This window comes from Argentina silus (genome assembly GCF_951799395.1).
Source record: "Argentina silus genome assembly, chromosome: 10".
Lineage (NCBI taxonomy): Eukaryota > Metazoa > Chordata > Actinopteri > Argentiniformes > Argentinidae > Argentina > Argentina silus.
In genome coordinates this window covers 16243383-16315254 of record NC_139664.1, presented here as the reverse complement: position 1 = coordinate 16315254, position 71872 = coordinate 16243383, and the positions used below count along the sequence as shown (strand labels likewise).

Genomic DNA, 71872 nt, shown 5'->3' with positions numbered 1-71872 from the left:
CAGAACTTGATTGGCCCATCGCCCGTCGCTGGACTTTGATATTGGTCAATTTATCTTGCTGCAGAGTTTATTTCAAGACTTATAATGATAAGGCTAATCAGAAGAACAGTCATGTCATGATTGGACGCCTATTTCAAAAGTGAACCTAGTTTTGTTTTGTTTGGAGGTGAATGTCTTCTTTGGCTGGTGTCCTAATGTGACTGTGTAGGTGGTTCCAAGTCTTAATGGAGGAACAGCACAGACTGTGTGTTTGTTTGGCCATATCCATGATCACCACTTGTACCTTGACAGCGACAGGTTGCCCTCCCCCCCACTCTCTCCATCCCCAGGCCTGTTTGTTGAAGACCCCCCATTCCTCCACCCATCTCTGTCTTGTGGAGATTGAAACCTGTGGGTCTGTATGAGTCTAGGAGCTAGGAGCTCCCTTACCTCCATCTGCACCATCATGCTCTCCTCCCTCCATCTAATCCATTCATTTGTCTGAATTTATCTTGTGTATGTAGCAGGCAGGAGATGAAGAAGGGTCCTATTCACAAATGTTAACATCCCCCCCCCCCCCCCCCCACACACACACACACACTCTCCGCTCACCTCCCCCTTTCAGAAAATGTGTGGAATGTTCCCTCTTCCTGTGGGACCTGAGCTGCAGGAATGGCTGGTCTGGAGAGGTGGGGGGGGGGGGGTGTTGTTATGATGGAGAGAGAGGGGGCTAAAGTGCCCAGTTTTAGATATCTAGTCCGACAGATAGAAAGACACACACACACAATAACAGGCCGATAGACAGGAAGTGCTCCTGGCGTATGGAAAGGGAGACAGAGAAGAAGAGCTGTAGTTCCTCCTCCTCCTGGGCCTCAGCCTATTGCCACGTGAACCACAAGAGAACGCCTTTTTAATCCGTTACACCCGTTTAGGTAATTTGATTCAATCACACCATTCTCCCTTCGTGTGGTAATGGTTGCAGGTTCAGCAAGACTCCAGATGTGTTTCCAGCTCCTACAGCTCAGACCAGTCCTGTCCTACGTCTCAATGAGATTATAATCAAACAGGGACATGTTTATTTGAGTTGTGTGTCTGGGAATTAGTAGGACTTAATGAATTCTGTCTGTCGGAGGGTTCTGGAACCTATGAATGGTGTTAATTCATTGTGGTGCTTCTGTGCATTACTGGGGGGTGACATAATGGAAGTATAGTAGCTTAGGTTTTTACAAGGTTTTCACAAATCTCCCAGAATTCCTCGTCCCTATTTCAGTCTCTGGTATTTTAGGAGATGTATTTTATGGAAGTGTTTGTTTCCCTCAGGGTGGGGTCAGTCGGGCCTCCTGGTAGGGTCTGGTCTGATTAATGTTGTTTGAGTGAAGGGGATTAAAGAAGCTTTGTCTCTCTCCCCTCAGGTCGAAGGCTAAGAGGGAAAGCTTTTTACTACGTCGGTGGGAAGGTGTTCTGTGAGGAGGACTTTCTGGTAAGTTGTCTTGTCTAAATCACACTTTCAATGCAAATTTTCCACTTAAGATGATTTTTGTTCTAGGATTAGCACTTATCTAGGTTCAGGAAACTGGCCCCAAATGTTCTGTACGTTTTTAAAATTAGAATACGTCTTAGAGAAACATGATTTTCCCTGAGGCATACATTCTATTGTAAGGACGTTAGTTTTGATAAGGCAACATGACTTTATATAGGCCCTATATTACATATTTTAGGGGTTAACAGACTAATCTAATCAATGTCACATGTATGCCTTCCACTGTGTGCTACTGTGACTATGTGACTACTGTGACTATGTGATCATGACCCCTACTCCAAGATTACAGTTTGAGGCTTTGACCTTGTGGCCCAAGTTCAAGTTTCGCATGGAGACTCACTGTATCAGTTTACACCCATGGGGGGGGGGGTAAGAAAGGGGGAGGGGGGGGGTTAGAAATTGGAGATGGTACTTAGCTGTGTTAGAGGGGCGAGGGGGGAGAGTCAGAGGGCATTGCAAAGTGACACCTTCAGTAAAGCCCCAAGTGCCCTGTCAAAATAGACCTCTATTTTAAGGCTCCCTGTTACAGTTTGTCTTTAATTGCCAAATTGCCTAATGCAATCAGTTGTTGTTCCATTCTCTTGGTGTTGTTAATGACCCTAGCTTCTCCTGCTAGGCCTATTACCTATTTCTGTGCTCTCCTCTCCTCTCCTCTCCCCCCCTCTTCTCTCCTCCCCCCCTCTCCTGTCCTCTCCTCTCCTCTCCCCCCCTCTTCTCTCCTCCCCCCTCTCCTCTCCTCTCCCCCCCTCTTCTCTCCTCCCCCCCTCTCCTGTCCTCTCCTCTCCTCTCCCCTCTTATCTTCTACACTCCTCTCCTCTCCTCTCCTCTTCAGTGACACTGCTTTATTTACCCCCCTTAATTAAATGTCAAGTAGGCGTAGGTGGCTTTCCCATGTTTCACTTAATGAGGTGTAATGAGTGATCTGGAACTATCAGGCAGACAGACAGGCAGACAGACAGGCAGACAGACAGGCAGACAGACAGACAGGCAGGCAGACAGGCAGGCAGACAGACAGGCAGACAGACAGGCAGACAGACAGACAGACAGGCAGGCAGACAGGCAGGCAGACAGGCAGGCAGACAGACAGGCAGACAGACAGGCAGACAGACAGACAGTCAGACAGTGTCTATAGAACTCTGAGGCCTCTTGGAATGAACATACAGAACGGCAGATGTATTTGAGTTCACGTGTGAATCAGTTTGAGATGTCATCCAATCGCTGCCCAGTTTCCTTTGGACAAGTCCTCTGGGTTCTAATAAGACCAGTGACATCATCACCAGTGACATCACTGTCCTGTCCTCTCCTCTGTCTGTTGCAGTACTCAGGCTTCCAGCAGTCTGCCGACAAGTGTAACGCCTGTGGACATCTGATCATGGATATGGTGAGTATCTTATCTGTCTACACCTCCGTGTGTGTGTGTGTGTGTGTGTGTGTGTGTGTGTGTGTGTGTGTGTGTGTGTGTGGGTTAGAAACATGTAGTTGCTCCTCCCTCATAGAGCATCCTGTGGGCACATCTGGAGAAAGGCTTGTGGGGAAGTGGTGCTTTCAGACCTACACACACACACACATTAATGTGCAACGGCCGTGCACACATGCAAGCGTATAGCATCCTCATCCATTGAACTTTTGCGCACACACTTCACTCTCAAGCACACACACATGCACACGGGTAAAACCAGGACACAGACCCCCCAACCCCCCCAAACCGGCACACAGAGGATGTGAGATCACAAGCCTAGTCCTCACTGGGAGTGTAGCAGCACATGCCGGATTTCCCCTGACATGATTCTACACATGTTCACCACGCATACATACATACATACATACATACATACATACATACAATACATACATACATACAGAGCTGTATATCAAGGTGGAGGGGAGGGATATGTTTCCCTGCTTTCATTGTACTGCCTCACACACACACACACACACACACACACACACACACACATACACACACACACATAACACAGGTTGTTCTCTGTCTCTCTCTGGTCAGATCCTGCAGGCCCTGGGGAAGTCCTACCACCCTGGATGTTTCCGCTGTGTCATCTGTAACGAGAGTCTGGACGGAGTGCCTTTCACTGTAGACACAGAGAACAAGATCTACTGTGTCAAAGACTACCACAGGTGTGTGTTTGTTTGTGTGTTCGTGCGTGCGTGCGTGCGTGCGTGTGTGTGTGTCAATCTCTCTCCCTCAGGGAGGCTGCTACAGCCTGTGCCACGTGTGACAGCCTCTGGAGATGCTTACTCAGGAATGGGAGAGGGAGGGGGGAGAGAGGGGGGAGCAGGGAAGGGATGAGTGTCCAGTCCAGTGAAAGGGTAAAGGGAGTGGCACGTGGCTATTGTATCTTTATCTAAACACAACACCACACACAAGCACGCACGCGCACACACACACACACACACAAAGACAAAGCATTAGGCGTCAAATCACAATGAGACCTCCAGCGCCAGAAGCAGCAGGCATGTGTCTTCTGTTAGAACAATCAACGCTGTGCAGCTGATGATGATGGCTACATCCAGCACATGAGAGTGAATCCTATGCAACTGTCAGTATGGGTTACTTTTGGTTAGCAACATTTACAGTCAGTATTTGTACACTCTGTAGACTCTCTTACCAACCCTTCTCTGCAAAGGTTCACCTTGGTTGACATATTTTCTTCATCCAAAACCATTTTAGAGGAATGTACGTTTGTATATTGCTCCGGATATGTGCATTCCAGGAAAAACAATGAATAAATACCGGTATGAACAGTACCTTATTATATGAAGGTACATCTCCTGTGTGTGTGTGTGTGTGTGTGTGTGTGTGTGTGTGTGTGTGTGTGTGTGTGTGTGTGTGTGTGTGTGTGTGTGTGTGTGTGCAGACCCAGTCATGCCCCTCCACAATGAGAGGCTCTTTGTTGTATACTCTCAGACATTCAGGTGCCAGCCATCTGCAGACGGATGTGTGTGTGTGTGGGGAAAGAATGAATTCATTTCTCCTTTGTTTTTCTATTCATTTTTGGGGGGTTGGGTGAATCATGTGTGTGAGGGAGAGCCAGCACATCTGCAGGCCTGGCGGCTCCCCACCTCTCCTTAGGAGAGTCTGAATCCTCTCTTACACACTGCCTGCCCGTGGGGGGAGGCAGAGGGGGAGAGGTATAGATGGAGAGACTTGGGGAGAGACAGCGGAAAAAGAGGGAGAGGGAGATTTTTGGGAATGGACTGGGGAAAGAGAGGATGAGAGGTAGAAAAGGAGTGACTGGGGAAAGAGGATAAGAGGGAGAGACTGGGGAAAGAAAGGATGAGAGGGAGAGACAGGAAAGAGAGGATGAGAGGTAGAAAAGGAGTGACTGGGGAAAGAAAGGATGAGAGGGAGAGACAGGAAAGAGAGGATGAGAGGGAGAAAGTGGAGAAAGAGAGGATGATGGGGAGAGAGACTGGGGAAAGAGAGGATGAGGGAGAGAGGCTAGCTATAACCAATGGTCAGGATCTACACTGAAGCTTGGGGATCTCTCCAGGGAACCAATTTACAGTCTGAAAATGTCAGAATTTCTGTCCATTAATTTATTCTGCCCTTCTTTCATGTGTTCAGGGTCCTGGCCCCTAAATGTGCAGCGTGTAACCAGCCCATCCTGCCCTCAGAGGTAAGCCCTGCCCCCGCAAAAACCCTGTAAAAGGTTTGTCTTAAGTGTATGGCTTTCTCAGTGTAATTTCACTGACCTTTTATTCTGGTAGTAACTTGACTACAAAAATGTTCCCTGGGTCTACTGTACTATATAGGCTGACTATGGGTTGGTGATATGAACCTAGTGTATCACCAGGGGAGGCTGGAGGAGGTAGAAATCGGAGGACAGGGCTCATTGTAATGCACGGGATAGAATGAGGAATGGTATCAAACGCACAAGCCTCCACTGTGTATCACCCTCCAGGGCTCTAGTGTGACCCGCGTCGTCTGAACATCAGTCTGGACTGACTCACGCCGTCTGTCATAAGACGATGCCTACAGGGTGTTTATGTACCCAGACTCCCACACACACATACACACACACACACACACACACACACACACACACACTCTCAGACAGACAGGAAGACATCCATTTCAGCTCATATTTACTCTGTCTGAGCTGAAGCAATAAACTGACCTGTGAGTGTATAGAGAATACTGTCCCCCCCCCCCCTCCCTCCCTCCCTCCCTCCCTCCCTCCCTCCCTAATGGCCTTAACAGACATGCCACCAATATGAACAGCTGTCACAGTTCAGGCACAGGTCAAGTTAACCAGAGGTTAAAGGTGACTTGAGCAGTGACAGAGGCAGTAGCTGGGGGTGACTAGGGTTGCTTGCTATCAAACGGTGTGGTGTTTACATGGGAGTGATTTGGACGTGCCGGGAGGGATGTTGGTTGCATGTTTGTGGCGTGGTGCGGGTCCAGGTGCAGGCAGGCAGAGCACCAACCCATGTGTGCCCGCTGCTCCTCCCCCACCCTCTTCAAAGACCCCTCCAAAATTAGAGTTGACCCCACTGGAATGCTGTCCGCCCCCTCCTCAGTTAGGCAGTCGGGGTAGAATTCTGAGCTGGGGGGGGGGGGGGGTCTGTCTTGCACCTGAATGTAAGTTGTGATGAAAAAGCAGAGTGAGACTCCTCCTCACAAGCTGGTGGCGGATCGCTGGCCGTCAGTATAACAGCATGGGGAGGGGGTGGGAATCTTTTCATTGGTTCATTCCCCTGATAAAACTGGTTCAAAAGCAGCTATGCAGTATATGAACAACACAGTCTGTCCCCTCCTGCTGAGAATACACTTTTGACACATGCGACAGTATATAAACATAGAAATACAGAGTAACAGTTTGATGTGAGTTCTAACAGGCCTCAGTCTTCACTGACAATGATGAAGAACTATCTATCTATCTGTCTGTCTGTCTGTACCTGCAGGGTTCTGATGAGACTATTCGTGTGGTTTCCATGGATAAGGACTATCATGTTGAGTGCTATCACTGTGAGGTAAGTCTAAACTGGGAGACCACACACACACACACACACACACACACCCACACAAGAATCACCAAGACGATTTCAGTGCTCCGCAACAGTCCAGCTGGTGCTAATTGCACCACGTGTTGTGCTGCATAGCAGAGCAGACCAGACAAGGCTACACATCGACTCATCACTCATGATTTTGATCATGATTTCACTCAAGTGCCTCTCTGCCTCTCCGTCGCCGTTGCGTTCAGGCTGATTGACAGGCTCCGAGAGCCCTTGACAACCAAGAGCATCCAGGCGTGTGGAGATTAAAGCGTTGTTTGGAATGATTTCGCTTAGAAGTAACTCCACTGTCAAAGCAATGTTAAACTATTCAGAAAATCTGAAGAGAGGAGAGGCCGTCTTCTTCTCCTGCAGTCTGTCTGTCTGCCTGTCAAACGTACAGGTCAAGTCAAGGTGATTTTGAGGAATCCCTTCAAGTGTTGTTGACGTTTTCACACACAAAAAGATAACAGAACAACTGTCTACATTTATTCCAAAGCCCACCATTTCACATTACTTATGTAAGTAGATTTGTGGTAAACCTTTTCATTGCAAATTGAATTCGAAAGACACAAATGTTAATGTGATTATTCCTGTTAAATTAGGAATTCCTGCTTCTTTCTCTTCGTATTTTTACATTCATTCTCATTTGATACACCATTGAATTTGACCAAGCCCCAAACCAATGTCCTATTCTTCCTGAATTTCTATGTTGATGTCATGATCAAATTCCCCTCCTAATCCTCTGTATTCCCATGTTTTGGCAGGACTGTCAGATGGAGCTGAACGATGAGGAGGGGCACCGCTGCTACCCGCTGGATGGGCACCTCCTCTGCCACGCCTGCCACCTGAAGCACATCGAGCCTGGGTCTTCTTCACCCACTGCTGCCTCCTACCAACACCAGTTTTAGGTGCAGGGCTCCACCTAGTGGCTCTCTGAAAGAACTGTGCATAACGACCACAACCAGCACAACCAGCTTTCTGCATCAAAAGTGACTGGATAGCTGGTGGAAATTGTCTGAATGATGAATGAACAATTGGCCTATATCTTTGATCTCTGTAGGTGATTGTGTGTGTGTGTGTGTTTGTGTGCATTCATGTGTGTGAGAGAGAGAAACATGTTATTCTTTTTCATATTAAATCCATTTCTATATATTTAGGACATTGTCTGTTAGAGGCTGACCTACCATATGAAAATAATATTTTAGCGGTGTAATGTTCAAAGGATTCCACAGCTGTGTCAAGTATCAGAATAACCTTGAAACAGCAACAACTTCTTGATGTTATTTAATGTCTGGTGCCAAAGCCTTACTTTAAAAGCATTGAATTATAGTAATTGAAAAAGTCTCAATTAGATTTTTGTAGATATTAATTACTTTTCCTGTAAATATCATGATAATACTATTATCAGTTCCACATGCTATCAACATCAGTCATGCAGTCAGTCATGCAGTATGATTCAATGTAGACACTGATAACGTAGAGATGCATTTGATAGCATAGCAGGGAATTGTCTCAGGAGTGAAGGGTTGGACGTATCTGTGAGTGAAGATGTTTCCATTAGAATTCATTTTTCATTTTCTTCCAGTGTTTATCAGCTAATATGCAAAATCCAGGTCTTCAAACATAGCGATTTAATAGGCTACACACATTTTACACAATTCTGTTTTCCACTTAAATGGGATTCATGTTTGTTAGACAGTGTGATTTCTTTAAAAGATGTGGACTCTTCTCGACCTCATCGAAAGTAGCCTACCCCACTTTAAGCACAAATATTAGGCCAATCCCACCTGTTTGAAACCAGTGTCTGAATGCCAACCCTCCTAGCCTGTATAGTCCATCATTGTATAAATCCAAATACATGATTTGTTCTGCTAAATGCTTCACCCAAAGCCAAACTTGTTTTCAAAGCACTGTTCATCTGCAATAAATTCACTATCACCACCAACAAACATAAACTTGGTTGAAGTGATCCATAAAACAGTAGTGCCATTTGAAATCTACTGTAGCATTTGTGTGAGTAACTTCCTAATAACTCATTTGGTTTGAAGTGAAACATGTATTTTGACTCCCAAATCATCAATTTAAGTATCATGTTATATGTTTTACTATTATATTTATGGCTTGTCTCTTACAAAGTACTTTTATGTATCATTATGAATCCTTCGTTTTCTAAGTAGGCCTACATAATATGAAGTATTCCAATACTGTATTTGAAATGTATTTCAGAGAATGTCCATATATATACATATTTTTGAAAATAAATGCACTGTATTACATTGTGAAATGGTCTCTTCTTGTCTCTTCGGAGATTGCCAGTTATAGGTTTCTATCTCAAATAGAAATGCCGCTGCAGTATCCAGATTGGGTGTGTACTGTAATGCTTACAAAGGAGCCGGCCTTCTTTATTTGTAAAAAGATACTGATCGAGTAATTTACACAATACGTCTACGGGAAACGACAGCCAGTCGATTTCAGACTCACTCAAAACAACTCATGAACATAACACCAAAGTAAAGGATTGTGCTCTAAAAGCATAACAAGTTCAACTGACAGTGATTATCTCCTGTGTAGAAAAAATCCGAACCAGCCAGGAGTCGAACCTAGAATCTTCTGATCCGTAGTCAGACGCGTTATCCATTGCGCCACTGGTCCTATGAAGACCACAAAAATGACTTTTCAGTTGGAACAAACGGATCAAGAAAAGTTTGTAGCAACTATATATCAAACAAGTACATTCGGAAGAAGGACATTCCATAAAGTGCAACAATATATGCTTATACCAAGTAGGCAAGTTCTTGGTGGAATCTTAGTTGCGACAATATGATTGGCTCTCGTCTCGCTACAAAAAATTAACTTGTTGTCTGCAATGAGCGTTTGTCAGGGAGCCACTGGCCCAATAAAAACACGTGAAATACTGTTGAATTTAATTAGAAATAAAAGCACAATCAACTTACAGAAAAGTTGGTTGAAATGAGAGCTACATTTTGGCAGAAGGATTTAAATGCAACAATAGCCCATACTATATAATAGCCAAACACCAATAATAAATATACAGAAAAAATGCTTTGAAAATCTACTGGCGCAATAATTTGTGTGAATGACCTCCTGATAGGCTAATGTATGGTTTGTAGTGACATTTTTTTGTTTTAGTAGAATCCATAAATAGGAAATAAATGCATTAGACTAATATATTGTGAAATTGTCTCTTTTTGATTCCCATGCCTAGCATTATACCTAAAATTGAGTAATAATTATAAACCAAATGATAACAGCAACAGCCTACTCAAGTGATACCGCTGAATCAAAATCTATCTAGATCGTGAATATCAGAGTAAAAAGTAAAAAAACATTTCTATTTTAAGGAATTCAAAAATAGAAAATGGCAATAATCTATTCGAAATTGATTTATTTGTCTATAGGCTTGATCTATTTACATGAATGACAGAGATCAAAACAACAACTCACAGCCACTCATGAACTTTAGTAGATTGTGTCCCAATAGCATAACCCTTATGCCAATCTTCTATGGAAAAAGTTACGAGCTAGCCAGGAGTCGAACCTAGAATCTTCTGATCCGTAGTCAGACGCGTTATCCATTGCGCCACTAGCCCGATGACGAACTTAGGGAAGCTGTGTAATTATAAATAAACACACATTCAATCAATTCACAGAAAAGTTGTTTAAAATAATTCCTCACAGAGCTACATTTTGGATAAGGATATACTATAAAGTAGGCAACAATAGCTTATCTGGTAATGCTCATCCGAGTATGCCTACATACACCAAGCCTTATGAAAATACAGAAAATGCTTCAAAAATGTATATTGTCGCAATAATTTGTGTGTATGATTAGAGCTCCTGATAACTTATTTGGTTTGTAGTGACATTTTTTATTTTGAATCCATAGATATGCAAAATAATGTATTCTCCCCGCTGATTCCCATGATCAAATAAAGCAATAATTTGGTTTATATATAATTTTACACCAAATAACCAAATAACAGCATGAGCATACTCTTTAGTGATATCGCACAATCAAAATGAATTGACATTGTATTTCTCATTGTTGAATGATTATAACATAAGTATCTCATATACTTGAAAATTCATTAATCTATTCATCCGAATTGATTCATATTTCTATGGCGCTTTACATAGAGCTCTACACGTAATGGAAAGAGATCCAAACCGACAGAGTCGAGAATCGATAACGCATATCGACTGAATGAACTGAACTCCCAACCTAGAAGATTATACCATAATATCAAACTAAACCTTGGAAAAAAAATTCGAGCTAGCCAGGAGTCGAACCTAGAATCTTCTGATCCGTAGTCAGACGCGTTATCCATTGCGCCACTAGCCCGATACATTTGCACAGAAGAATTAGGCGTATATAAACCAGTCAAACCTATATACAAACATATACATAATTGTTTAATATAAAGATAACTTATTAGGTCATCTCACTTAACAAAACCAGAGTGTTTTATACATGGAGTATATAGATATAAGTTACTTATATAGCTAATTACGTTACCTGTCGACTGTACAGTCAATCGCTAGGTTACACTATGGTTTGCTAACGTGCTAGCAACAGTTCTTGTTAGCATTCATTGACACGTCACTGATGTCAGACAGGCGCTGAAGTAAAGATGGCGACCGCCTACGAGAGCTTCAATCTGTAAGTCCTGAAAATATGTATTGTTATATTACTATATAATCGTCTTTAAATTGTCATACAAGTTTAGCGTAGGGGATATCTGGTTTCTGGTCCCTGCGAAGCTTCAGAATAGTAGAATACCCTCAGTGGGTATTTAGCTAGCTAACTGCAATGACTGCAGTCATTCCTCTCATAAGATTTTTCTGTCATTTCTAGCGACAGCTAGCTAACGTTAGCTAGTCTAGCTATAAATTATAGACTTGTGATGTTTTCAGTATTACCTGGTATTGCTAGAAGTCTTAAGTTACTACTAGTTACAACGGTGGATGATCGGTTCCTATGTAGTGGTGTAATGATACAATATTTGCCAGTTACTTAGCTAGCTTGCTAGCCAAGCCACAAACTATATTCGTCCAACCAAGCAAGGCCAGTTTGGCACCTCACACACACTAGACATGGCTGGTCTGTTGTGTAGATATAGATAGATCGATAGCTAGCTAGCTAACTAGCAACCCACACGGACAGCCATGTCACGGACGTCGTCAGTGTGTGATGATGCGTGTTCTAATTTTGCCCATGTACGACTCTTTTTGACAGCTGTCAGTCAGTCGATCTGCACGCAGCATCCATCCAGTGTCCATCTAATTAGACTACCCCACAGTAGTAGCATATGTCCGACCGTGTCGTTTCCCATGCATAGAGGTTGATGTAATGTAAATCCTAGAGTGATTTTATTTCAAAACAATCGATGGTTTCACTTAGATAGATTTTCAGTTGTCCTCACAAGAGAGCAGACAGTCTGGAACCCTCTAGATTCTAGCTGACTTGTGTTTCTATCTACTTTGTGTCTGCTCTCTTCCCACAGGCACACTGCTCCTGAGAAGTTTTACATTGAAGCTTGTGATGACGGCTCCAGTGATGTCCTTGCCATTGACAGGGTGTCAACAGAAATGACCCTGACAGGTATGTTGGACTGTATGTGTTGTCAAGCAGCATAGGCCTACAGATTATGCATATATGGTGAGTGAGATGATGGTTGTGAGTGGTGTGATCATAAAAGCAAGGAGGATGATGGTGGTGTCAGTGCTGGTGATAATGATGATGACGACCATGATGGTTGAATTTCTTTCTCCAGTGAGGAAGGACATTCCTCCATCTTCTGTCACACGGCCAATATGTGGGATCATGGGGACTATTCGTCTGGTGGCAGGTAAGTTCAGACTCTCACTGTCAACACAAGCTGCCTGGGTATATACCAATCAATCAATCAAACTTTCTTTGTATACTGTCGTACATTTCATACACAAATGCAATACAATGGGCTTTACAGGTATAGACTCTCACATTACAGGTATAGACTGTCCAGTCAAGTTGCCCATAGAGAATATTTGGAAGTGTAAATATATAAGTGTCATAGAAATCATTTTTTAAAACAGGTGAACATTTTTTATGTGTGTTTTGTTGTTCTAAGACCGTCTGGACTAATTAAGATCATATAGTTATATGTTTACTAATTATATCTTTACTTTAGAGTTGATGATATTTGTCGTTGAATCTTCACTGAGTTATTTGGTATTAATGGGGTGCCCGTGGCCATGTTTGAGTGTTTGCTTGATTGACAGCTGTGCCCTCCTGTTTTCCATTCCGCCTCCCCAGGTACGTACCTCATCGTAATCACAAAGAAGAAAAAGGTGGGTGACCTTTTGGGCCATGCTGTGTGGAAGGCCCTGGACTTTGACGTGATCTCCTACAAGAAGACAGTATTGCACCTGACAGACAACCAGGTAGGCCTGTGTGAGATACTTTAAGGCCCCAGAGCCCATCGACAACTTCTCAGGTAGTTACACATCCCAATTCTCCTCCCTTCTCCTGAATTATGCACTTCTCCACATAGATTTAGAAGGCCAGTGTATGAGAGATCGTGGGAAACCAATCCTATGATTTTCTCTCAATCCTTGTAGGGGAGTTCACAAGTGCACACTTCATGAAAAGAATGTAGAATGTCCATGGCTGTGGACGTTTTAGATAAAGGGGAGGTTGTTGTAAGTCCTTCTAGCCTGAATGACATTAGGTCGTTTGACGCTGATGTAATTTAAGAGGAGGAATCAGAAGACTGGACTGATTCTCTGGGTGTTTATCCAAGAGAGTGTCACGATTGGAGCACTCAATACCACTGCAGCATAATGGACAGAGGGAATGCTTGGCATTTAGAGCTCACACTGATGCTCTGTGTTTGCCTCGACTGTGGAGGCATTCTATGACAGTTTATGGCAGACAGTGTGGTAGTAGTGTATGTCTAGCCACGCTGTGCCACAGGGAACGTGACCCCTTCTCACTGGCATAACAAGAAGTGCTTTCAGCCAGTTAGCATGTAGCTGTTACTTACAATAACACTATGTTTTGTCTCCAGTTGGAGACAAATGTGCCTCTATATTAGTTGACTTTTTTTTTTTGTTGGATTCCAATATTGACTGATCCTTCTATTATACTCTATTCCTAACTCACCTCTCTCCTTTGACCTTTGCCCTCAGATGCAGGACAACAAAGCCTTCTTGTCCATGATCAACAGTGTGCTGCACACAGACGGGTTCTACTTTGCCACAGACTACGACCTGACCCATACCCTCCAGAGACTGGCCAACACCAGCCCTGAGTTTCAGGAGATGAGCCTGCTGGAGAGGGTGAGAGGAGAGGGGGGGGGAGGGGTTGAGAAACAGAGACATGGAAGAGGAGAGGGAAGGGGTAGAGAGGCAGGGAAGCGAAAGGGTAAGAGACGAGGGGCAGAGACATAGAAGAGAAAGGGGGAGAGATGGGTAGAGAGACAGCAGGCAGAGAGGTTTAAGAAATGTACAGAGGTGAATATGCAATGAATATGATCACCCTAATAGTGCCATCATCATCATCAAGCCTGCCTTTGTACATAGTGCAGACCTGATCAGATTAAGATTGAGTTTTTCAAAATTGAACATGATGATCTTGCTCTATCTCTAGGCGGACCAACGCTTTGTATGGAACGGTCACCTCTTGAGAGAATTCATGGCACAGCCAGAGGTAAAGAGGACATCATCTTTTAATGTTCACTTTGTAGTGAAGTTAAATCTATTGAACTGTCGATAGTGAATATTTAATGATTGTTTACTTGTTTATTCGAATCCCCATTAGCAACAGCTACTCTTCCTGGGGTCTACACAAAACATATGACATGCCATTAATATGCATGATATGATATCATGACATGACATGAATGCAATGTTTAAATTTCACTGTCTCTCTTTTTTCCATTGACAGCTACACAGGTTTGCCTACCCGGTCGTTCATGGTTGTATCCTTTCTGGTTGGTGCCAAAGAAAGATTAACAGACTCTTCCCAGACTCTAAAGCTCACAAGCAGGAAAACCTTTTTAAGAGTGTTTGGTTACAGCACAGTCTGCCTTGGTGAGATCTTAAGTGCTGGTTGTTAGAGTGGCTTTGCAGTTAAGCCCTATAATTGTTTATTGGTTTGAAAATATTGCTTTGATGTGATCAGTGTTTGCAAGATGTTGTTCATATTTACTTTGAAACCTCAAAGATTAACCTTTAGCCTTTGGTTTAACTGTCTGAGCCACTGCCGGTAACCTTCCCTCATTACACACTGGATTAGTCTGGACATACCTTCCTATTGGTGTTCACATAGTTCATAAATACATTTTCATGCGATTTAGCCCCATGTTTTCCTCAGAAATGTTTTGCCATACTGAAGTGTGAGTTCTCATGACATTTGAGTTGGGTAATAAGATAGTGATAGTGATTATGGATATGGACTTTGCTGTAACTTTTGCTGTTACGTGAGAGAGAATTCGCACTGCCACGATTTCGGATCACTCAAAGTATTTCCAGATTGCCTCACTGCTAAGTAGCGCTCAAGCCCCTCAGCAATGCAGTGTATTTTAATCGCCTTGTGAATTATTTTTGATCATTTAGCTTTTCGAGACTATTATCTATCTTTGCTGGTTATTTCTTCCCCCTTATTTTGGCATAGTTCACTCATAACAGATTGGTGTTTTGTTGAACAGCTTGACTCTGAGAAAAGTAAGACCTGTAATTTGATCTGTGAACCACTAGGGGATGGCAGAGATTCATGTCAGTGGCAGCAGGGGTGGGAAATCTGTGTTAGAAGCCAAAGCACTTCTAATAGGTGTGTAGCCTAGCTACTTCATAGCTACCGCCAGTCCAGCCTTTATGCTTTTATATATATTACTGCTGGGACCATATATACTGATAAATGTATGCACTCACTGCAATGTAAGTCGCTTTGGATAAAAGCGTCAGCTAAATTCCATATATTATGACCGAAAGATTCAATGTTTCACTTGTTAAGAAAAGGGATCATTGGATAAGCTCCAAAATGTTGTTATAGGCAGGAGGAGCAAACCAGTCAATTGAAACGTCCTTGCATTTGGATGTTAATGTATAATATCTTGATTTCCATGACGATTGAAGTGAAGTAAGTTGAAAACAGATGTTTTTTTGTGTTTAAATGACTGTCTGTAGAATATCTAATAGTGATTCTCTGAAAGGCAAGGCAACTTTATTTATATAGCACATTTCATACACGAGGCTTCACATAAAAACATGTCATACAATAAAATGAAATAAGAAAATGAAATAAGAAAAGAGTAAAGATATAAAAGTTCAAAAGAAAAAAGAAAATGCATTATAGTAAAAAGTGCAGAATTAAAAGTGCAATGTAGTTAGTTTAGGTTGGTATTGGCGATCTAACAATAGGAACGTTATTTATACCTTGCGTGCTTTTCAGCCCTGTCTGTACTTGCTTTATCTCCTTGTATGACCCAGTCACACTCTTCCCAAATACTTTCTGGTATATTTTATGCAAGCACTTAAACAGTCTGTAAGTTGAACTCGTCAGTACAACTCCAGGTTTTACTAAACCTTGGTTAAAAATACTCAGGAGCCTCGTCCGTGTCTCCTCAAAACCCTGTTCCTATGTTGTCTCACACAACACTTTTACTTTTAAAAGATATAAAAGTGCAAAAATTAAAAAGATAAAAAAATGCATTATAGTAAAAGTGCAATGTATTTAAGATTTAGCAGAAATCTAAAGTGAACATGAATATTTTTAGCTTTGATTTAAAAGTGGTCAGAGTTGGGGCAAGTCTTAAATCTTCAGGAAGTTTATTCCAGCTATTTGTTGCATAGTAACTAAATCCTGCATTCCTATGTTTTGTATTTATTCTGGGAACCATTAACAGATTGGTCTCAGATGATCTTAGTGGTCTAGAAGGCTTGTGTAGGTTTATAGGTGAGCAGCAGTATTTTGAAATCAATTCTCTGACATACGGGGAGCCAATGTAATGATTTAAGAATTGGTGTTATGTGTTCACATTTTTTGGTCTTGGTAAGAATTCTAGCAGCAGCATTCTGAACAAGCTGTAGCTGCCTAAGAGTTTTTTTCGGAAGACCTGCAAGGAGACTGTTACAATAATCTAGCCTACTAGTTATAAAGGCATGTACAAGTTTTTCTAAGTCTTGTGTGGACATGAGTCCTCTTAGTCTTGCTATGTTTTTAAGGGCGCCCTCCGCTTGGTTGTTGGATTCTGCAGATAGGCTGTCTGGCTGCGGCTGTGTCGTGACGGTGGTACTGGGCTGGGCATCTTAGACACAGATGCAAGTTTAATGCCAACAGATTCCTGGTTCTTCATTTCATGCGTAAAACCATAGTGGGAGGAGGCAGTCGATCTGGGAGAGGTTTGAGGGGGGGTGTTGTGGCTGGGGGAGGGTTGAAGGTGGTGGTCATCGTCGATGGGGGAGGGCCGAGGAGGGTGGGGGCTGAAATGCATACAGGCATACGTACAGGTAGATACAATGCTGAATCTAGTTTCATCCCAGAGTCAGACTGTTAAATCCCTAAGCGCCATGTTGTCCAGTCATCCTTATGAAGTCATGCTGTATCAACGGGAAGATCTTCGACTGGAACATCATCTCCAGGCGGAGCTGCTTCAGAGCCGGGGTCCGCTACTACGTCAGAGGTGACAGGACAATCCAGAGCATCCCAGTGTGGACACACACACGTCTTATGCCTTTCCTCTCCCAACACATTCCGCTCTCTCACACACTGCTCAGACGTGTAAACTGATGAGTGTGTGTTTCTTTCTCCCTCAGGCATAGACTCAGAGGGTCATGCTGCTAACTTTGTGGAGACGGAGCAGATTGTTCAGTACAACGGGGGCAAGGCCTCTTTCGTGCAGGTGAGACAGACACACTAACAACACTTCATGGAGTTGAGGGAAAGCAGACAGACAGTTTACTGTGCGTCAGGCTGACTCTTTGTGTGGCGGCCTGGCACCTGAACTGGGTCAAACACATCTGTCAAATACATGAAAGCGCTAAAGGTGTTGATGGACTAGTGAATGAATCTCTGAATGAATAAATTGGATCTTCCAAGGAGATTCTTTTGTTGAGTTATAACTCCAATATTAGTTTTGTCTCTTCTTCTGCTTGGATTCCAGACCCGTGGCTCTATCCCCTTCTACTGGTCCCAGAGGCCGAATCTGAAGTACAAACCGAAACCACAGATCAGCAAAACCATCAACCATGTAAGCTTGTAAACTTGTAATCCCAAGAAACATATCCATCTGTACAGCAGCAGTAGTAGTAGATGTTCTTCAGAGTTGTAGTTATGTAATCTCTCACAATGCTCATTATAGACTATTCAAAAATTAAGTTCTTAATTTTGTTTAATATTATTATCATTTTCTATTTTATTTTTTCATATTATTTTATTACCCTTTAGGGGAGGCTTCTTGACAAGCCCGACCATTTTTTAAATTTATTTTTATCCTCCCCATGGTTAGTGTTACTATAGTACTGTGAGACTACTGTGTCACTCACCCAGGCTGTCTGCCTCACCTTGTGTCACAGCTGGATGGCCTCCAGAGGCACTTTGACTCCCAGATCATCATTTATGGAAAGCAAGTGATTCTAAACCTGGTAAGACTCAGAAGAGTATAATACCTGACTAATATGTCTCTATTAATGTTATTTTTGTGTAGTTGTATCTCAAGTGCCAGACAACACTTAGTGTCTTTATTCTTCCCTCTCAGATCAACCAGAAAGGCTCAGAGAAGCCACTGGAACTGGCATTCGCCAAGATGGTGTCCAGTTTAGGCAACGGCATGGTCAAGTAAGGACCCCACCTACTCTCACCCCACTATGCACCCTTCTCATTCCAATATGTTTTAATCTTAATCCTAGAGAAACGTAAAATATCAATGCAAATATCAACTTTTTCACAATCTCTCATGGCCTCCCCATACGTTTTAACGTGTAGGTACATAGCGTTTGACTTCCACAAGGAGTGCAGTCGGATGAGATGGCACCGCCTCCAGATCTTAGTGGACATGGTGGCTGAGATGCAGGAAGAGTTTGGGTACGTGTTGGTTTGACTGACCAATTATCCTGCTACAGTGTATATACGTAAATATATATATATACATATACAGCTGTAGGTCTCCTCAGTCCTGCTCAAACAAGGACTCTTACGCCAATCCATTCCTATCTAAATCCAGGAACAGTAAGGGAGTGCACAAGTGCATAATTCCTGACCAAGGGTGTTGAAATGAAATGGGACACAGGCAGCATGTGACTCTGCTCTGAATGTGTGTCTGGGGTTAACATACGCAGGTACTTCCTGGTGGAAGCGGATGGGAAGGTTTTGGTTCAGCAGGAGGGGATGTTCCGGAGTAACTGCATGGACTGTCTGGACCGCACCAACGTCATCCAGAGCCTGCTGGCACGGCGCTCGCTGCAGTCCCAGCTGGAGGTGGGTGGGGCGCAACAGCCAGACATGCACATCACATCCAGACACTCCTCCTGTATCCACCGATCCCCACGACATACAGCTACTCTCATACAGCTACTACATCCAGACACTCCCCCTCTGAATAAGTGAACAGTGTGATAAGCCGTATGGTCTTGTTTTTGGCTCTCAATAAAGACACTTTACTGTTCAGTGAAGAGATCCGATACTGATCTAGCTTTCTCTCCTGTACACTGTTAAAGCAATGGTAAACATGTAAATTGCCTACTCACGCCTTATGAGGGAATATGGAAAAGTTCATAGGATTCCAGAATGTGTGGACTTCGAACATGTGCAGTCATTGTTGTTGAACCTTGTCTGAACCAGGGGGCTGTAAAAGGGCACAGGTACCATAAACACCATTAGCAGGAAGCTCTGGGTTTTTCTTAAGATGTTTTGCACTCAGGGAGTGGGGGTAAACATACTGTAGTTTGAATACCTGGCTGCTCTTTGACCCCTGATAGTGGAGGCGAAGCATCATGGTCTCTCTGTGGTAAAGAGTGCAAACAGGCGGCCATTTTGGGTCTGCCAAGCCTTCTATTGCCAATCACCATGAAGGTCTCTCTCTATGTGGTAAACAGTGCAAACGGGTGGTGATTTTGGGTCATCTGAGCCCTGTGTGGGGGCATTCAGGCCTCCATTGCTACAGTATCTCACCGCACGTCTCTGTGTGTCTATGTCTGCAGAGGCTGGGAGTTGTCCACATGGGCCAGAGAATTGAAGATCAGACAGACTTTGAGAAGATTTACAAGAACGGTGAGCTGAGATCCAACTGTCCAGCCTGCTCCCACCCAAGTCCCTAGCTCACATGTACAACCGCTCCTTCTCTGTCCCTCCACTTTTAGTTTAATGTTTTTGTTTTCTCTTTTTTCATATCTCCCCTCCTCTCTCTCTCTCTCTCTCTTTTCACAGCCTGGGCAGACAATGCCAACGCGTGTGCCAAGCAGTATGCTGGGACAGGGGCCTTGAAGACAGACTTCACAAGGTGAGCAGGTCCAGGTCCATGTGTTGCTGTGTGTGTGTGTGTGTGTGTGTGTTTGTGTGTGTGTGACTGACTGAACCTATTTTCCCCTTCCAGAACAGGGAAGAGGACACAGTGGGGCCTGGTGATGGACGGCTGGAACTCCATGATCAGATACTACAAGAATAACTTCTCAGATGGTTTCAGACAGGTGTGTGTGTGTGTGTGTGTGTGTGTGTGTGTGTGTGTGTGTGTGTGTGTGTGTGTGTGTGTGTGTGTGTGTGTGTGTGTGTGTGTGTGTGTGTGTGTGTGTGTGTGTGTGTGTGTGTGTGTGTGTGTGTGTGTTACAGCCGCAAGAGTGGTGTGTGAAGATTGTGCCGTCTCTCTCCTATGACACAGGACTCCATTGACCTGTTCCTTGGTAACTACGCCGTTGATGAGGCTGACGTGACCACACCCCTTCATGAGCCCAAAGACTGGAAGTTCCTAACGGTGAGATATGATTGGATTATGACAAAGGTCATCAAATAACATGTAGCTCGATAAAAGGTTGCATTCCCAGGTTGTCAAATGCAGCCAGGATGCTCAGCAGATCCTTGGGGCGGTTCCTGAGATGTTAAAGACTTCTCCAGGTGTTGCAATGGAGGCAACTTTCAGACACCGTATATTCAGATGGTGTCTAACGTGGTCTCTCTTCTCTCTCTCTGCCCATCCAGTTGCCCATCATCATGGTGGTAGCGTTCTCCATGTGTATCATCTGCCTGCTTATGGCTGGTAAGTGATCTGTCACCCTCCTGCTTTTACTCACACACGGTATAAAACCAGCCTGCAGTTTCAACCACCTAGAACGCATCATTTGACTCAAGCTGTGCTCCCTGTCCCTGTCCCATAGGTGACACGTGGACAGAGACCCTGGCCTACGTGCTGTTCTGGGGCACGGCCAGTGTGGTGACGGCCGGCGTCATTCTCTTCAATGGCCGCGACTTCGTAGATGCGCCCAAGCTGGTGCAGAAGGAGAAGATGGACTGAATGTGTGCGTGTGGAAAGCAGCTGGGCTCCGCGGACCTCTCCTTCTCCTCCTCTTCCTCCTCTTCATCATCCTACCCTCAGCATCAACATCAGCGGGCCTGGAGCCTGTACTGACCCCCCAACGACACAAGGAAGATGAGGAGGAGGGAGGGAGGAAGAAGAGGGAGAGGGTGAGGGCGGGGCGAGACGAAGGCCATGTGTTAGACCGTGCTTTAAAGCACAGAGACTTAGCTCTGCATTGGCCTGCTGCTGTCCACACCACAATAGCACACTGTTTGGGACGGGACGGACAGGAAGGGGGGGGGGGGGGTGGTGGAGCGACCCCCTCCAATTCTGGACCACCCCCTGTTTCCTCCTGCTCCTGTCCATAGGTTTTTACTGTACAGGCTCAACCTCTCTGGTTTCATGTCACAATATCGCATCATGGTTCAATATCCCCACGGAATGCCAAGAAACGGACACACACGGACACTGTAACTGCTAAACGGACCCTTGCTGTGATGTCACTCACACTCACAGCACCTCGAGTGGTGGTGGTTTGTTTACTGTTGCCTACACATCATGCCATATCCTTGTTTTGATGCCATACGTTTCTGTGCCCTTTTCCCTGAGTAGTTGAGGTAAACTGGAGCCATAGGTGTACACGTCTATCTATCACTGGCTCTGAGGTAAACCCATCTGGCTGTTTCTTAGGGAGATAGCTGCTATAGATGTACAGTACCAGTCTAGCTATCAATAGGTCAGATGGAAACCATACTGCTTTGTCTTAGGGAGCTAGATAGCTATCCTTCAGGGTGCAAAAGCCAGTTGTTTCATTGGTTGGGAAAGGTCCCTGGCGATTTTCCTTCACAGGGAGATTGTGTTATGGTGCATCACCACCATGTACCTCACTAGAATTGGCCACGTTCTGTTCTCACTGAACTTTTAAGCAAGTGCACGGCCTCAAGGCCCTGACCAGAACCAAACCCTAGCCCCTACACACCTGAGTAGATCTCAGTGGATTGGTTTGGTTAAGATGGCAAACATTGATCGTCTTGCTTATACTGTACCTACTAAGTCCTTTGGGATCCATCTTGTTTAGTGAGGAGTGGTGATCACTTGGCCAGTAGACTGTAAGAGCCAGAGCTCTGCTGATGACATGTATTTGGAACAGTTCACTCCAATAAAGTGTCGGATCATTTTATGGTTTTATGCGGTTCTTATATTTTCCATTCAGTTTGATCGCTTGATCCACTCATCCAATGGCATGGGATGTGGACCCCCATTAGAGCACTTTTAAAGTCTAAAGTCGTCTGACTTTTGAGTGAACTGTCCCTGTATTGGGACCAATGTCTTATCATCCAATAGGAATAGGACCTTTGGGACTTAAATGGCACTCATCCCCCATGACAACCTCTGATGTCCGTCTCCAGGACGACCTCCTATGTGTTTTACTAATGTTGGGTGTGGGAATTCTGGGAAAGCTGACCGTCACTGAGCTGTGGCCACATCCCCAGTATCTATCTTTCTTTCTTTCTTTCTTTCTTTCTTTCTATGCATCTCTCTCACTTTTTTTTTCTCTCTCTCACACACTTTTATTTGTCCTGATTATTGTCTCTCTCTAGAGTCAATCTAGGCTTATTGTTGTAGTGCTGATTACAGATAAGTCTGCTCTGGTTATGAGGAAGAAAGAGTTTTGTGTACATAATCATTTACAGGAACTATTCAGACCTGGCTCAAATGCATATGTCAAATACTGTACTTTTTGAAATACACAAGCTGCACTTGATTTAGTTGTTCCTGGTACAATGGAATCAATTAAATAGTCCCAAAAGTGTAAACTCTAAGCTAAATCAAGCACATCTTGAATATTATCAGACATGGCTTATGTACTGTATTTGACCCAGGTCTGTAACTATTATGGGATGGATTTCTCTCCGGCACTTACTTAGAGTGGCACCTACCTGCTGATGTGAGAATGTAATAAAGTATGTCATATTGCTATTGATTATCTTGCCGCTTATGTGTCTTTCCCACTTCAAATGTAGTGGTCCAACATGACAAAGACATACTGTGTACTATGTCCTCACTTCAAATTTAGTGGTCCAATAATAAAATGTCAGATGATTATTGATGATGCCTTAGTCGTATTGTTGTGCTTTGCTATTTTTGTTGCTGTCATCGGTCTGCCTGTAATAGCCTCCATCATGCTTCTGGTCACACTATAGACTTCATCCTCACTCCTATGGCCTTATAGCCTCTCACAATCATTACATTGATTTTACCGGAAATTTGTAGTGCAATTTGATCTAATCCGACTTTCCCCCCTTCTGTACGTAAGGTCATTTGTAGATACACTATAGGCCTACAGTACAGTATGTTGTCTGTTGAGTTTTCCTCTCCCAGGGTATATGGGAGAGGTGTAGAAGCCATGAGTGTCTTTTATTGAATTAGAGTTAATAATTAGCTGATTTGTTACCAGAGTATTAAATTCGAATTAGGGTTAATAATTAGCTGATTTGTTACCAGAGTATTAAGTCCGATTTAGTATTGCCAAGAAGAGTTATAATTCTGTTGTGCAACAACTTGTTATGAAATTAATTCAGGGTGAAAGTGCCCCTAGAGCCAGATCTAGTATAATCTTAACCTCCCCAGATTTAACCTAAAGAGATGCTACAGGATTTGTGTTGTTAATACGCTGATAAAGTGAAGTCTCTGTTTCTCTAATGTTAATTGATTTCTTATCTCAGTCGACCACACAGTCCTTAGTTTAAGGCCAACAAACTTTTGCAAAATAATTGATGTTGAGTTTTGCCCTTGTCTGTCCAATTTATTTAGGGGACCCTTTTTTGGTTCATGAGTGTTAATTTAGAACTAGTGACCTGCAGCATCTCTTTAACCATTACAAAAATAAAAACTGACCCAAGATCAGCGTCTAGGGCTAACTTCACTCTATGTATGTGTGGCTCCCCTCATTAGCAGCCTCTATTAATACTCTTGGCCTGAAAACATAGAAATGCCAGAATTGTCGCAAGCTTTGGGTTCAACAAGCCAGATCAGACTGTAAAGGGAAAAAACAAGCTTAACGTGCCACTCCAGATTAGTCAATGTGAATGGATATACAGAGAGAGAAGGACTGGCTGGCTGGACACTAGCAGCTGGGGGTGGACCAATTAAAAGACCAATGTTCTCTTTTCTAACAGGGAGGGTGGGGGATGTTAAGGAAGGAATGTCCTGGTGATGCATTGTTGTACATTTATATTTACAGCTTTATTCCATACAACATAAATATGACCAGGGTTAGCGCAAGCACAAGTACATTTATGGTGATAAGCTAATGGAAAATACTGTAACAGTGTTGAAATAAGGTAATAAAGCCTTATCATGTTTTTAGTGACTTCCATGTCCAGTTTATTGATATTTAAATAGCTCATACCTCTGTGATATGTGCACTTTTCCTTTCCAAACCACACCATCCTAAAGTCCCTTGATTGGTGGTATTAAACACTATCACTGTGATGGAGTCAATAAACTAAAGGTCAAAGGTCAATAAATTAAAGGTCAAGCAAGCGATACAGAATGTGGTTTTACAGACCTGTTTTGAAACCCGAAGAGGCTTGAGGATATACAGTACCTTCTTGGATCATTTATATGTTTCATATGTATATGTTACTCAGCAAAGAGTTTTTCAGAGGAATGTGCTGCCAATATAACACCTGCACGTTAACTCATCATCAGGTGGGAGGGGTTGCTACTCTGCTAGTCATCAGCAATCACAGAATCTGCATTTAGATTGTGACGATCACAGAGCGACAGCCTCCAGACACTAAGACGAAGGAGTCTATCTGTGGACTCCATTGAGGAAGGCCTGAGAGGAAGGCCATACTGCTAAGTATTTTTATTCTATTTTGATAATTTCTTCATTACCCTGAGTGTATTGAGCCTACCTATATCCTACTTTTCCCACTAACCCTCTCCCTCTATACCGGCAAAAAATCACAATGTGCTTTCTCCCCATTCCTGTTATTTCCTCCATCAGGAGGACACATCAACGCTACACCTCCACCCGCAACCCTTCCAATCTAATTTACCCACCATGCTCAACTGACCACGACCTCACTGTCACGGGAGGACTTTGGAACCCTAACTGGGCATCAATACCTCCCTCTGCAACTGGATTCTGGACTTCCTAACCAACAGGCCGCAGTCTGTTAGGCTACACAACCACACCTCCTCAACCCTCACTCTGAACACCGGCGTGTGTGCTGAGCCCCCTCCTTTACTCCCTCTTCACCTACGACTGCACACCTGTACCTGTAAGTTCGCAGACGACACAACGGTGATTGGTCTCATCAGCAACAACGATGAGTCGGCCTACAGGGAAGAGGTCCAGCACCTGACAGTGTGGTGCACCGACAACAACCTGGCTCTCAACATCAGGAAGACCAAAGAGCTCATTGTGGACTTCAGGAAGTCAAAAGCTGGCACACACACCCCCATCCTAATCAACGGGACTGAGGTGGAGCGAGTCACCAGCTTCAAGTTTGTCACAGTATGGTATGGCAACTGCTCTGCATCTGACCGGAAAGCACTGCAGAGGGTGGTGAAAACTGCCCAACGCATCACCGGTTCCTCACTCCCCTCCATTGAGGCTGTCCAGGGCAAACGATGCTTGCGTAAGGCACGCAGCATCGTCAAGGACACTTCTCACCCCAACCATAGACTGTTCACCCTACTCCCCTCCGGGAGGCGCTACAGGTCTCTCCGCACCCGAACCAGCAGGTTCAGAGGAAGCTTCTTCCCTGCAGCTGTCACCCTACTGAACTCCAACTCTGCACCTAGGTGACAACCTACCAACCCCTGCACCCCCCCCCCCCCCCCCCCCGGACAATTGCACTACTCTACCCTACAGTATTCCTATAACTGTACATACTGTATCCTCACTTGTACACACTGCTCTTACTACATACCACTGCTCTTCTGTACATATCTGTCTATACTGTTCATAATCTGTCTATACTGTTCATAATGCACATATCCTTATATTTTTCTTTTAATACTACTGTTAATACACTGCACATATCTGTACATACTGTACATACCTGTTTATACTGTTCATACGGCATTCCATATTTATTCTGCAATTTACTCTAATGTTACTATGAATACATATATACTGCTTATACTGCATTGCCTATACAGCTCATATGCTGCTTACACTGTTCATACTGCATTCTATTTATTCTGCTTATAATGCTACTGCTAATTCATATACTGCTTACACTGCACTACTTATACTATACTGCACTACTATACTGCGCATATACTGCACTACCTGTATATACTGTTCACGCTGCACTTTTCTGCTTTTTTGCACTTCTGGTTAGACGCTAACTGCATTTCGTTGTCTCTGTACTTGTACTCTGCACAATGACAATAAAGTTGAATCTAATCTAATCTAATAAAGGCGTCTGCTAAATGTCATAAATGTAAATGTAAATGCACAGTATGTGTCTGAAGCATGTGCACACTCAGTTACAACTTTACAAAGGTGCGAAGAATCAATATTTGAGAGGAATCTAGCTAGTCTCTTCTGAAATACATTCAGTATTTGAGTGCTCAGAACATCATGCCATTGCACTTTACACATGTCTCTTGGGAATATTCCATTAGACTCCCAATGAACACTTGCCCTCCTTTCAATGTGATGATACTGTAGCCCTGTAAGAAAATATTCATGTTTAAGTAGCCTATCTAGGCCAACAAGACAACTCAATCAAAGGACAAGTCATTATGAAATAGTACTAAACGCTTTTTTTTATTTCCATACAGATATTAAAACACACTAGACATATTAAAAATATACATAGTTACTTAATCTTATATTATCTACACATCTTTTTTGATTTCTGAAACTGAAAACGTGGAGTTTTTGAAGGTCTAAGGGGAGGTATGGAACTATCACGGTATTGAAATTTGGTATGAGACAATATATTTAACACCCCTTAAAAAAATCAGTCCTGAAGCCTCAGGTCAGGAGGCTGAAAAAGGAACATTCCAATGTCTTTGACATAGCAAAACAACAACAACAACAACAACAGTAAGTGCTTAGCTTTACATTTAAAGCAGAATAACCCAGGCCTTTTATTAACCTGATTAATCCCTAGTAACTCATACAAATGGTACAACGCCTTCAATTAGTTAGGTTGTATCACTACTAGATTCAAAACATAGATACTCTACAACATAATCTTGGTACATTCAAATTGGTAAAAAGATGACTTGACTGTTTTAAGAATACCAACCTGCATTAAACATAGTATAAATCTATTTCCAAATTGTTTACATTATTGTGAAATGTATGTTTTAGGTAAGGTTGTTCACATTCAAAGTTCCCACAGTATAAAAAAATGTTTGGCACAGTATTCAAACATATTTGGCAACCCTTTTCTCTAACTGAATAAAGAAGGCCTAACTGCTTCTCTGGATTATGAATATGTACAGAACGATGTTGAACATCGTATTCTAGCATGTCCATATGAGAAGTCCATTGAATTCAGTGCACCACAATGAAATGCAGTGTCCCGTCTTTTGAAGAGCACCAACAACATATTTAAGAATTCAACCCAGAGATTAAAGGTACAGTCTGGAAGGGTTTTGTTTGCATACAATTTAATCTTGGATTTCAATTGTATGGTTCATCTGCTTTTCTTATCTCATCAAACTCTAAAATCATTAGCTTTTAGTCCAGTAGATAAGGTCCTAAAAAAGACCAGAGCTAGAGTAGTAGCACTTTAAATATCCCATTGTAAATCAATGGCCATTCAAAGTCTATGGGATTTAACCTGTAAATGGCGCTACTCACTCTCATGAGGACCGGCTAAAACTGCATTATAACAGGTTTTGTTGTAGCCAACCTTACTTCATCTGAATGGATTGATTATTTTTTTTCATTTTTTTTTCATTTTTAAGATAAGCTTTTAAAGTTCATCATAAACAACTAGGTGGCTTCAAAAAGTAAAAAAACACTAGTCTCCAAAAAGGCAAGGCTAAATTGGCACTATATGAGATTTTGTTCAGCATGCAAAATTATGCAAGTGTGCCAATTTCCATGCTCACTTTCAAGATTTTCAAGTTTATCGACTATTTATGGTTACAATTGGGACTTTCTGGACTAATCTTTCAAAATGTATCTACAGTACATTTATAAGCTTAGAAATGTCCCTGGGTATTGACATTAATGGCAGACTGTAGCGTAAGGTAGTCAATGACCCCCTGTACAGTATGTCCAAATATGAACACTAGGTGCGCAATTATCAAAACCTATGCTTTACATGCTTTACATACAGAATAGAGTTGCCAGATTTATTTGACTGTTTTTGTGAGATCATTTGACACCATTCAGAAACAACCATATATGATAAAGGTTTGTCTGGCATTTGTAGGCACTAAACATACCTCACAACTCATTGAGTAAGCTACACTATCTCCAGACCCATCATATTATGATTACTTAGTAAACTAATGAGATACAAAATACCGGATGGGGTTTATAAAAGGCCTACAATTTGATTATAGGGTTGATACACAATGTGTCACACAAATCTGTTGCTGAAAGCTACACATTAAAAGCTGCAATAAAGATGAAATGCTTTGTTCTTTAGTTGGGAATTCTCCTTTGGATTAAGTTCTTCTAGGCCCTGCTCAGAACCTCTACTATAATACTGATACAAAACAATCACAATACAAAAGATGAAAATCATCACCATTACCCAGTACATAAGCCATAGACAACAAGGGACGACTTATGTTTCGTACAGATAGACCAGTTACTAGTTGGCACTCCTGTCCAGCCCAGTGAGGGGCCTTTGGCTTGGGTGGCAGGATTGTGGACCACCATGGCAGAGGTGGCGCTGTACTGTACAATGACACCCATGAGATGGGGTGTGGTGATGATGGGAGGGGGGGGGCTAGGATGGGGAATCCAGTCTCGGAGCCACAGCTCTGCACTCGCTCCTCCCCTTTCTTATGTGGACACAGTGCTGACAGTGCGCTCTCTTTTACTGTGGGCGCGTTGCCTCTTCTTGCAGAAGACGTAGAGCGCTGTGAGAGGCACGCAGCTGACCGAGGAAACCAGGAGCAGGCCGATGAAGGCTTGGCCGTAGGCAGGGTACTCCTTCAGCACTGTCTTACCCTGGTGGAGAGGGAAGTGGGAGGAGAGAGGTTACTTTACTTCCCTTTACTTTACCTCATCATTACCTCATCATCTATTTGTAAGAGCCTATGCACATTTATCAACTTGTTGATATCAACTCGCTTGATTTAGCCAATCTATTTTCATCATTTCAAAACATAGCATGACGGAGGACTAGTCCTAGTACAAAAGTGACCGACACACTCCCCTCTGTTGGTCCCCATCCACACTATGAACTTGAACTTAAGGGGGGGCCCTGGGCCTAGTGCTGTGTTGGTCAGTGGAATGACAGGGTTATTGATAAAGGACAGGAGATAAACAGGGACAGGAGATAAAACTCCAGGGCCTCACAAGGTCACTGTCCCAGGCCTGGTAGGTGGGCGCCCCTCCCCTGATGTAGTTGACGATGTAGAAGATGAAGAGAGCGATGAGGAGGACTGGGCTGACCACCACCCACATGATCTTCCAGTACCAGTGGGGCCGATGACCCAGCATGTCCTCGATGTCTTTCTCAAACCTGGTGGGGGAGGGCAGTAGAGTGGTACCGTTATGTTCCTACAAATGATGGAAATATCATACATATGCACTAGACATACAGTATACCCTAGATATTACTTCATGAATCATTTTCTACAGAACAGTATACCTGTAAGCCCAACTCCAAAAAAAGATACAGCCAACGCAAACACCTGAGTTTTAAAAGAATAACAAAAGAATAATTTTGAGCCTGAACTGAAAAAACAGTGTTATTTGCGTAGATGAATATCAGTGGCTGATTACATATACTGTAGGACTTTGTGGGATTGGGGTGCATGGTGCTGGTTTAATGTGGCATGCAGAGCACATTCTGTCGTTGAAACTGTTTCAGATGCTGAGCTCAAATCCTCCACACACACACACACACACACACACCTCCTAATGCCGTAGATGTAGGAGACGGTGATGACCTCGATGAGGACAATGAAGAGGAGAGAGAAGGTGGCTCCATAGTCGTTGAATATGGTGAACCAGTAGTTGCCTGAGCGGGTGGTGAAACCCAGACCTAGCAGCAGGCATAATAGACACACCAGACCTACAGGATGATACACACAACTGTCATTCACATCCATTCATAATGTAGCCCTCCTTCAGCAGAATCTTATCTATCTACAGTGTATCTATGCCTACAGTGTATCTATGGAGGGTGAAAGCCAGACCCCTGACCCCTGAATGCCTCCCCCCTGACTCTGACCCCCTCTCTCACCATTGAAGGCCTCACTGCTTATGTTCTGTGAGAGGACCTTGAAGTCACGGAGGGGGGTGATGATGGCGGTGACGTTCCCCAGCATGCTGCCCATCCCCAGCAGCAGCAGCATGAAGAAGTAGAGGACGGACCAGAGCTGAGATGCCGGCATGTTCTTTATTGCCTCGCTGTACACAATGAACGCTAGGCCTGTGCCTTCTACAGCCTGGGGAGACGAGGGGGAAGGGGGAGAAAGAGGGAGAGGATTGGGGAGAGAGGTGTGTGAATATTGAGTATTACATTTAAATGACTTGAATTAGTAATCTACATCAATATCTGTGCATCAATAATATTTGATATCTTGAGGCTGACACTAGATTACAATGTGGTTGTATTGCTTTTTGAACTGCTTCTGTTAAATTCCTTCCCATGAGAAAAAGCCTCTGAAGCACAAAGTAGTCTCTTTCCTGCATTTGCGCCTTTCTTATAAGTGTGAAGATATACGACAGACAAAATGGAAAATCCACAGTAATATTGGTAATTAAATATTAACATTCATGTAAACCTTAAACCATGTAAACAGCCAATGATATGTCAAAACTCACTACCTCCACTACTGTCAGAGTCAAATAAAGTAGGCTCACAGACACATGCACAGACATACACAATACAAAAACAATCAGAGACACATAATAAAGAGCTGAGATCAGTACAGTGTAGCTGAGTATTAGGTGACATTACTGTATCTAGTTCTGCCTCCAAGTCACAGGTCTCTATCCTATCCTCTATGCTGGCGAACTGGTCTGGGTGTGTTCTGTTGAGCTCAATGATCCAGTGTTTCACATTCTCCATGTCAATGCTGCTCTCTGCCAGCTCAAAGGTGTTCAGCAGCAGCAAACGCATCCTACAGAGGAGGATAAATATGTCTGTCAGTCATATGACAACATAACATACATACAGTACATACAGAATAGCATAGTCTTTGACTTTGCCCTGAAGTAGAAGCCTGACAGGGACAGTCTTTTTTTAAATTTTCAATCAAACAATTACTAACAGGTTAAAGTAGAGATGATCATCTTTTATTTGATGGTATTTGTTTACATATTGGTTTCACCATTCAGATTATTATTATTTTTTTATGCATAGTCTCCCTATTTTAGGGTACCAAAAGGGGGACAATTGGCTTGACAGGTGTTTCTGGTAAGTCAGGTGTGTTCCATCACATCATTTGTGCCGGCATAATAGAGCTGTCAATGTGTAGTATTGATTCTAAGTTTGGATTTGCTATTGGCGTCTATCAACATGAGGACTAAAGATGTGTCAATGAAAGTCAAGTCAAGTCACTATTAGGCTGAAAAATTTGAAACATACATCAGAAACATAGCCAACATGGCATGCCAAAATGAACAGTTTGGAACATCATTAAAAGAAATGGGGCGCTTAGTGGCGTAGCACACTAATGCACATACCACATCATTGCAAGGTTCCTGGTTCGATTCTGACCCTTGACATATCCTGCATGTCATTCCTCCTCTCGCTCACCCATCCTTTCTGTCAATCTCTACCGTTTCTATCCCAATAAAGCAGAAATGCCCTAAAAAACATATAAAAATATCTATATATATACACATCAGCAATCGACTAGTAGGCCAAGAAAGACTTCTGCAGTGGATGACCGAAGATTGCTCACCACAAAATAACAACTGTCCCACAGATCTGGAACACTGTCCAGGAGGTATGAATGTGAATGTGCCATCCGCAGAATACATCACCAGCCAAACTACAGACACTCCATTGCAAGGTGCAAACCACTAATTATCCTCAAAAAGGTTAGGTTGCAGTTTGCTAAAAAGGACCTAAAAAGCCTGCAGTCTGGAAAAAGGTATTGTGGACAGATAAGATGAATATTTTCGTGAACCAGAGTGATTGCAAGAGGAATGTTTGGAGAAAAAACTCTGCCCAAGATTTACAGCACCACCTCATCTGTGAAACATGGTGCAGGGGGTGCTAGGTTTGGGCATGTATAGCTGAGAACTTGCCAACTTGCGGCAGCAGCAGAATACGTTCTGAAGTGTACAGAAACATCTTGTCTGCTTGAGTGCAGGCAAATGCCTCCAAATTCATTGGATGGTGCTACATCATACAGTAAAACATACTGGATTGTCCACCAAATACTAAATATATAGGGGGACTATGAAATAGGGGGACTATGCATAAAAAGTGTTGGAATTTCTGAATGGTGAAACCAATATGTACAGATACCATCAAATAAAAGCTGATAATCTCTACTTTCACCTTGCAGTAATTGTTTGATTTAAAATCCAAACTTTTAGAGTGTAGAGCCAAAAGAAGAAAAAATGCTTCACTGTACCATTACTTACGCAGGGCACTGTAGACCTGTACACCCACATGAGGGCTTTTATTCCTGAAATGCTTTGGTTTCAACAATATAGACATGCTTTTTTGATGAGTTCCTATTATCCTCCAAGAGGTGCTGAATGTATCTCTCATCACACCAAGACTGTGCCATGATAAATACAAGTTAGGGGTTATGAGGGAGTCGTAAAGCTGACCAGTTTACAGTCTTTCTTTGCTGGTTTTGTGGCAGCTTTTCAAGGTTGTTATTCTTAGTCACCATCATAAACAAATAATATCAGCTCTAACTGTCTCCTAAAAACTGTCTCCTAAAAACTGTCAGATAAGATACAGGTTGGTTATAAAGACAGTGAGAGCTGAATAAGCAATCATTCATCTTTAAATCATTAGCCATGGTTGGTGTGTGTGTGTGTGTGTGCGTGCATGACCTTAGCTGCCCAAAGAAGTCATAGTTTTTGTGCCAAGGCACTCTCTGTACAATGTTCTCCTTTGGAATGCTCATCTATTACCACCCGTTTCCCTTCAACACTTACTCACTGATATCATGTCCATATGCCAAACTATCACCCGAATAGAATGTACTGGGAAGATAAGAGATATGGCTGACAACCATTTTAACCACACTGACACTACTGGAAAAATCCCTACTGAGTGTTTTTGCACCTGGATTGTGCTACTGTGATTTAATGAGACAAATGGCTCTGTTATGTTTAGGGGAACAAGAGGAAAAAAGTGATAGAGGAACTCACACTAATACCCTGATGTAGGCACTGTGCGCCGAAACGTTGGTTCACTGCAAATAAATATTTGTGAGTATTAGATTGCGTGACTATCTCTGACATACTTTCATAGTTAGTTATCCATCAGTCTGTACCTTGTCTAAATATCTTTTGGATGTGCATATTCTGCTCAAAATATTCTGAGGGCACAACAGGAGCATAACACCACTTACACCACCATGTCCACTGAATACCCAACCTACCCAGGGTGTCAACACCATCACAGCTACCCCACCCAGGTGATAAACCCCTGCGAAGGCTCACCTCTCCAAGCAGCTCTCGTAGTTGAAGGTGGCCTTGAAGCCATAGATGGAGAAAGTGACGATACTGGCGAAGATTGAGGTGCTGCTATTGATAATGGACACAACAATGGCCTGCTTCTCAAAGTTGTTGTGGTACTGGTTGTAGCTGGAGAAGGCTATGAGGGAGCCGAAGCCCAGGCCCAGAGAGAAGAAGATCTGGGTGGCTGCGTTGATCCATGTGGTTGGGTTAGCCAGCTGTTCCATCTGAGGGAAGCACACACATGTGCACACACACACACACTTATTAGTTCATCTGAATCACCAGGAATGGTGTGATACCTGATTACTGTAATAACTCAATGATGCTAACTCTGAAAGTGGAAAAGATGAGTTAGCATGCATGATGCATAGCTGTAAGTATTACTGTACAATATGTTTTACGTTTTACATGAGTAACATCTGTCTTTCTCCATAGAGTAACCTCACCTCAGGATGTGACCTTTGGGTCGAAAACAATAAGCATCAATCCCAATTCCCCTACGCTAAACCACACACAGAACCATACCTTGGGTGTGAACATGTACTTCACACCATTGATGGCCCCATGCAGAGTCATCCCCCGGATCAGGTAGATGACGAGGACCAGGTAGGGGAACGTAGCTGTGAAATATACCACCTAGAGAGACATGGAGGGTGGTGTTAAGGTCAAAGTTTGCACTGACTAATGATTTCTGACAAAGTTTCAGAACATACACCTAAGGCTCTATTTTCAAGCCACGCAAATCAGTGTCTTGTCTGTGCTCACATGGGTGGAGTTCACTGGTGCTGTGAAAGGGAACATATCAGATAGTGAGCCTATATCTACAGTGCATTCAGAAAGTATGACAAAGCAAAACAGGTTTAGAAATTTACATAAGTATTCAGACCCTTTACGCAGTACTTTGTTGAAGCACCTTTGGCAGCAATTACAGCCTCAAGTCTTCTTGGGTATGACGCTACAAGCTTGGCACACCTGTATTTGGGGAGTTTCTCCCATTCGTCTCAGCAGATCCTCTAAAGCTCTGTCAGGTTGGATGGGGAATGTCGGTGCACAGCTATTTTCAGGTCTCTCCAGAGATGTTCGATCGGGTTCAAGTCCAGGCTCTGGCTGGGCCACTCAAGGACATTCAGAGACTTGTCCCGAAGCCACTCCTGTGTTGTCTTGGCTGTGTGCTTAGGGTCGTTCTCCTGTTGAAAGGTGAACCTCACCCCAGTCTGAAGTCCTGAGTGCTCTGGAGCAGGTTTTCATCAAGGATTTCTCTGTACTCTGTACTCATCTTTCCCTCGATCCTGACTAGTCTCCCAGTCCCTGCCGCTGAAAAACATCCCCACAGCATGATGCTGCCACCACCATGCTTCACCGTAGGGATGGTATTGGCCAGGTGATGAGCGGTGCCTGGTTTCCTCCAGACGTGACGCTTGGCATTCAGGCCAAAGAGTTCAATCTTCGTTTCATCAGACCAGAGAATCTTGTTTCTCATGGTTTGAGAGTCCTTTAGGTGCCTTTTGGCAAACTCCAAGCGGGCTATCCTGTGCTTTTTACTGAGGAGTAGCTTCCATCTGACCACTCTACCATAAAGGCCTGATTGGTGGAGTGCTGCAGAGATGGTTGTCCTTCTGGAAGGTTCTCCCATCTCCACAGAGGAACTCTGGAGCTCTGTCAGAGTGACCATTGGGTTTTTGGTCACCTCCCTGATGATGGCCCTTCTCCCCCTATTGCTCAGTTTGGCCGGGCGGCTGGCCGGCTCTAGGAAGAGTCTTGGTGATTCCAAACTTCTTCCATTTAAGAATGATGGAGGCTACTGTGTTCTTGGGGGCCTTCAATACTGCAGAATTCTTTTTTTGTACCTTTCCCCAGATCTGTGCCTCGACACAATCCTGTCTCGGAGGTCTATGGACAATATCTTCAACTTCATGGCCTGGTTTTTGCTTTGACATGCACTGTCAACTGTGGGACCTTATATAGACAGGTGTGTGCTGTTCCAAATGATGTCCAATCAATTTAATTTACCACAGGTGGACTCCAATCAAGTTGTAGAAACATCTCAAGGATGATCAATGGAAACAGGATGCACCTGAGCTCAATTTCGAGTGTCATAGCAAAGGGTCTGAATACTTTGCAAATATGATATTTCAGTTTTTTATTTTTAATAAATTAGCAAACATTTAAAAAAACCTGAACATTTTAGAAAGTGAAGGGGTCTGAATTCTTTCCGAATGAACTGTATATACCTACAAACCTTGATATAACAGTTAACTTAACTTATCACTATTATCCTGTCACCATTAACCTCAGTTATATAATGCACATAAGATCAACACCAAATCCCCATCCTAAAATCTGAGCATTATTTCTACTTGTACTGATATAGTACCCTGCCTTAGGTTCCTTAGGGACTCTCACACTATGTTTATGTAATGACGTAGGCCAAAGTTTTAGAAAGGTTTCTCTGGGCATATTCCCAGAATCAGTGACAGTTTGCCTCCGCTACAGTGAAGATATGACACTAAAGATACAGTATAAGAGATAGTAAACAACAGAGCTAAAATATGACATGACTCCTTAAACCAATAGCTAGTGTCAATGACCTGCCTCCCTGTCTCCCCGTCTCACTATATCTGACTCCTATGCAGCCTAAGGGGATCAGAAATGCAAGAACATCAATACTAGAGAGCATAACTGCATAACTACTGCACACTCCTAACCCAAGATGTAATTATGAAGAATGTGTTGTTGTGTGAATGTGTCAATCATTTCACAGGTTCAGTGGCCACTCTATAAAGTTATGCTGGATCAAGATCTAAGCCCATGGATCTGCCATTGGTAAAGTGATAAATAGTCACACTCCACACTCCACTGAAAGTGCAATTTAGTCCAGGACTAGGCTTAATCTATGTTTCGGTAAACCACCCCTAAAAACTAACCTTGCCAGTGGACTTGACCCCCTTGACGATGAAGAGGTAGACGATCATCCAGGCCAGCACAAGGCACAGCACCTGCCCTGTGTGGATGCCGCCGTTCTCATCAATAGAAGAAGAGATGTCCAGTGTCTCTCTGTAGAAGAAGTACTGAGTGGGCGTGGCCTTCTCACACTCCTCCACTGGGCCTGTCAGGTTACTGTTGAGAGGGCAATTGGCCCAGGGCAGGACTGACTGTAGTGTGTGTGTGTGTGTGTGTGTGTGTGTGTGTGTGTGTGTGTGTGTGTGTGTGTGTGTGTGTGTAGGACGGAGAAAACAGAACAGCACAGTTACAGGACATTACAGATAGCACAGGAGTACTGAACCGAACCGCTCCAAGAGTTCCCCAACAAAACATTCAGCTCTGCCCAAAATCATGTGTGTCCATAGCTGAATTATTATGCAACTTGTTTTAAAGGACCAATACATGAAATCTAGCTCCCCTGTGGCCACAAGTTTAAATTGCAATTACAATGAGCTGTTTGTTTACAATAGCCATTGTTACTAGCTAACTTACTTTATGAAATCAGCCATCCAGACCGTTGACATAAGATGTCAATTGTACAGGTAATAATAAATATTTGCTTTGGACACTACAGATAGTTTTGATTTACCTGCTTTCTGTAGTGAGCTATGATTTGACAACAGAGTGACTGCATCAAACAGGAGAAAATAATGCACTAATACCATAGCTAATTGAAACATTCGTTGGGAGCTATTACTTGTAAACACTATCGCTCCACAATCCCTTGATTTTTCAAGGCCAATATCTGCTGTAGTATATGCTGAACATGTCATGTGTATATCTCCTTGAACAGTTTAATGACTTGACACGATCTTGACACTTCCTAGGTCCAACTGCAGGTGACACACTTGGAATTCCTCCGATCCCCCAAAAAAGATATGAGGGGAACTTGAGAAGAACTCACCTGGAATGAATGGAAGAAGTACCAGAAACTCCAAGCATTGATGACGTTGTAATAGAGACAGAGGTACATTGATGTCACAACACTGGCCAGACCTGAAACGAGCAGAGAAGAGCCCTTAGCACAAAGCAGACATCGTTTGAAACCATTCCTGATTCCATTCCATGCATTACAATGAGCCCATCTTCCGATTTTCTACGTACACTCCCTCCTGTAACTCACCCACTCCCCCTAGATAGGGGTTAATAGCACTCCATGCTCCGATACTGCCCAGACGCATCTTCTGACCAATGGCCAGCTCCATGTAAAACAGGGGGACGCCCTCCAAAACCAGCATGATCAGGTAAGGGATCAGGAACCCACCTGAGAGCACAGGGACACATGGACATATAGAAATATATAGAATATAACTGATCAGATTAGCATTGTCCTACATAATCTGTATGTGTTACACACACTGACACACATAATAACATAACACAGGCACATATACACAAACACACAGAAACACACTGTAGACACACATACACACACACATACATACACATACACTTACAGGTTGCTTTAATGTTCGTGGCATTTTACTCTCTTGGATATGACTTTTCCCCTATGAGAGATGTAGAGTACTGTTCATGTGGATAGAAGCAAAACAAGAAAAGCACCTCTGCACTCTGCTTAAGAGCACTCTCTAACATTTGCTATGGTCTAGCAGCCATGTGTATATTCTGCCCATTCTAACTATTCCTGGCAAGTGCACGAAGAGAAATCTCTGTCTGGTTTTGGTGGCTCCGTGTGTTGAGAGCCCGCAAGTGGCGAGTTCACGTCACCTCTGATTTCTCGCCAGGCTGTTTGAGTCTAGGACAGTAATTACAGTAAGAAGGTGCGAGAGAGTGACGGGGGACATGTTCACTGCTCACTGACCCACACTCAGGGTCACAGGACGGCTAAACCAGGGTCATCCAACCAACCAAGCTAGTTTCTGTTAAAGATTCATTCATTTAGTGTAGTGAGGGAATGTGTCAGTAAACACAGTACAAGCAATTACCACCAGTGTAACTATTGAATGAATGAATGGACTAGATCTGTCTGCCGTTGGTGGCCAAGCTTATTTCCCCAATGTGGATTGTGGTCATAAAGTCAATTCATTCAGGAAATTGACTTTTCTAACAGCGGCAGACATGTAAACACAGACACACAATATTTACCATTCTCAGATGCTTTAAATGTGATGCTTCTTAACTTACAGTGTGAGATTGCATATTAAGCGGCTCACAAAGAAATGGTTAATTTAATCGGATAAGGATTTGTTGGAATAGTTGGAAGTATTAGAATAAATAGCCTTTTCCTTAACTGTTAATCTTAGGATTCCTAAAGCGATTTCAGAAGAAAAGCAAGTGGATGAGGAAAAACATTTCTCTATTAGAACACCAAGTGAATCAGTGATCAATGCTCAATAGTTTAATGTTTCATGCTTTTCTTCCATATGGACTACTTGTTAGAGGATGACATGACATCATATCGAACTTGAGTGGGCTTCAATAGGTATAGCCAGGCATATCAGTCTGTTCCCATTTAATGTTTTATTTTTATTTTTGTATCTATCTCTGTCAGTGCCATGTTTTTGAGACATAGGCTATCCTAGATATAGACATAGGCCATAGGAGGCAACAGTAACTCAGCAACCACTTCCTTGAGGAGTGGACTGGACACTGGCCTTCAGGTAACAGGTCTCATGATGAGGAGTTAGGCTGCCACTTCACTGCTAACATGTAGGAGACATAACCTGTATGGAGACATAACCTGGATGTCCATCAAATAACACATCTGGTGACTTTTCAGATAATTATACCCAGACCAGTTAATAACATAATCATCTGAGACCATCAATAACATAATCATATAAGTGTTTATTCTATGACAAAGAACTGGCCGTGTGAAGGGTTCATAGTGGGTTCATGTAGTCAAGGTATGGTCCTTTATTATATATATACATGCACTTAAACTCTGACAATAACAAACTGTGTAACCTATGCGACGTATGTATAGCCTATCTCTCTGGACAATAACGTATGACAAACCATAAGATACAGGCTATTGTTAATTACACATGAATTATAGGATTCGCGTTATTAAGCCTAAACATAAATTACAAAGCTCACGCACAATGACCTTTGAGACAGAGGAAACTGCACACTTGTATCCACATTCAAGCATTTGGCAATGTTTACCAAGGTGCCACTTTCCCATAGGTTGCAAAAGGCGTTCTGATTCTGTCAATGGATAATAAACTCCACAGCGCATACGCGCTCCACCTGTGTGAGAGAAAGAGAAAGCGGTATTCCTTACCTCCTCCATGCATTTGACAGAGGTATGGAAAACGCCACACATTTCCCAGTCCAACCGCGTATGACACACACGCCAGGACAAATTGCATGGGATTGTCCCATGAAGGTCTCCCTCCGTCTTTCTCCATCGTTGCGCGTCCTCACAATCAAGTCAACTACTGGGATCCGGGGAGCAGGACAGGGCCACCTTGATCCAGCAAACCACAGTCTGGAGTGTCCTGTCGGGGTAGCAACACAAATCCAATGAAATGGTCCTATGTGCAAGTGGTTCAACAGTTGGCCATTGAAACGGTTCAAGATCTCAACTTGGTTTTATGAGCGTATTGCTATTCTAATGAGCCCCCCCCCCCCCCCCCCCCCGCTCCAGAGGGAGGGTCTAAGTTTTAATTGGCAGTTGACGTAAACCAGGTAAATGTTTGATTTAAAGGGCTCTTTAAACCTCAGCTTTGATTCTCTTCTGTGTAGCTCTGTGTAAGCCGTTATACTATTCCTCAAAGTGTGCATTTGTTTAGTGAAAAGACAGTTCAAGCTACTGGAATGACCAGCCAGTCCCAGGCAATGGGTTTTATGGTAACTGGAGTGTTTTTCTTTCTTCTAAATACACATTTTCAAGAAGGCAAATAATATACCGATATTGCAATAACAAGTTTATTGAGGTGCGGGTTTATTTGACTAATTTACTTAAGAATTTGCTATACCAATCCATTGATTCTGTTGTTAAAATTTGAAATGACTGTTCTATATTCAGACCAGGAGAGGCTGGTGGAGGTAGAAATCGTGTTTGATACCATTCCTCATTTAATTTCATGCATTACAATGACCCTGGCCTCCACTGACTCAGATACATGAGCTATTCAAAGGATTTACACTGATAAGATATCATCTCCAATGTCCAGCGCAGAAAAGACTGCACCAAACCTCCTGCAATATTTGAATGATCACTTGCACTTGCTGTAACTGATCACACTCCAAATGTATCTCTATCATAGATATAATAGATATAAAAGAGATGTAAAGATCTCTTCACCCCTACTACCCCCTTGCACAAGTTTCTCTCCTGTTAATAAATAAATTATAAATAATCTAGCATTGTGATGGCCCCTGGTCTGAGCATTGATTACTTTATTTTATGATGACTGATGGATAGACGATTCATTATTTAAACAAATGTATTTGTTGTAAGTCGCTTTGGATAAAGGGGTCTGCTAAATGCCATAAATGTAAATGTAAATGTAGATAGCTCAGATTGATCTATCACAAGTATCAAAAGCTGCTCTTCGGTAACAAACAACATTTCCTGTCAAATGTAACCCTGCCAGGGCCACCAACTCAGCCCTCCATTCCAGACCAAGTCATTAGGGTCACAGATGGGGGGGGTTCAAATGGTTGTGCAATGGTGCACATGTGGTCTCTTGCTGTGTCCCACTTAACTGTTGTTGAATCCGCCCCATATAAGGAAGAAGGGAACAGTTTGTCAAGGGATGGAGCAGAGGGGACCCGGGGGGAGAGGGTGGGGGGGGGGGGGGGGCGGTGGGATGTTTTGGCGGGAGACAACAGAGGCTGGGTAACGACAGGTGTGCAGATCTCAGCCTAAACGGGACTCAACGGGGGTGAATGCTCTGGGCTTTGGTCAGCAGGGGGGTCTGGGGGTGGAGTTGGTAGGGGGGAAGGGGGGGGGGCAGCCTCTTGGAGCCTCGGGGCCCATGTTGTGGGAGGCCATGGGACCAGGACAGTGGAGCTGCAGTGTCAACAACAGGACTGATTACGCACAGGGGGGGCCAGGACGGGGAGTGGGGGTTCACGGTCCAAGTGAGGGGCGCAGCTGTATAATTGAGCCTCGTTGTGTTTTCCCTCGCGCCCCACTGCTGGAACACCCAGATGTAGCTATTTGTGCCAGATAACATCCCTCAGACACATAAGCTGTGTTTGTTTGGGATTTCATAATGGTTCTAGTTTGGCAGTTATGAGCAAGCCTAAGGGACTGACTGGGACTGGTGTGGTGACCGTTGGGGTGGAAGCAGGGCGAGTGTCTGAAGGGGAGAGGGATGCAGAAGTACAGCCTTCATAGTTAAGAAGGGGGTGGTCGGGGGGGCTCGCGGGCATGTTTTGTTGACAGATGTGGAATTTAGCAAGACCCGCCTTGCAGGAGGGTTAGCAGCATCCCATCCTGTCCTCTGTCTCTAACCCAGAACTGGTCTCCACGGCACCATGGTGGGTCTTCAACTGGTCTCATCCCATAACACAAAACCCATCAGGGGGAGGCTTCCATGGAACTCAGCTCTGACCAGAACGATCCGGAAAGTCCTACCCAGCCCAGTCCAGTCCAGTCTTACACAGTACAGCCAGCTCTAACAGGTTCTGACGTCCCGTCGCCATGTCTGCTGTGAGGAACAGAGACCCCCCCCTCCTGTCAACAATGAACAATTAACGACTGTTGTACCAGACGGGATGTTAAGACTAAGACTGCTATTACATAACAATCCTCTCTCTCTCTCTCTCTCTCTCTCTCTCTCTCTCTCTCTCTCTCTCTCTCTCTCTCTCTCTCTCTCTCTCTCTCTCCCTCTCAGTGTGGCTTTGACTTGATCCGTGGTGACACAGCGGGCCGGAGTCTCTCTCAATGAAAGTGAATTCTCTGCTTGCACTAGTCATCATTAAGTGATAGAACTTAATTTCACTGCAAACGCACAGATACAAACTGAATGAAGGGGCTTAAGGAACCAGTACAAAAGCATAAATGAAGAAGGTCTACATTGTAGATTGTTGCTATGCTGGAAAGCTGTTGTTATGTATGGCCTATGCTCCAGAATGGGTAAAATGCTTAAGAAAGTAATATGCATATTACATGCATAGTCTGCAAATCATTCTCCTACTAGCAAAACGTTAACTTTAGCTATAAAGATTGACTAGCAGCCATACCTGGGACGTTACGTGTTGCCTGTAAAACAGTACTGGACCCCCATCAAACTCTGGTTCTTGGCTCGACCTGCGTGGGAAAGCTAAGTCTGGCAAGGAGGGTGAAAAAAACTACAAAAACACCCGGAACTGATGTTTGCCACGGCAACTGTGACAGATCCCTTCTCTGTATGTTGAGATATATGGTTGTTCAGTTGTTTGCGCCTGTTGTCTGTTTAGGGCATCTGACATATTGTCCACTATTTAAAGAGAAAGGCTGTGCTAGGGAGGTACTAAGGTATTGTAAGCCTGTAGCACAGCTCAACCAAAGACAGATAGTGCTTTTCAATGAGGTGGCTACTCGCCTCATCCACCACCTGTTATGGGGTAGAACCAAAGCTCCACATCAGGACTTATAACCAATATATTTATAAATAGAGTTAAATAAAGGGATTATAACTATTCCAATAAGACGGTTTCAGTCAGTAAGGACTGACTGAGATGAAGGTTATAACTACATGATATAATAAATATACCTAACAATATGATCAGGCTCATGAATGACTTAAAACACTGGGATTGTCTCACTATTGCCTGTGCATTATGATAAACTTAAGAAATGTACATTCATCACATTCATTATGAATCATTTGGAGAATAAAAATGTCAATCCCTTTCCTATCCTTTTCCTACTCCCTATTCAAACTGGTTAATGATTTAATCTGAGGTGCAAAGTGCAGCACTGCCATCTACAGGAAATTCAAGTTTATAAACTCAAGTCTAATCTGAAAAGCCTAGTTCAATCTGTATAAAAAATAGTTATAGTTATATGCATATTGACAAGACTGCAGTAATCCATATAACAATAAAAATGCAACATGCATAAATTCAAGAAACGAAACTACTTTTTATTTAGTCACTGTGGAATCTAGCATCTACACTCTCTAGTCTACAAGTGGGTTATGAGGCTCCTGTTGCCTACACTAATCCAAATCCTAGTTCTGCTGTATATACGACTGAAAATAGGAGCTTCAGAAACCTTTTTGAGCAACGACTGAAAAGGAACAAGATGTGTCGAATTGAATAGCTGTTTATTGAAGGGAATTGAATAAAAAAAAGACATGTTGACTCAAGATCTGTTGCACCTCCTGATTGTGATCATGACTAAACTTTTTAAGTAAATAAACTTTGGATGGAAACATAAATTACTTGAAACTATAATCTTACCCCAAAGCAAAAACACTTCCTATAGGATCCTCTTGGATCAAATATCCCTCATGCTAATAGCAGGATCCATTCCCCCAAAATCAAATCCTTATTCTACAAAGAATTAGAATGAGAGCCAGCATCACTGGCTTTTACTAGACAGACTAGTCTCATCCCAGATTCCCATTGGTGGACTGTTTACCCCAGTGTGAGCTGGAGGACGTGACTGGAGGAAGGGGCTCCAGCCCCCCAGCCCTGGCCCCTGCCCCGCCCCCGGCCAGTGTGGCTCCATCCCTCTCAGCCCTCTTCACACCGGCGTGAGTGCGCCTGAGACAGAGACAACGACCGCCGGTAAATCCTGTAACATCATTCATGGCTGTCTATGCTTATGACTCTAATAACTTATGCATATGACTGTCTTATGATTACTGCTTATGACTGACTGGACTCTCGAAACTTCTTGCTTATCAAACATCAAATACAGAACCAACCCTTCAGTCAGTCAGTTAGTCAAATAACAGTCAACCAAATGGCCTCTCTGGAAGAAATGTAATGATATTGTTGTATGGGTATATTCAAGTTCATTGAGCTGTCAAATGAATATTTGATTAATTTGAATGGTAACAGGGCTTTCCTGATTAAGGTAATGATAGTCCTCAATTATTGTTGCCAAACTCCATTGATTGTGTTATGAACAGGTAATTAACGTGATAGGCCTATGATCTTGCTATCAACACAGCTAGTAAGAATGGCTGTAAACATGTTTCAACACTGAAAACTAAGGAAAACACTTAAGATCCTGAATACACCCTGCAACTGTATGTGGAATATAACAAGGGACAAAACAAGAGGTTAGCGGTAAATGAACACACACACACACACACACACACACACACACACACACATACACACACACACACACACACACACACACACACACACACACACACACACACACACACACAAAGATAAAGAAACACACATAAATGCCGTGTACAAACTGTTACGTAAACTAGGGAAACAATGACGAGTGTGAATCCAGATAAGTGGACGTCTATACTAAGCAAAACCAGATAACAATCACTCATTTAGTGCCGATGGTGAATAAAGATATGATTGGATGCCTATGAATGGGTGATTCACCATGCACATTAACCTTAGTTTAGTGCCTGTGTCAACTAAAATAAGTGCAGCCATTCCTTATATGGATGTTCCGTCCAGACCATATAGTCCATACAGGAACCTGAATGGGACAAAGGCCAAATGAGTTTACTTGTCGATTAGCGGGAATCTTTTGATCTTGTGAAATCGATGTCCTGGTTTGCATGCATTTAAACGTGGGGAAGTAAATGCAATGTGGGTAAGTGAATGCAATACATGTGCTGGTGAGTTGCTTATAAGCCATGTTGATAAGACAACTCTCTACTTTCGACTCATCTTTAATTGAGTTATTAAGTAACTTGCCAGCTCACGTGCAATCGCACGCGTTCACGTGAATCAGACACAAAGTCTCAATGACACAAAGCATCAATTGTCAATTTCTTAAATTCCATTCAAGTTGTATATGTAATACTTGCTTCAACGTTCGGCAATGTTCTTGATTATAGGTATGCTAGACAAAACAGTAGCCAGTTATTCAAGTAAATTGTGCATTATTATAACCCTGATTTAAAAAAAAAAAAACAGTGTGCAGTGAGATATACTCCTTACCTTGTCCTAGATGGTCTAAAACGGTTTTCCTTTATTATGCTTGATTGATAAGCGAGTACATTTAATTGAGAGATCATTAATGTATGTTTTCGTAGCAGAATTGTGCAAAATAAAACAATCTATCTATACCCGTTATGCATATTTTTTTAAATCAATTGTAATTCAATATAATTCATTAATTGAACCAAAAGCAGTTTATCTATTCCATAAAATCCGCTTCAAGACTTCTCAGACACAATTGAACGTTGTGGTCCTTTTCTGGGATTTTTCCACTCCACGGATGCGAGGGCTCATGCTTTGTGGGCGGTGCCATGGCTTACTATTGGTTAGTTTATTCATCGGTGAAACAGCGTTGTTTTGGAGAAGGTTGCCAGGTTGAGTCCAAACGCAGAGATGGGGAGATGGGTCCTCACTACACAACATTGACATGATCCCCAGCTCAGTGGTCCACAGCGAATTATTGGTGGAATTAAAACGACATATTATAACACAAACAAACCTGATCAATACAAACTTGAAACATAAGACATTTACAAAGCCTGTAGAAATTTTTTGGGGAGAAAGACATTGAAATAAAAAAGAAAAAGAGTCAACCTGGGGCTATACCATTCCTATGTGAATGGCTTTGTTATTGTAGTTATATTTTTACTTACTTTTCTGGAGATCTCACAGGGAATTGGATATAAGCAGCCCAATGAAACTTGACAATAGCACCTGACAGACTAACACATTTGTAGACATTCGTTTTTACATTTGCCATAGCACATAAAGTCACGTGATTTTGTGGAATAGTTCAGGTGAACATCTGTAGTTTGAGATTGGTTTGTTATTGTTTGAATCCCAGATTGCCCCTTTAATATGTTGTATTTATTTAAATGTTTGAGGATATTAAAAAATATTATTTTATTTGTATACAATTCTAATATGTATTTTGCCTTTATGAAATGTTTCTTTCATGTGAACAATAGATATTTAAGCGTTTATAGTTTTGAATGAATGATAATGGAGAATTGTGTATTGTGTTTCATATGTTTTTTTATTGCCTAAAGTGTGTCAGGTATCAAGTGGTCATCCTGGGCAGACCACCACCGTGGTGTTTGGCCCCCAGCCCTGAGCCTCTCTGTGGGTCTAGAGAGCTGGGGACTCCTGGTCCCTCTCCTGGGGGGCATGGTCCACCTCACCTGCTCCACTAGAATGGGACAATGACAAGAGCACTTAGAGACTGCAGAGGAACACATTAACATTTACTAGCTTAGATTGCTAATGTATCTCTCAAAGTGTGGCTGATACATAACTTGCTAATTTTTGGTCAATTCTGAAACCATTTTGAGATTTCTTTGCTCACAGAACAGATACACAGATACCCAATATTAAAAAATAAGTGTAAAATGAACGAGGGTCCAAGCCGAAGCCTTACCTGAAAACATAGAAAAGAATGTAGGCTGTGTGTGCCCTCTCCTCTAGTACGGTGGCCTCATCCACTCTCTCCACATTGGCATCATCGAGAGAGAGCCACCCATCGCCATGAGCCTCACGCACATCACTTATGTAGTGACCTGGGGAACAGGGGAAACGTGAAATGTCAAGCTCTGTGTGTGTGTGTTTGTGTGTGTGTGTGTGTGTGTGTGTGTGTGTGTGTGTGTGTGTGTGTGTGTGTGTGTGTGTGTGTGTTTTCAATTACCTGAATATGGGCTGTCCCCCAAATGTGAGATGATGCCCGTGAGGTGATAGGCACCATTTTCCTGCTGGTCTCGCTGTAAGGAAACACAGTAAATTATATAAAATTGTTCTATAAATGTACAGGACAGACCTACAAACTACACTATTGAGATCTGACCTCCTCAACTGACTCATCTAATTATCTCACTGATTTAGCTCCTTTCTTTTGTTTTCTCTCTCACTCTCTCTTTCATTCTCTCTCTCTCGCTCTCTCTTTCTTTCTCTTTCTTGCTCTCTCTCACTCCCTCCCTCCCTGTCTCTCTCTTTCTCCTTTCTCACCACTGAGGCTCCCTGCTGTCCTCTCTCTCTGTCAGCTGAGCCTAGCTGGTTGCTGGCAACTGATGCTGAGTGCGGTCAAATATAAACACAAACAGTAGAAGCCTGAATGACTCCTGAAGCCTGAAGATTCCTCATTTAACTTCAGCATCAAACTTTCTTTGTGACAGTGCTGATCCATGTGGGTGTGTAAGGTATGTAAGGTGTGTGTGTGATGTCTTTGATAAGACACTTGAGCCTACCTTGATCAGTGAGGGTGTCAACCAGGGATTCTGCCACGGCAGCATTCAACTCACCTCTCGGTGGTGAACTTGTCCTGTTAAAAGACAAAGGTATACATCATAATATAGCAGCATCATAGTAGTGTTAGTGTATTAGACTAACTTTTGTCTACATTACAATTCTTCTCCAAACATCCCATTCTATCATACAGTTGGGAGACTGATCCGTTGTGGAGCAGACTAGGGACAGTACAGAGAAGCTGCTTAACGCTGGGGTAGGGTCAGGGCCCTGTCAGATGTACACAAGTGTGTAGGGTTCAGGGACTAGGGGTTGTTTCTAGAGTCAAGGAGTTTGTAGACTCACCCCAGACCATGCATGGCGGGCGAGGCGTCTCCACAGAAGGAGGCCAGTGTCACCTCTGCAGGGATGACCATGGGGTCGGTCATTTTCTCAATGTCCGTGTCCACATGGAAGCGCATCATGTGAAGCACTAGGACTCTGCTCAGAGCGAGACAGACAGACAGATGCACTGACTGATGAACTCATGTTGTGGCTACAGGAGCCGATGTGTTCTATCAAACACTTCAATTTATCTATCGATCTAAACAATTCTAGGTATCAATTGACTCAATAGTCTGGCTTCATTTGGAGCAGTGCTGTTGTAATAAGGAGGAGGGGAGGAGACTCACCGAGGCAGCGTGAGAAACTGCATCTCCACAGACGCCTGACGGCCTTCGCACCTCCAGCAGAGGCACTCTATCTCTGATGCCTGGAGATGACAAACAACTTTCATTATGAATACTATTACACTACCATTCCAATACTTGTTTTGCCTTAATTCCCAAAGTTAAGAACTATTATTATCATCATAATAAGCAGTAATTAATGTCTATTGTCTGTGTCATTGAATGATGCATACTGTATGTATCATCTTTGTATTATGATGAGTGTAATGCCTGTTGCTTGTTTGATGGGATATGCAAGACTGATGTCCCCAAGGAGAATAACTAAATGTGTTTACTGATTATTAAAGCTGTCCCCTCCTCATACTGACCTTGAAGTAGCGCTGCAGGCTGTCAGTGAGGCTGGGCCTCAGGTCCAGCGACAGGTGATTGAAGTCTTCTTCTCTGAAGACTTTCCATCCGCAGCTTACGGGGCAGGAAGTAGGGATATTAGAAATGCATTAGGTTTTACATGGGCAAACAGCCTGACTCTCTGATGATAGTAGCAGGGGTCCAACTATCGTCTTGAAGATACTGTGGACAACTGACTGATGTGTTAGTGCTAGGCTGTAACAAAACTCTGAACACACTGAGGCCTTCCAAGACCAGAGTTGTCTACCCCTGAGATCATTGATTGACTGATTGGCTTCAGAATCCATTCAGTGATGATGATACTTATGAGAACATCAGACATACAGTCTATCTGTGAGAGCAGGAGGCAATGAGAGATGTTACCTATTGCAGGTACGGATGTTTCTGAGCTGGAACTCAAAGTTGCCCACTGGGCAGGTGTAGCTGTCGGGCGTGGCCTGCAGCGCCTCACCCTCCACCTTCAGCTGGGAGAGCAGGTGCACCATGAACTCATGGGCATCCTGTGAGGACAACAGGAGAGATACAGACAAGATGTTTACCAGACAACAAAAAACGGATGCTTGGTTGACAGAGACACCTTCCTACTGACGGACTGTGTATAACAAACTTCAAAGATTGTACAAGTAGTTGTATGTATTACCACTACATGCAAAATTATGTATTTATCATCTAATGAACTAAGCATACTATGATGAAGTTGAGTATGCACATTAGACACAGAACTAAAAAGAAAAGACCAACCATGATGAAGGCCTAGCCTGTGTCTCACCTGCTCGTAGTCCTCTCTATATTCCTCATTATAGATGGACACAGAGCTCTTAACTGTCCGGAGGACCTTCTTTTTTTTTGACTTGGAGGCACTGGTGTTAGTTTGCCTCCAGTTGTGCAGTTCTTTGAAGCACCTGTAGAGGGAGACATAGAGCTTGACATCAGGTTGACTCACTCATGCTATGTGTGTGTGTGTGTGTGTGTGTGTGTGTGTGTGTGTGTGTGTGTGTGTGTGTGTGTGTGTGTGTGTGTGTGTGTGTGTGTGTGTGTGTGAGAGAGTGAGGGGGCTCTGTAGCGTTCCTTAGCAGGGTTGAGGAGGAGGTGTGTTGCCAGCTGTCCTCCTGCCTAACAATGTCCAGGCAGAAGGTTGACAGGCCAAGGAAGCACTGGAGGGTTGCATTCATGAAGCACGTGTTCCCGATGTTGGGCAACCTGTGGGATAGGTGCCACCAGTTGCCAAGTCATCAAATAACTTTTGGAATAAAATGTTTAGGCAGATTTTTATGTGGTTTTAAGTGGGTGTAGTGTGTTTTTTACCCCAGCAGCTTGGCCTGGTTCTGGCCCTCTCCTCTGCAGCTCTGATCCTCCAGCTGGCCCTTGTGGCCGAATAAGCGCTGGTACCAAGACAGCTTCTTGGCCTTCGTGCTGATCAGGGCTTGGTCCACAACGGGCCTGGGGGACGGAGAGGGAAAGGGAAGAGCGGGCGAGGAGGAGGAGAAGGAGGAGGGCAGAGAAGGAGGAGGGAGGAAGGAAGGAGGGAGGTTAGTCAGAGGCCATCGCAGCAGCAATACCGTAGCTCTGGATAGATAAAGGTCAAACGAATGCAGGTAGGGCTGATATTGATATGTTTGGACCACTAAGCTATAAAGTATTGTAGCCTTTAGCCTTCATACCTCTCCAGGGAGACAGAGGAACGCCTCAGGTCAATGGAGGCATCTGAGGAGAGACAGACGGACAGAGATGAGTGTGATGAGAGAGACATTCTGGAGAGAAATGACGAGAGTACAAAAGTCTTACTATATTCACAAACCTGCAATAGCAGCAACCTGTGGCACTGCTTTAACAACAGCCTCAGCACATGGCACAGCTTGTGCCAATGGGGCTGCCAGCACCTCTGCAATGGCCTGAACTCTGAAAACACACAAACACACATACACACCGATTAGCCTTAATTCATCTATACTTTCTAGGGCACATTAAGACCATCATGTAGAATTGGAGTCACCATTGAGCATTTTGATTGATGAATCCATAGGAAAATGTTAGGGGTGTTCGTCTTGACTTTTCAAACCAATCAAATCCTTTGAAAGTGAACATCAGATGTCATATGGGCTACCTGATGGTGTCAGGCTCCTCGTTGCTCTCTCCATCCTGGTCCTGGGTGTCATCCTGGTCCTGGGTGTCAGGCTCAGAGGATCCAGAGGATAGACCCGAGAGGGCTGAAGAGGAGGTGGAGGACTGAGAAAGAACTGCAAGGGCAGCCATGAGGGCAAGGGATGAGGGAGAGGAGGGAGAGGAGGAAGAGGAGTCTGTAGTAGGGGAGGACCGGGAGGGGGTCCGGGGAGAGGGGGAGACAGGGCAGGATACTAGTAAGGGGGCAGAGGGGGAGACAGGGCAGGGTGGAGAGAGGGAGACAGGGCTGGAAACCAGGCAGGGGGCAGAGGGGGAGACAGGGCAGGGTCTAGAGGGTGAGACAGGGCAGGGTGGAGAGGGGGAGACAGGGCGGGAGACAGGGCGTGAGGCCACAGGGGAGGCACACACAGGAGAGCATGGTCTCGACTGGGTGGCAGAGGGGAGGTCAATAAAGAGGTTGGGCTGGGAGGCGAAGAGGAGAGAGGAGAGGTGGAGCGAGGAGAGGCTGGAAGCCTGAGATAGGCTCAGGCTGGGGGTGCGGGTCCTGACAGGTGAGCCAGGGGGAGGGGAGGTAGCATTGGAGAGTTGGAGAGAGAGGGCTGAATGGACAGGACTGTTGGCCCTGCCCTCCACATCCGCAGATCGGTGCTTGCACCTTTTTTTCTGTTTGGACAAACAATGGGAGGGTTTATATTTCGATTAGGCTTACAGCTAAAGGAAAAAGCTGTAAACAAATATCAAATCAGAAAAAGTCAATGCAGAAATTATTGAATAAATACATGATATATGCCTACCTTTCTACAACAGCACAAGCATCCCATGTCAGTTGTGTCGGACTTCTGATATGAGCATGTTCATCTCAAATATATATTGCCCGTTAGGCATTGTGACCTCAACGATCACTTTATGACGCGTTATGCCATAACGTTACGTCACCGAAAGGTTTTGTCCGCTTTGCCACTTGTTTGCCACAAGCGCGCAACCTGCACGCTACATGATAAACAAAGGCTAGAAACCGGTTGGATTATGAGCTACGGTCCTTATTCATTAACTATCACACACCTCCAGTATTTGAGTCACTTTTCTACGGTCCCATTTCGCCACCCTTCTGAGCTATGCAGTTGTGCACTTCCCCACAAGGATATAAACGTGTAGGATTGGTTTAAACATGGGCTCTTACACCAATCCATTACCATTCAAATACATAGGGGAGTGCACAAGTGCATACTTTAGGAAAAAGGGTTCAGAAATGAATGGGACTCACAAATCATCTACTATTCCAACATAATTATACCAGCAAATAAGCATTTCATTCAAAACCGATGCTCTACTGCCACTTAGTGGTTAAACTGAGAAACAATACGGAGACCTTGTTTTGTGCTAGACCAATCAAAATGTTATATATAGGATATAGGATATCAGCCAAAACCTTGTACTTTACCCTAAATGCAGTTTACAGTGGTGCTTTACCTTCTACAACTATTGAGTAAAAAGGCGATTCCTCAAAGCAATGAAGAAATCCCGACATGTTTTAGTTATTGCGCTTTAGACTTAATAGACGTCTGTGGCTCAGACGGCTGTTCTGGCAACACTGCACTACATTTCCCATAAATACCCTTCAACCGGAACAAGGTGATACGTCATATTGCATGCGGAAAACATGTAAAAATGTGAGCATCGTGGTTTGTGAATAACTATTCCTGTGATCAGAATTTGCAGGTCAATATCGTTTTCGTTATTCTGTTATATATACTGAAAACGTGTGGTGTAATGGAAGTGACTAACATTGTAACTTGTTAGCTAAGTATTTTTGTGACACACAAGGAACTCGCATGATCTCCAGTGTGCAGCCAGGGCAAGTCAGTCGGCCGAGGGCATATGGTTTTGAGATTGAAAGGATGAACGCACGTTTTAATAGGTGTCAGCAACATATTTGTCTTTACCGGTACGCCTATGTACATTCCTCGTAACCAATGTTTCATCTTTGTTTCTTTTCTCTATAGAAAATGTCTGGAGCCAAGCACAGGATGCGCAATAAGAAGCTGAGGAATCAGCCCAGCAATGTCACATATTCCTCTCCCGGGTTGGGCAGCTCACACTGGGGAAATGGAAGAGACACCCCGCCCACTGGTATGTCAGCAGAAAAAGCCTCTCATACATGACCAGTAGATTTTATGGCCACCACATATTGATCATTCATTGACCACACTTCTGAACACCAGACACTGCACAGGCTTTTGGCTGCCCTCATTGCCTTAATTGCCTCTGGTGTAATAATGTCAGAAGTCTGGTGATCTGAGGTTCTTGTCCATTGAGGATTAAACTGTATGTCTCTCTACAGGGCGTGGTCATGGTCCTCAGAGGGGTGGGCAAGGGCCGTCACATTCAGGGCAGCAGGCAGGTGGATGGGTCCGGGGCCACCAAAAAGGGGGTCCCAAGAAAAGGGACCAAGCCTACCCCGAACAGCTGCCAGACTTCATCACTGGTAAGAAAGACCACATAACATGACGCTGCCTGTCACAAAGTGTGTTATGTTATATGTCTATATGTACAGGGCAAGTTTGAATCTTATGTCAACATTGGACCATACTGTCTATAGTATAATGCAGATAGTGTCATCGCATAGAAACGCATTGACCTCCACCCTGTGTGCTTTGTGGTGCCTACGCTTCTTACAGCCAGAGCATTTGTGAGGGCCAGGGCTGCAGAGGTGCATGCCATGCTGAAGGCTGTCACCAAGACGACGGGCAGCTCTCATGTATTTGGTGCCCTGCCTAAACATATGAGGAGGAGGGCAATGAGTCACAACACCAATAGGCTACCCTGCAGGTTGAGGGATATGGCCAACAAGATGGTATGTTACACACACACACACACACACACACCCACACACGCTAACATTCCACACTTACAGTGACATTTCTAGGACGTTTTTTTCTCTTGACCAGTTGGATAAAAGTAAAAAAGCCGGTCAGAAAGAGAAGAAAGAGCAGTCCAAGGCAAAGAGCCGGAAGGCCCGCCGCCGCCACGGTAACCTGCTGCTGGAGTTCAACCGGCGTCAGAGGAAGAACGTGTGGTTGGAGACGCACATCTGGCACGCCAAGCGCTTCCACATGCTGAAGAAGTGGGGCTACTCCCTGGGAGACAGGCCCACATACAAGTGCTACCGGGCCTGTTACAGAGCCATGAGCACCCACTGTCTATTGCAGGTCAGACCCTCTCACCTTGGGCCTCCATTCACCTTCGGGCTGTTTTGAGAGTGTTAGCGGTGTGTGATCCTACTCTGACAATACAGCATTTTGTTTAAAGTTGCAATTTTTCCCCAATCATTCAAATCATGTTGATCTGCATCGACGTCGCACTAATGAAATCCTCTGGTTGTCCCCCTGACACAGGACATGTCCTACCACTGCTGTGTGGAGCTACAGGGGCCAGAGGAGCAGTTGCTGGCTGCCCTCTCTAAGCTGACCAGCAAGGAGGCTGGTGAGTACTACTACTAGTACTGGCCTCCATTAAGCTCCTTGCAACCACATCACAATGTCAATCAGTCTAAGCATGTATTCAAAAACAACTGCAGTTGGGAAATTAGAAAATGAAACCAATGGAGATGTAGCACATTTCTGTTGTTATTGTCATGGTGATGATAATCGTGAGAACTTGTGTACTTTCAGGGCCTACATTCGCAGCAGCCGTGTGCCTCTCAGGCAGGAGACAGGGCAGCGTGGTTGTGTACAGGGCAGGTCAGCACCCTGCACAGCCCCTGGGCCCGGTTCTCTTCCTATGGAGGCCCAGAGTGGAGGGCTGCACACACAGACAGCTGTGGATCTGGACCCACCCCACCCTCAAACAGGTGAGAGGAACTCACTCAGCAGTAGAAAAAGCAGACTGGGAACACTGAGCCAGTCGATCATCTAATATTGATAAAAACATAAATCATCACCCTATTCATTATCGTTATGTCCTGATATATCTGTGGTTGTCCCCTAGGCTATTGTCGCGCATACTGAAACTGAATTGACTGGGAATATTTGTGATTTGTGTCAATAAGGGTCCTGTTTTATCATCATTGTGTTTCAGGACCTCCTTCCCGAGCTGCAGATTGTATGCCAATGCTCCGAGGCTGTGATTCCACCAGCTCCAGTAGCGCTTTCTGCCCCAGAACCAGCCCCCATCCCCATCGAAATGTTGGGAAAACCGATCCCTGGATCTAAGAGAAAGCGTGCTTCAGAGGCAGCTGGACCACCAGCAAAGAAGATCCTGGGTGACGGCACTAGATCTCCCATGACCCCTGTAACCTGGAAGTCCAGCACAACCGGAATAACCATAAGGTTGTAATTGTAGAATTCTTCAATCTGAATGCAGGTGGATTTTGGTTTCTCGCATATGATTTGATTCTATTTTGATTCTGTTATTTTGTTAGTGTGGCATTTGATACCCCATTTTCAAACGATGCGCTCTTTTCTACTTTATGGATGTATTCTCGCATTTACAGTTGCTCTTTTGCAGTGACCTCACGATGGAGATTGTGCGCTATCGCCTGATTGGACCTATGTCGCACTCTGTTCTGACTGAGACCTTGGCACCTGCCACAGACTGCAATGTAAGAAACGGCAGCGAACAATGTCGAAACCAACGAATACCCTGTTTTATATATTTAACTGTATGGATGAGTTCACGTAAAGGTGCTATTTTTGTGTCATTTAAGGCTTCGAGCAAAACCGAAATGTCTTGCTTTTGGTGGCCAGAGCACTGCAAAGACCAGAGTAACATGTCTCTTCATCAACAACAAGCTGATGTCTTCCATCTACTCAAGGGTGAGTTGTTCACATAGCGATTTTAGTTCGCTAGTAGCTCACTTCTATTGTTCAGTAGTAATGCTTCTGTCTGTGTCTGTCTGTTTGTTTGTCTTTCTGTCTTCGTGGGTGGACGTTTGTTCTTTTCCTAGGTATATACTCCACAGCAGAAGTCCCAGCCGGCTCCGTTCTGGGACTCACGGTCGATGACCCCAGATTGACTTTGCCCAACAAGAGAGGCAAAGCAGTTCCCGACCTCAAGCAGTCACAAGGTAACCCCTGACCCAGTAGCCAGTGTGTGGGAGTTAGTGTAGAATATCCTTCTCCTCCGAGGCTGGTTCTGTCAGCACTTATCTGGTCTTGTGCTCCTGGGGAGCCTCTGCTTGTCCATGCAGATGTCCCAGGTTCGAATCCTGGCAGGACCCTGTGCTCAGACCACGTCCTCGGAGTGTTCGCAGTTCCTCGTTCTGCTGTCTTGAGATCTAATGAGGTTACATGGATATAGCTTCACATATTGTGAGAAGAATGCCTCTCAATGTCATGACTGACTAGCTTCTGGACTAGTATCCTGGTTTTTCACAGAGCTTGAGTTGACTGACAGCATAGATTATTCTAGCCAGCTAGAGTGCTTCTTCTGTTATGATGTTTGGTTATGCTCCTGAATGACTGGCTTGGCCCCTTCAGCTGGTCATACAGGCGTATGCCTGGTGTGATGCTGTGTTTCAGAGGTGGATGAGGAGAAGAGGAGGGGGCTGATGTTGCAGGGGGTCCCTGAGCACTGCTGCCAGAGTTCCCTGTGGGACAGGTCTGTCCGTGACAACGTCACTGACAACAAGATATCAGAGCAGGTACAGAACCTTGTTTTAACACTTCCTGGCATCATGTTTCACTCACACTGAGCTAGTCAAAATGGTTGGCTTATTACTCAAACTGTTTGACTAGCCCTGTGTCATTACCTGCATGTGCAGATATTGATGTTCAAGCACTTTTCCTATTCGTGATTTTATAAGACGTAATTCTCATTTTGTGTAACCAGGATTTGCAACCCGAACTTCTAATTTTTCAAATCAGCTTTTTACAATTTTGACAAGTGCTTTTAGTGGTAATGTTTGCTAATACCGTCTCCTGACAATGTACACTTACCCTACCACATCAAAGCTTTTCCTTATCCTAACCACTCACATTTAATGCATAATCCTATCCTTTGACAACCCAAAGTTAATACTGCCTACCCGCCACGTAAATCGTTGCTAACACATTAATTTAATTGGATTTTATCACGACCTCTTCTTTTCTGACTATATAAGACGTTGCCTAGACGTAGTATAAGGATGTTTTGCAATCATTGTGTGTGTTTGTTTGTTCCAGGAGTTGAACAGGATGAAGAGTGAGATGCTGGTCCCTGGCTCCAGGTTGAGTCCCACCCCGCTGCAGGGCAGAGTGCCCCTCCTGCTGGTGCAGCAGCCTGGGAAGCAGGTGGGCCAGGAGATGAACTCTTGGGGAACAGGATGGGACCTGCTGCTGCCCAAGGGCTGGGGAATGGCCTTCTGGGTCCCCCTGGTATGTATGCACTGCAGTAAGGCTCTGTCCAGCTGAATTGATTTACTGTAGGTGTCCTGCTTGTTATAAGTTACATTATCAAATCATAAAATAATCAAAACTAGTGAATGCCATTTGAGGCGTCTTGCATTGGGGTAGAATCACGTGAAATCTAGAGCAAACACACACAAATTCTTATTAATATTTCATTGACTTTATTAACAATGTGTTTTGGCTGATCAACAACACACTCTCATCACCCAGGTGTACAGAGGTGTTCGTATCGGTGGCCTGAAGATGAGCCTCAAACACTCCCAGAATAAGGGTGCGCCACACTTCCCCCACGACTACCCAGACTGCCCGGCGGGTGCAAGATTCCAGGAAGAGCAGGAGACTGAACTGCTGACAAAGTTCAAAAGGTGAGCAGAACACTGCAGCACAAGTGATAACTTTTTAATCAGAAAGCCACGAGATGGATTGGTGACCTTGATTTCTAAGGCACCCTTTGAGTTTGAACTCTGAGCTGAGCTAATTTACATGATTAAAGACCTTCAGAAGCATGCCTATGGTGATGAGCCAGTGTTCCACATCTTCCATAACCACTGTTCAATTGTTAGTTGTTATGTAAATGCAAGGGCAGCCCGAACAGTTTGACAAGAGTTTGACCTTCTGCCCTGTGTAGGCGTCCGCCTGCCAAAAGGACCAATTATATAAAACATGGCTGCCTGGCTCCGCTCCGTTGCCCCTGGCAACAGCTGGCCGAAGAGTGGGAGATGATCGTGAAGGAGGACGGCCATGAGGCCGTATCACAGCGAGGAGCACAGGTTCAGCCCATAATAACCAAGGCAGAGGACGTGACATCACATGGAGACGTCTTCACACCTCCGAGCTTCACTGTCTTGAGGTAGATACCACCCACAACCCAAGTATATCTCCATTGTCGTACGGGTATCTTTAACTTTTCTCATGCCTTTCACAAATGAGGGTTAGAAATCTGCGTTCTTCCCACGTCCTGTTAATCGGGAATGTAGACAATCCGTCGTTCTCATTAAAAATCGATCAACATCATTGTCTTCTACTTCAGAACCAAGACGTCTTTATTTTCGACGTTTATCCTTTGCATAACTCATATATATCCCTAAAACTGTAAGGCAATTCACATTTAAAAGACCCTTGAGTCACTTGCACTGTTTTGGGCTTTGTATTTGAATGATCACCTTTTTTTGTTTTAAGTGGAGTGTGTGACAGCCTTGATTCATTACTCTACCCCCACCTACTACGTTTTCATCATAATGTCCCTGATGAGTACATCCAGGCTCAAATTGCAGTAATACATCAGAGAGATTAGTAGGGAACAGAACACTGTCTATCCTCATAAAATCTGCACAATTGCTTAGAGTAATGGCCGACTTTATGAGCTAAAAATTGAATTGATTTTACAGTGTTTTGGCTGCCACTATTTTTTGGCCTAGGAAATTGCGGAGCGCTTAAAAAAACAAAAAAAAACATTTTATGGCTTTACTTTATCAGTTCACAGAAAGTACAAAGTGCCCTTGCTAGGGAAGTAGTAGTTGCATAATCACAGACCAGTGATTGGTTGTTTTTGTGCTCCCCAGGAACAGGAAGACACTGCGGCAGCTGTCCGTCTGGGTTCGGCCCACTTCCTCTAAAGGTCAGAGGTCACAGCGCCCGGGGGCGGGAGCGGTCACTCCTCTGGACCATAGGGCAGCGGTGTTTCTTCTCTCCGCCCATGGCAGGAGTCTGGTGTGGGCGCGCCTCTCCCTGCTGACCAAGGGCCAGCCGGAGCTGCATGCCCTGGTGTGTATGCCCACCCCGGAGGACCTACAGCTGATACGCAAGGAGCCCGGCTGCAGTGGGCCCCGTGAGCCCCTCCACACTGACCACTTCAAGAGCAGAGTGAAACGCCGCAAGAAAGCCCACAAGCCTGCCCCCTCCTCTTCCCACAAGGCTGAGAGCAAGCAGTCTGAGCCCGCCTCTGTCTCCACCCCCATTCCCTGTCCTGATCCCACCTCTGCCCCAACCCCCACTCCACAAGCTCAGGACTCCACCTCTTCCTCATCTTCCTCTACCTCAGCTCTCACCTATGGACTCTGGCCCGAGCCCCTCCCCAGTGTGACCTCTCACTGCTCTCGTGTGGCCCTGGGCTGGGTCACTCAGGGAGACTTCTCCCTGTCTGCCGGCTGTGGAGAAGCTCTGGGCTTCCTCAGCCTCACAGGCCTCCTCCACATGCTCCTCAGCCAGCCTGCTGACCAACGAGGCCTGGTGCTGCTCCGTAATCCCAGCTCACTGCAGTACCGCTTTGCCAAGATCAACATAGAGGTGTGAGGCTGCAGGCTGGCAGCTCTGCAGGCACGTCTTCATACAATCAATCGACATTCAAATGGCGTCATACTATTACTATGGACCAAGATGTGAGAAAAGGGTTATCGCTGCGAAAAAACGAAACAAAACATTGTGCCTTCCTTGAGCTCCTTCCCTGTGTTGATACAGGAGCACTTGATATGCAGTGTTTTATCTTTCCTATTGTCCCATGCTTATTAATTCAAATAATGCTATGCACATTGAGTGGGAGATCAATTGAATGGAGAACACAAACACACTTTTGCTTGAAAATGTGTTCTCTCTGAGAGTTTTTCGGTGGCTTTTTGGGATGTCTTTTCCGTTTGATGTGGTTTACACCTGATTGCCTTCAGACTGTCACCAGTACGAGGTACTGTGTGTGTTTATGTTCGCTAGCGTTTTCTTAGTTCTGACTAATGCTCGCTTTGGTTTTCAGGTTGATATTGGTTTACGTTTTGTCTTAAATATATCTGCCATGCATTGAATTTGAGAGTTCTTGTTTGAAATTGTTGACAATAAAGTATCCCTGTGCTCCACTTGAGTATCTTATCTAAAGGCAATTACATTTCATCCAGTAAGTGGCTATGGAAATGTACAGTAGTGCACTTCATGGAAATGCAGTGCACTAACTTGTGGCTTATTGAGTATGTGCCCATTGCTCTGATGAACTGACATTTCTGTCATCCTCTATATAGCTACACCTGGCATGATACTGGCATCCCACATATCATCTAACGTGTAGGTGTCTGATAAGAGACTCCTGTTGCTTGGCAACACATGAAACATTTAAGCACCTCAGCCTAAACCCCACAGATGAAACGTCATCCGTCTTGCGTGGGTTGTCTGAGGTAAGCATGGGTGGAAACTCATCACCAGCCAGATAGTCAGGCTCACTATCCAGTTTGGAGTTTTGGAAAATGACACTGTCTTGTGTAAGACCACCATGTGAAGTCAAAATAGCATGTGCTTCTCATAAATGCAATTCCAAGAATCACATTGGCTTGTAAGAGTAAATGACACATCATCCAAGTATTGCATGACAGGTTTCTTCTTGCAATCTCTCAGTATGGCTGAGCAAAGACAAATACAATCTTTAAATAATGAATCAATGCTTTGTGGTTGTGAACAACGCAAGATTTGTAATGATCTTCTGTACCAAAGTGTGTAATGTCTAAAATCTGTCGGTCCACGAAGATTGAGATGCCCTTGTGTGGTTCAGAGTAGTTCCTATATCCTCCAGTGGAGGGCACTGGTGCACTTGTTTTGCTGGACAGGGTTTAGTTCAGGAGATACCTCGAGACATTTTTTGTTTAAATATCATATTGCCATTTATTAACAAATCAATCATAGAAATGATATTAAAGTCTCTCAATAGAAATAAGTTTCCAGGTGGAATATCAAGTGGTGAGTTGTATATTAATAAGGTGATGCGTTGGTTAGACAGCCTCTTAAATATGTGTACTTCCTTGAGAATGAAATAATAAAGTCTTCTTGCATTGGTGTCTGTTGTGCATTTTGCTTTGATCCTGAGATTTCTCGTCAGTATCTCTTGCATCATCAGAGTCCAGTCCTCTGATCAGCTTTCAAAGTTAAACCCTGCTGGAAATATGGAGATAGACCTCCCTGCATTTCCATAATATCTTTCCTTGCATCACAATTCACCACCCTCTTTTCCCTGAAGTGTACACTTTTTCTCCCCTACATGGATTTAAAAGCATAGGATTGATTTAACCATGGGCCCTTGCACCAATCCTATGTTTCTGTAGTAGATTTAACCATGGGCCCTTGCACCAATCCTATGTTTCTGTAGTAGATTTAACCATGGGCCCTTGCACCAATCCTATGTTTCTGTAGTAGATTTAACCATGGGCCCTTGCACCAATCCTATGTTTCTGTAGTGGAAGCCGAGTAGAGAGGTGTGGGTACTGCAGTCAGAGCCTGTTTCACTGCACAGACAGACAGATACAGATGGACACACAGGTAGGGCTGATGTTAGGACTCGTCCTGTTGTCCACTTTTACACATGAGTTTGGCTGCAAGAGATGACCCGTACGGCACATTCTTTGCCTCTGGCTGGACCTTATCTGTGTGTCTTTGCCCTGTAACAGAGACAACAGGTGGTCATTAGATTAGATGGGCTTTTTAATGGGCCCAATGGACAGATTCATTGTCACTGTAGATTGATGGGTTTAGTTAATTCATGGTTGATGGTAAAAATGCATTTTGTTCATTTGTTTGCTACTGCATTGTTTCATCATGAACATACATTTTTGTTAATCTTAGTCATTGTTCATATGAAATTCATCGTATTTCTTGTGTTGAAAAGAGCAATACAAACATTTTTTATTACAATTAAATATATATTATTTTATGTCTCATTCACTTTGCTGAATTTAGCATCATTAGTCTCAAATTGTGAGTAAAGATGACATTTGAGGGCATTTCATTAAATACTTAGCAGGTATTTGAGGGCATTTCATTAAATACTTACCAGGTATTTGCCCCATTGGTATAAAGTTACGATCTTGCGTCTTAATCTTTGGTCTGTTTCGAGCTATCAGGAATACTCCAAGAAAAGCCAGTAGACAACTGAGAGAGTTACAAAGAGAGTTACAAAGAGGGTTAGTTACATTCATACAACACCTGAAGCAACCAGCTGACTTCATCATAGTCCTAAAACAGTACTGTTTTGTGAATACTCACCCCAAGACAAACATGGAGATGTTTAGCACACCCAACCCATAGAATTCCTCGTAAAATACTATCCCTGCCAAATAGAAGAACATATGAACACAGAGCTGAGAGAATATCAAAGAAATCAAGTGAAAAATGGTGGATTTAATGGGTTTTTCAATCAGAATGCAGCTCCACAGAAAAGTAAGTGAATTGAATGTAAAAAAAGAAATGTTCCTTCGGAGATATGAGTGATTATGATGGGTAGTTTAAAGAGGACAGCAGCCATTATATCCCTCAGGAAGAAAAGGAGAGACGTGAACAGTTTGCTGTGTAGCGATCAAAGCTCCGTGGTTGACACCAGACCAGCACACAGTGAGTCACCATCACTGAGGGTATTACTCAAGGCCAAGAGCAGAGACATCCACGTTCACTATACAATACTGCAACAGTAACACACTCCGAGCAAATCTGTGAGCTTTACATTTCCTATTCATTGTAGATGTATTATTATCCCTCCCACTAGATAACAAGGGATCAAAAGTCTGGTGCGGCTAATTGATCCTCACAATAACTCCTCCCCCCCCTCCCCCCGCCCTCCCCTCTTCTGCCTCCCTGTTAATGATCCAGTTCAGATCTCCCATCTTTCATTCATCCCCCTGCTTGCTTTTGGTCTGAACAAACCCAGCCACAGTGTTGCTGATCAGGCTGTCAACAGTCTAGCCGGGCAGAAAGTTCACATGCTAAAAATAGACATTAAGGGGCACATTGCTCTCAAGACATTCAAAGAGGTGGTTTCGAGTGATTCATCTCATTGATTGTGTCACTGTTCCATTGTTGCTTGCTTGTTAAGGATTGCAGTCACCTTTCGGATACATGCTTGAATTTTCAATAGAAAGAGCCGTTGTGTTCGGCATAATAAAGACATGGGTTTGTAAAGCATATGAAACAGTCTGAGGCGGCTCACAGCTTTGGTTAACGTACCTGCTATAATCGCACTGGTCGTGAAAAACACAAAGTTGATGGGGACGACTTCTGTGGCATCGAACATTTTCATGGCTTGATTGAGAAACCTACAGAGACCAGGGAGCGAGACAATCCAATTACTTTTTCTGTATATGTGAATAACATTACCTTGGTGACAGTGACAGTGTATTCATAGATCATCATAAATTCCGTTGCAATTTTACTGTGATAAGGTCACAGTCCCCGACAGACATTTATTTCAATGCTCTTCACAGATGGAAAAATACAAATCTTATCTACAATCAGGGTTGGTTTGGGTCAGGGTGGGGTGTAAAAGAAAAAGCTTGACTTACTTTATCTGAAAGGCACAAGAAGCCACCATCACTACGAACATGACATAGAACATAGGGTGGACCAGCTGCATGTGTCCCATGACACCTCTCACCGACTCTGTGATCATCCCAGACACAGCCTTGACTGAGATGACCGTTAGGGAGGCTGCATCACACACACACACACACACACACACACACACACACACACACACACACACACACACACACACACACACACACACACACACACACACACACACACACACACACACACACACACACACACACACACACACACGGAGGATGTGAGGATGTGTTTGTTATTTCATCAAAACTCCACAAACAATTTCCTGGGGGATTTATATTATACGACTCTCTCATCTATCTTTCAACTATGTTACCGCGCTTAAGAATTATGTGTGTGTGTGTGTGTGTGTGTGTGTGTGTGTGTGTCTTCACTCCTACCAATTATATTCTGAGATGGAAATGTGACATAGGGAATAAGACACAACTCAGACTTCATATTACACCTATTCCCTCTGCAAACTCACCCTTAACCCCCTCAAAGGATCCATCCCTGACCCTGCCATGCAATTTCCACTAGTTCTTACCCAGCAGAGCAACCAGGAGCATCACAATGACTATATGCTTCATGTTCCGTCTTTTGTACAGATAGAGCAGGATACAAAACGCAATGATCTCTATAATCTGAAGAAAGGGAGAAAGGGGAAAAGGCAGATAAAAACATTATTACAGAAATGATTTCCATAAATATTTGTTCCACAAAAGTCATACAAAGTCAAAGCCATAATGCATCTCTCCAGAACCAATTTATTTTCCAGCGATAATGTATCCAATTGATCTATAAACGCTAAAACCATGCCCAAATACACAAAGGGGGAATTAACATTCTTCTCCTTACTCTAGCAGAGGCATGAATGTCTTATCATTGAAACAAAGTGTGCAGTGAGCATGGTCCTCTAATTGAGACAAATGACCCTGATCGAGAAATGAAATGATTCGCTGCCTCCTACATTAATGGGTATAGCCCAGAAGCTGTCCTTGGGAGCTCAATAGTACTCAGGCGTTAAAGGAGCTCTGACATAAAACCCCACTTCTCACTGGAGGGAGAACCAGAACGGAGTTCAAAAGAACCTTTATTTTCACTCACAAACCCGATCCAGAATACTTCTCATCTGTATCTATCAAGTTCTTTCTTTTTATGAAAAACAGATTTTTTTTATTATTATCAATGTTCAATTGATTTAAGTAAGGGATATTAATAAGTAACGGATATTAATTCAATTTGGCAAACTTGGTAGCATATTAGCGATAATATAAACTAATTTAATATTGTATGAATCCTTTCAATGGGCCTCTGCTGAGAATTCTAATAAGCCAAGGAAGGTGTGAGGTGACGGTGTTGAGGAATGCAGTGTTTTCTTCACTGAATTACATTAATTGATCTAAATCAGCTGTAATGAATCACACAGGGCTGGAGGACGTGCCCCACACATTCTGATGAGTAGTCTGGAGACATTGACTGGGCTGGGCTGAGAAAGAGCATCCTATTTTAGGCGTCATCCATCAACGCTGTCAAGAGGCTGAGACAGAAAAACGATGAAATGTGAAAACATCTCTCCTATTGCCACAGTCTGTTTAAACAACAACTTTGTCTTCCTCCCCTTTATTCCAGTCTAAGTACATTCATCCTCCTCTCCTCAGTACATGAGACAGATTCTAAAACAGAATGTGAAAGATGGCTCTGAGATTCTGTGTGACCTGAATAATGATCCACAAGGCAACTGTCCAATGTTTACACCGCTGGCTAGCACCCCTAATGAGGATGAGCTGGGTAGTATATTCTAGTTTTGGCAGGACTTAGAAGAACACATACAAGGTAAATGAGGAAGTGCCAGCTGACAGCGAATCTCTGGACCAGGCTGGCTGTGACGTGTGTCGAGGTGTGGGGGGCAAAGGTCACGATGATGTATGTCCCTGTCACTGCCAGACCGCCACCTGTGGGCAGAGCAGTAAGAGAATAGCAAAGGGTGCTGACTGTAGAACACCAACAGGATTTAAGAATACCTTGGGTGTGAACTGAATGTTCCTATTTATTTGAGCATCACATCACAAGGTATACTTTAAATGTTTAATCAATGCTAATCTTAAAGGTAAATGTTTGATTTACATCCCTCGCTAACCACACAAACTCATATTTACACTAAGCTAGGCCTCTCACTGCTCTAAGATGATCAGATGAAGTCAACCATACATAATATTTTTTGGAATTAAGAAAACTCATACTGTACTTAAATCAGAGAACTATTCTGCGGCATATGGATATCCCAGTACTGTATGTCTTGTGTATTATGAACAATTAATACTGTATGTGAGAGAGACGTCTGTGTAGAGTGCTTACATACCAATGATGTCAGACGCTCGTAACGTCTCTTTAAGGAATATCACAGAGATGATTGCACTGGCTGAAAAGAGAGAGATGTTCAGTGTGACATACAATCATACAATCCAATCATCTTGATCTATAATGCATAGTTTACAAACCCAGAATCAATTATTATTATTATTTTTATTTTTTATTTTTTTTAGGGCATTTCTGCTTTATTGGGATAGACATAGTACAGATTGACAGGAAGGATGATTGAGAGAGAGGAGGGATGACATGCAGGATATGTCGATGGCCAGAATCAAACCAGGGACCTTGCGGTGATATGGTATGCGCCTTAGTGTGCTACGCCACTGAACGCCCCCAGAATCTAATTTCTAACACAATAACACCTGTACTCAATCATTCTGACGCATACAGGGACTCAATCAAAGGCCATAGAGTGTGACTGATATGAACTTTGTCTCACATAATAAAATAAAATCAGTGTAAGATTTACAATATGACACACAATGAAATGTCATTACTATTAATATTTTTCTGTCTCCTCAACCTCCTCTGAAATGGATTTATTGAGCCAAGAAATCAGTTTATGACCAGCACAGTGCTTGGTTGGTTAAAAATCGATTGTATGATGGACAAGTTGGTTGATTGGATATTGGCTTTAATCAGTAATACGCGTTCCAATCAATCAGTGAGCCGTATGTACTGAATAAGTACTACAGATTTGACTTGATACTTTGCTGCATCATATCAATCATAATGTGATTTGTGTTGTGTTGGCTGAGTACATCACACACCGCCTAACAAGTTCAACTTGATAATACCTGGTGAAGCAGGTGATATGGAAAAACATACAATAATATTTAGCCTGGGCGCTTAGTGGCGTAGCACACTAATGCGCACACCACGTAATCGCAAGGTTCCTGGTTCGATTCCGACCCTCGACATATCTTGCATGTCATCCCTCCTCTCACTCACCCATCCTTCCAATCAATCTCTACTGTCTCTCTCTCAATAAAGCAGAAACGCCCTAAAAACATATTTAAAAAAATATATGTATATTTAGCCTATTAAGTCACATTCAAAACAACATCCTCTCATTAATGGCCCCATTTGATGAATCTGAATTGATGAATCAAAACCTGTTAAGATTGTATGAAAAGCATTCAGTTCCACATGAGCTGACAACAAAATACTGTTAACTTTCCTGTTAACCACGCCTGTCTTTCACACTGTCATGGTGTGTACTGATGGCTAGTTATTACCATTCAAATTCAAAAATGAAGAAAAAAAAAATGTTTTACTTCATTAACTATTCAGATAGCACTTGATCACATGATGGCTAATATCTCACACAGCCAAGTTCATTTCACATTTGGGGCTTTGATTTGCCTTTGGGACAGACCAGATCAAAGCAAGTAACCATAGCAACTCCATATGAAGCGAGATTCACCAGGATTGCTAATATCGGAGATGCTGAAGAGACCTCTGGGGGCAAAAACTATTGTCGCAATTCCTGCACATCTCTGTGTCCCTGACGCATTCAATCTTAGATGTGGAATCATTAGAGCTACAGTACAGTATGGTTCCTGAGAGATTACTCTGTTTCAGATATATCCAACTGCATGTTTCTATGACTAAAAAGAAATAAAAATGAAGAACCAGTAGAGCATTTATTGGATTTCAGAACTGAAAACAACTCGTAAACAGTTCCAGACGTGTTTTTATCTCTCGAAACACAACGATGGCCAGTCTATGTGCCATACAATAACGTTGGTGACAGGACCGAACCTGTCACAGTTAATATTATTCAGAGGGTCTTTGAATTCAGAGGGAGGTAATTGCTCTCTATAGACCATGGATGTGTCAGTCAGCGGAACACACAGAGACAAGCGTACGACAGAAATATCATCTTTCTCTGTCTCTCTCTCTCTCCTCAGCCCTCCTGTTGTCTGGCCTCCTCCTGAGTCTCCTATACCTATATAGGGAGTGTGTGGGGAGGGGGGGGGGGGTGTTGGAGGGCAGCAGTGAAGCTGTACCTTTGGAGAGTGGCGAGCCCCTCAGCGCTCAGCAGAAGTGGAGCGGCTGTGACACACTGCCTGCCTACTGACACGCCGTCCCTGAGCTCCCAGTCAGAGCTAGGGAGAGGGTGAGGCGTGTCACCGTTTTCAGACATCTCTCTTTTTTCCTTCCTACCACTCTTCTCCCTCTCCACCGTATATATCGTCTCATTAAGCCTCCCTCGCCACACTGCTAATACTCAAGACACTTCAGGTGTGGCTCTCAGCGGCTTACACTTCCTGTCAATCATCATACGCTAAGTATTTATTTCTGAGGGAGTTATGCATACCAATTAATAGTTTCAATGACAATGATGATGACAATCGTGCCTTATTTCACGAATCAGTGCTACTGATAATAACATGGTTTACAGTATATTAGTGCGACTTGAAATGGGTCTCCTCTCCCTGACTCATTTCTGTGTCGACTAGAGGGTAGCACACATTCCCAAACGCTACTCCGGCCTGGTGATATCCATCGTTAATATTCATGAGTCACCACAGTGAGCGATTAGCAGCCTGGAGGAAGAGAGACTAGAACCTGTTAAATATTTAACCTGACATTAGAATGTTTGCCCAGAGCAGATGTCAGCTGCACCAGCACAGGCGATAAATTCATTTCAATTGGCTAGTCACCAACTCAGCAAGCCACCATTGGTGGAATAGGCTGCCTGTGTCACCTTGGGGTGTTTCCAGGATGGTAATGTAGGATGTAGGAGGGGTGTGGCTTACCGATGACTGACACACACCCCAGTGGGGCTATGAGGGAGGCCGGGGCGAAGCCATAGGCTGCAAAGTTCCCCAGTTCGCCAACGCCCATGATGATAACGCCACACCACCACAGCACTGAGGTGTAGTAGGGCTTGGAGCCACGCTTAGACTGGCGCACGTGAGCGTATTTCTGTCTCACAGAGAGAGAAGAGATCAGAGATGAAAGGACAGTACTTCATCTTGCCTTGAAGCATAATTTAAGCATTATCAGGAAATTTGCATTATAACAAAACTAATTTGCAAATTAGCATTATAACAAAACAAATATGAAGTTTGAAAAAGCAAAACATTGTTGATGAATTCAGGTAAATGGGCATTGTGGGTGACACACACAAATGTGTTTGTCATCCTTCACACCCTCACACATAAACACAACACACCCTTACCTGGATATTCAAAGAAATGCTGATGAGAAAGTTCCCACATATTGAAATAATGATTCCCAGGAGATAAGTCTGCAAAACAAAACAACAATAAACAGACACAAAACCATAATAAACAGACATAAACAGAAAACAACAACAACAACAACCACAACAACCACAACAACCACAGCAACAACCACATCTACAGGCATCACATTAACATTTTTCGGCTCTCTAAATCCTCTCCCCTGCTGTGATCTCTCTCATTACCATTATAAAAGAAAACATCAGTGTCTCCGTGCTGTTTAAAACTGTGGGGAGCTATGGTAACTAACTGTGCGTGGCAGAGATACACTGTCTGTCAGTGGGCAACATCTATTAGTCCTTATGCCAATCCCAGAACTCCTTGATCACACTTGGAAATGGTGAGTGTATGTGAGTGTGCGTGTGCGTGTGTGTGTGTGTGTGACCTTCACATTTTGAGGGCCTCCTCTGAATTCTGAACATTGATAGAACTGACATTGTAATAGTTTTGTATATTTAAACTAAAATTCAGATCCTCTCCAAGAATCATCACGTGTGTGTGCGTGTGTGTGTGTGTGTGTGTGTGTGTATGTGGGGGGGGGGGGGGGGGGGTAATGACAATGTTACCCATGTTTATCCTCCTCAGAGCCTCCATCACAATGAGACTGTGCAGGTCAAGGCATGAGTCACACCAGACACGCATGCATGCACGCACGCACGCACACGCGCGCACACACACACACACACACACACACACACACACACACACACAGACACACACACGGATGCACCTCATTGGCCTGATCCACACCATTAGAGACACAAAAATTCAAGTCATCAACATTATCCCATTATCAACAGACAACAGTGTTCGCCCTAGCCTGATGCCAGAGGAAATATGCACATCATTTTGCAGGGCAACTTTCAGCAAACATAATTGCTATATAATTGATGAAACACAAATTAGATAATCTGAGAGGCAATTCTCACAACGTGTTTCTAGGATACTGGGTTCCCTGTTTAAAATGATAGCCTGCAGCAAATTCAATTTTGGCTAATATTCTGAGGGTGGGTGGGTGCATTTTACAGAGAGGTGGTTGGGTGGGGGCGGTAGGAATTATGAATACACAAGCAGAAAACTCAATCACTGTAAAGGTAGCAGGAGCTGCCAAGCTCATCTGAGAATGTCCCATTAAAGAGCATTGAGAGAGAGAGGGAGAGAAAGAGAGAGATGGAGAGTGTGAGAGAGAGAGAATAGAGCGAGAGAGAGGAGAGAGAGATGAAGAGTGTGAGAGAGAGAGAACAGAGAGAGAGAGAGAGAGAGATATGAAGAGAGAGAGAGACAGAGAGAGACAGAGAGAGAGAGAGAGAGAAGGAGATGAGAGAGGGACCCCCGCGGGTAGTAGTGGGCCAGCCCTGCGGTTGTTTTCCATACCCTGGAGGTCCCAGTAGTAAGGCTCTGCCCTGCTCTGAGAAAGCAGTAATAGCATCTCTGCACTACAGTGGAGACCCCACACTGGCTGGCTCGCTGCTGAGCGTCAGCTTACAGCGATACTGTAGATACAATCAACATTACAGTTGTTCCCACAGGCCAAGCATAACAAATGAAACACCTCATTACCAAATCAATCTAAATTGCTTTCCTATCCCTCTTTCAAAGTCATTTTTTTCTGCTAGTGTTTTCTCCTAGCTCACGATAAGCCAATACAATACAGCAAGTGTCTTTGAAAAAACTTGATAAACTATCTTATAAATATACATAGGAGACATGGGGAGGCTATGAACAATTTACATTCTCCTCCAGATGCTTGAATCCGAGTCAACTCAAGGCCTTAAATCTCCAATTCCACTCTGTGAGAGCTGGGGTTCACTGTGGCATCGCTGTATCAGCCTCTCACTCATATCCACCCTGACATGAGCCAGATGAATCTCCTGATCTGTATTAAACCTGCAGGATGGATGGTATCGTGGTATATCAGGTCTGTGATGAGATCCCAGGAACTCTAGCAACCAAGAGAGAGCTGACATTGCTGTTGGTAAAAGAGTGTGTGTGTGTGTGTGTGTGTGTGTGTGTGTGTGTGTGTGTGTGTGTGTGTGTGTGTCTGTGTGAGTGGGGGTGTGTGTGTGGGTGTTTGAGAGAAACGGGTGGGGGACAGTAACAGCAGGCCTACTCAGAGGCTCACTCAGCCAGAGAGTGCACACACACACACACACAGCCGCCAGCCGCCAGCCT

At 43.7% G+C, this 71872-nt stretch overlaps 5 protein-coding genes across 5 annotated transcripts in view; 3 read left to right on the top strand and 2 right to left on the bottom strand.

Moving 5' to 3' along the window:
- Window positions 1-8804, top strand: part of limd1a (LIM domains containing 1a) — a 20136-nt gene extending 11332 nt beyond the window's left edge. Inside the window, exons 3-8 of the mRNA XM_083679362.1 lie at window positions 1392-1459; window positions 2838-2900; window positions 3525-3655; window positions 5106-5157; window positions 6446-6514; window positions 7303-8804. Coding sequence (XP_083535488.1) covers window positions 1392-1459; window positions 2838-2900; window positions 3525-3655; window positions 5106-5157; window positions 6446-6514; window positions 7303-7446 — 527 coding nt within the window. The 3' untranslated portion in view covers window positions 7447-8804. The remainder of the gene's footprint in view (window positions 1-1391; window positions 1460-2837; window positions 2901-3524; window positions 3656-5105; window positions 5158-6445; window positions 6515-7302) is intronic.
- Window positions 8805-11188: 2384 nt separating this feature from the next.
- sacm1lb (SAC1 like phosphatidylinositide phosphatase b) lies at window positions 11189-23153 on the top strand. The gene is made up of 20 exons (XM_083678807.1): window positions 11189-11219; window positions 12064-12161; window positions 12334-12408; window positions 12855-12982; window positions 13730-13879; window positions 14190-14249; window positions 14487-14520; window positions 17122-17223; window positions 17357-17442; window positions 17704-17790; window positions 18116-18184; window positions 18298-18377; window positions 18525-18623; window positions 18878-19016; window positions 19739-19808; window positions 19965-20037; window positions 20131-20224; window positions 20413-20505; window positions 20730-20787; window positions 20906-23153. Exons 1-20 carry the CDS (start codon window positions 11191-11193, stop codon window positions 21040-21042), a joined length of 1761 nt encoding a protein of 586 aa, XP_083534933.1. The 5' UTR covers window positions 11189-11190; the 3' UTR covers window positions 21043-23153.
- Window positions 23154-29047: 5894 nt separating this feature from the next.
- Window positions 29048-40230, bottom strand: slc6a20 (solute carrier family 6 member 20; the record flags this gene model as incomplete). Its single annotated transcript, XM_083679435.1, has 11 exons — window positions 29048-29215; window positions 29567-29732; window positions 30128-30287; window positions 30459-30663; window positions 31179-31341; window positions 33857-34098; window positions 34400-34510; window positions 36799-37026; window positions 37761-37852; window positions 37980-38120; window positions 40104-40230. 11 exons carry the CDS (start codon window positions 40228-40230, stop codon window positions 29048-29050), a joined length of 1803 nt encoding a protein of 600 aa, XP_083535561.1.
- A 12764-nt stretch (window positions 40231-52994) lies between these two features.
- On the top strand, window positions 52995-61536 carry pop1 (POP1 homolog, ribonuclease P/MRP subunit). Its single transcript, XM_083678826.1, has 16 exons — window positions 52995-53061; window positions 53346-53472; window positions 53684-53827; window positions 54021-54196; window positions 54291-54551; window positions 54738-54825; window positions 55014-55192; window positions 55420-55670; window positions 55849-55942; window positions 56048-56156; window positions 56288-56407; window positions 56862-56983; window positions 57504-57695; window positions 57939-58093; window positions 58357-58578; window positions 59291-61536. Exons 2-16 carry the CDS (start codon window positions 53349-53351, stop codon window positions 60018-60020), a joined length of 2967 nt encoding a protein of 988 aa, XP_083534952.1. The 5' UTR covers window positions 52995-53061; window positions 53346-53348; the 3' UTR covers window positions 60021-61536.
- A 143-nt stretch (window positions 61537-61679) lies between these two features.
- Window positions 61680-71872, bottom strand: part of nipal2 (NIPA like domain containing 2) — a 13434-nt gene continuing 3241 nt past the window's right edge. The window contains exons 2-11 of the mRNA XM_083678827.1: window positions 69637-69705; window positions 69212-69380; window positions 66436-66495; window positions 65907-66028; window positions 64621-64717; window positions 64028-64172; window positions 63693-63781; window positions 62739-62802; window positions 62527-62624; window positions 61680-62134 (exon numbers count right to left, since the gene is read on the bottom strand). Coding sequence (XP_083534953.1) covers window positions 62028-62134; window positions 62527-62624; window positions 62739-62802; window positions 63693-63781; window positions 64028-64172; window positions 64621-64717; window positions 65907-66028; window positions 66436-66495; window positions 69212-69380; window positions 69637-69705 — 1020 coding nt within the window. The 3' untranslated portion in view covers window positions 61680-62027. The remainder of the gene's footprint in view (window positions 62135-62526; window positions 62625-62738; window positions 62803-63692; window positions 63782-64027; window positions 64173-64620; window positions 64718-65906; window positions 66029-66435; window positions 66496-69211; window positions 69381-69636; window positions 69706-71872) is intronic.

Excerpts from the sequence above, each read along its gene's own strand:
- pop1 (XM_083678826.1), top strand. The coding sequence starts at position 53,349 with ATGTCTGGAGCCAAGCACAGGATGCGCAATAAGAAGCTGAGGAATCAG. Across the intron at positions 54,826-55,013 it reads GCTGACCAGCAAGGAGGCTG|GGCCTACATTCGCAGCAGCC; the intron begins GTGAGTACTACT and ends GTGTACTTTCAG. Across the intron at positions 57,696-57,938 it reads TGGCCTTCTGGGTCCCCCTG|GTGTACAGAGGTGTTCGTAT; the intron begins GTATGTATGCAC and ends CTCATCACCCAG.
- sacm1lb (XM_083678807.1), top strand. The coding sequence starts at position 11,191 with ATGGCGACCGCCTACGAGAGCTTCAATCT. Across the intron at positions 17,443-17,703 it reads GCAAGGCCTCTTTCGTGCAG|ACCCGTGGCTCTATCCCCTT; the intron begins GTGAGACAGACA and ends CTTGGATTCCAG. Across the intron at positions 20,225-20,412 it reads TCTCAGATGGTTTCAGACAG|GACTCCATTGACCTGTTCCT; the intron begins GTGTGTGTGTGT and ends CCTATGACACAG.